We start from the raw sequence: 56077 nt of genomic DNA, 5'->3' as shown, positions 1-56077 counted from the left end.
TGCCCCTCCTTTACAGCTGCAGAACCACTTGATACTAAGTTAAGGTTATGGCCACTCCTCCTGCCAATGCATTTACATTAATTACCGTAGGTAATGAGATAAATATTTTTAATGCTCACTATGTATTATAGTCACACACCCAGGTAAGGTATTGTACAGTGTGGTCATACAAATCACATGATTCCCACCCAGCAATGACATCACGAAACCGAACACCTGACTGGCTCTCTCCACATCAGTAAATAGACTCACTTATCCTGTCGGACTGCTCGGAGCCTGGACTACTTCCTGACGCCTGCCTCTTCCCTCTGCTACCAGGAAAAAGCTCAGGTAAACGTACTATTTAGCTTACTTTTATTCATTCCTACAGTATGTTTTACGTGATACCATTAATCTACACTATCGTATTCTGACCAACATTCCCCTTAACAAGTATATTTGATCCTGGGACGAATATTAGAAGAAATAAAAACTATGGAAAGAAATGTAAAAAACAAATAACAAAAAAGTAGCAATTTTAGCTTAGAGCTATTTGATTTGTAGTAGTAGTAGTAGTAAAGGCAATGAAATGCTTTCATTTGTCTATTAGTGAAGGACGCTGGTTATTTCTGCCTTTCCTATATCATCAAGATTATAAATGACTTTATAGTATATAGCACAATCCGAAAATATAGCAAATTATACTTTTCCCTTAAATAAATAGTTATCAGGCTCTGTTCACATCAGGTTTAGAAAATAGTTTTATACATAAAGTATATACCGTACATCAACAAATGTGCCATTATGGTTCTAATATGGTTTTTTTTGGGCATATGTTTCGCCATTTTACATATTTTTTTAAATAAAACTATATTGAAAATTACATTGGACTACACACTATGAGTTTTTTTTGTTTTTTTTTTTCAAACTATGGCAGTCAACAGTGGAAGTATACAGCTGTATAGGAATTTAGGCCAGGTGGACAGAATAATATGGAAACTCTTACTATATAGAAACTCAAAGCATGCAAGGAAGAATACCATGTTCTTTGAGGGTTAACTTTCTTCAAGCTGTATAGGTATATGGATGCACATGTCTGGAACATACAGTTTGTATGTTCAAATGTGTAAGCTAAACGTCTGAGATGGAACCTCTACACATCATATCCATGCATAAACCAATAAGCAAAAGCCAACGGAGTCATTTATAAGAATATAAAAGCATAAATTTTATTGATATACATTAAAACCAAAAACACACATGTAGAGGAAAACAATGCATCAAAAATATACGGCAACACCGGATACCCTGCAGCCAGGATGGTAATCATGAGGTATAACATGTAAGATGGTAGTATAACAAATATATATACAGACACCAATCCACACAAAATAAAAAAGTCAAATATATCTAGATGGAAATAATCCACAACAGTACAGTGGTCCCTCAATATACGATGGTAATCCGTTCCAAACGGACCATCGTTTGTTGAAACCATCGCATGTTGAGGGATCCATGCAATGTAAAGTAGAGGACAGTGGTCTACAACCTGCGGACCTCCAAATGTTGCAAAACTACAACACCCAGCATGCCCGGACAGCCAACAGCTGGTAGAGGAAGTTGTACTCACCTGTCCCCGCTGCTCCGGACCGTCACCGCTCGTCACCGCCGCCCTGGATGTCGCCGTCCATCGCTGTCGCCGTGTCCCCGAGGTGTCCCCGACGCTCCGGCAAGGCCTCTGCTTCCCCGGCATACGCGCGCTCCGTCGCCGCCATCACATCGCTACACACGGCGCTCCTATTGGATGACGGGACGGCGTGATGACGACGATGGAGAGCGCCGACGATGCAGGGGATCCTGAAGAGGACGTGCCGGAGCCCCGAGGACAGGTAAAAGACATCACCGGAGCTCACGGGGCACCGTAAACGGCTATCCGGCGGCAGTTGAAGCAGTCAGCACTGCCGGATAGCCGTTTATGCGATGGAACCGACATAAAAAAGCATCGTATGTTGATGCTGCCTTCAACATGCGATGGCTTCTTAGAGGCCATCGCATGTTGAAATTATCGTATGTCGGGGCCATCGTAGGTCGAGGGGTCACTGTATATATAAGACAATAGTAATACATAATACCCACAAAAGACCAATGTGGTCACAAAGACAATGCAGGGATCGGGAAGCCGCCACTCCATCGCGCATTTAGGCACACTGACCGGATACTTTTTTATTTTGTGTGGATTGGTGTCTGTATCTATATATTTGTTATACTACCATCTTACATGTTACACCCCCTGATTACCATCCAGGCTGCAGGGTATCCGGTGTTTCCGCATATTTTTGATGCATTGTTTTCCTCTACATGTGTGTTTTTGATTTTAATGTGTATCCATAAAATGTATGCTTTTATATTCTTATAAATGACTCCGTTGGCTTTTCCTCAATGGTTTATGTTTGTAATTGGAGTCTTATAACCATTGGGGGTATTACTCTTTAAGGGGGCTATTACAGTGGTTTTTCTTCTTTTTTTGTACTACACACCTACTATCCCCTGTCTATTTGTCTGTTTTCCTATATCTATACATCATATCCATGCAGTATATTTGTGGTGTACATATATGTTTGTTCAGGAAATTGACCTAATGTAAACAATAGAGTACACACTTACCATAGATTAAAATGATAATTCCTTTATTAATTAAAGGGAAACTGACAGGCTGGAGGCAGGGAGCGGGCTTCGCCGAGCTTCTCTGCCTCCTCAATATGCCATGATGTGCCCACCCCTGATATGAATATGCAATTTTTTTCACTAGTGACGTGAGAGCCTGTGGTCACATGAGCACTCTGCTATTGTAGAAGAGCGTAGCTTCCGCTCTTCCGGGTGTAGCGAGGATGCGGCGCCTGCTCTCTCTGCTTCTATTGCGCATGGGGGCCATAACTCTTCACCTACTGGACCAATATCTGTGGCACCTCATTTTACTCCTGTACACTCGCACAGTTTATTGGGTTTAGTGCGGGTGAACAGCATGTCAGTTTCCCTACAATTTTTATTGACATTCAATATTTACCATTAAAATCTTTATTAGTTCATATTCAGGGCTTAGGAATCAAGTGGGTAGTCGTACTATGGTCCTCATAAGATCTCTGGCATCCAGCAGCATTTCCCTCTGGCACTGTAGAAAAAGTGATGGTGGAAAAGTGATGGTAGAACTGAGCAGTTCACAGTTATCTGATGCTCCAATTTGGACGCTGGATCGCTGGACACACTGCACACACTGGATGGGGAAATGCTTTTTGCTGTGTTCCTCCATCTGGCGTTCATAAATAATGGGCACCAGATATTAAACAACTAATGTACTTTAACAAAGTGTAAGGCACAGCTCACTCGAACACCCTTCCTGCGTCTCCGACGAGACCGGACCACGACTCATAGAATAATGTAGAAATGAAGAGATGTCCAGCGCAGGTTCCAAGCAATACAAAAAATATTTATTCAGCGATAACACAGCTTAAGATTAAGGCCGCAGATTGTGGCTGAAACGCGTCACCTGTCATCATGCTGTGTTACCGCTGAATAAATAAAAGTGTTTGATCGCGAGGGGTCCAAATGCTGGGACCCCCTCGCAATCTCCTGCACGGGATCACGGCTCTGCCGTGGCTCTCCTGTGCAGGAGGCGTTCCGGCTGCAAAGTTCTTGCCTTCTCGTCTAGAGCTGTATGGGGAGGGGGTATACCGTTGACCTCACATCGCGGCAATGCCAGGGCCCCGTTCGGGAGATCGCGCGCAGGGGGGTTTGGGATTTCCCAGCGGTCGGACCCCCACGATATAACACTTATCCCCTATCCTGTGGATTGGACTGCATTTTCAACATGACAGGTCCCCTTTAAAACTTCATGAAAAAAGAATCTATAGCAAAAAAAAGATAAGGAGTCATAAAAAAAACTCAGAGGATTTGATTTCATACACAACAAGTATTCAATAAATGTATACATGTATATGGCTTAATTAAACAATAATAAATACTTTATAAATAACATTCATAAATATTAGCCAGTATTGGAAACCCAAATGCCTATAGGTCCCAAAAAATAATGGGGGGTGATTTATCAAAACCTGTATAGAATGCGCAGGATTTGTAACTGCAGATTAGAAGCTGTGCTCAGTTATTTAGTTTACATTGAAATCTGCAGCAGAAAATCCTGTGCATCAAATCTGTGTACATGTGAACGTAAAATGAAAGAAGAGATCTGATCTTCGGCAGACACAGAGCGTCGGCAGATTGATCTCCCTGTAGCTCTGTGTGTCCACTCACGAGCTGACTCAGAGCTACCCATCCACAGCAGGGAGCACACTCTGTTACTGCTGGCAGCGCATCCGCACTGTCAAATACGCTATGGATGTGTTATGCGAGACCCTACCCTTTGGGTTTATTCACATGTACGGTATCCTGCACATATTTGATGTGCAGGATTGGAAACTGTGTTTAGTCATTTAGTTCACCTTGAAATCTGCAGCATAAAATCTTCAGCTTTAAAGCGTACCCGTCAAATCCAACAAAAAAATGTTTTTTAAAATATATCACTCAGTACCTAATCCTGACCATGAACGGAGTACCCGGCATTGTCCGGTTTTTCCTTCCTAATCCTTGTTGTGGAGGAAACTCAACAGAGGAAGCTTTTGACTTCATATCCCGTCCTCATATATTGTTATCATATCCCAACCCCATATCCCGTTCTCATATCCTGACCTCCTATCCTGATCTCCTATCCCATCCTCCTGTCTCAACCTCCTATCCCGACCTCCTATCCCATCCTGCTATCCCGTCCTCTTATCTCGACCTCCTATCTCAACCTCGTATCCCGACCTCCTATCCCGTCCTCCTATCTCAACCTCGTATCCCGACCTCCTATCTCAACCTCGTATCCCGACCTCCTATCCCGTCCTCCTATCTCGACCTACTATCCCGTCCTCATATCCCTTCCTCCTATCCCAACCTCCTTGTTACGCCGAGCGCTTCGGGTCGCTGCTCCTCCCCGGAGCGCTCGCGGCGTTTCTCTCACTGCAGCGCCCCGGTCAGACCCGCTGACCTAGAGCACTGCACTGACATTGCCGGCGGGGATGCGATTCGCATAGCGATCTTCGGCTGTCACGTCCTGGCGCGCGCGGCTCCGCTCCTTAGGGCGCGCGCGCGCCAGCTCTCTAAGATTCGCGATTCGCAAAGCGATCTTCGGCTGTCACGTCCTGGCGCGCGCGGCTCCGCTCCTTAGGGCGCGCGCGCGCCAGCTCTCTAAGATTTAAAGGGCCAGTGCACCAATGATTGGTGCCTGGCCCAATCAGTCTAATTAGCCTCCACCTGCTCCCTGTCCATATAACCTCACTTCCCCTTCCCTTCCTTGCCGGATCTTGTTGCCTTTGTGCCAGAGAAAGCGTTACAGTGTTTGCCTTACCAGTGTACCTGACCTCTTGCTGTTGCTATTGACTACGAACCTTGCCGCCTGCCCTGACCTTCTGCTACGTCTGACCTTGCCTCTGCCTAGTCCTTTTGTCCCACGCCTTCTCAGCAGTCAGCGAGGTTGAGCCGTTGCCGGTGGATACGACCTGGTTGCTACCGCCGCAGCAAGACCATCCCGCTTTGTGGCGGGCTCTGGTGAATACCAGTAGCAACCCTAGAACCGGTCCACCGACACGGTCCACGCCAATCCCTCGTTGACACAGAGGATCCACATCCAGCTAGCCGAATCATAACACTCCTATCCCGACCTCCTATCTCGTCCTCCTATCCTGACTTCCTATCTCTTCCTCCTATCTCTTCCTCCTATCCCGTCCTCCTATCTCGACCTCCTATCTCGACCTCCTATCCCTTCCTCCTATCTCGACCTCCTATCTCGACCTCCTATCCCATCCTCCTATCCCGTCCATCTATCCCAACCTCCTATCTTGACCTCCTATCCCGACCTCCTATCCCGACCTCCTATCCCGACCTCCTATCCCGACCTCCTATCCCGACCTCCTATGCCGTCCTCCTATGCCGTCCTCATACCCCGTCCCCATATGCCTTCCTCCTATCTCGACCTCCTATCCCGACCTCCTATCCCGACCTCCTATCCCGACCTCCTATCCCGACCTCCTATCGCGACCTCCTATCCCGTCCTCCTATCCCGTCCTCCTATCCCGTCCTCCTATCTCGACCTCCTTTCCCGTCCTCCTATCCTGTCCTCCTATCCAGTCCATCTATCCCGACCTCCTATCCCGGTCCTCCTATCCCGGTCCTCCTATCCTGTCCTCATATCCCGACCTCCTATCCCGACCTCCTATCCCGACCTCCTATCCCGACCCGTAATATGTTTACCAGGTATTGAAATATCTCCAGCCGTACGGAAATTATGTGGGAACATAAATTTCCCATTGATTTGCATGGGACTTTAAACAAAAACCTCGACACTCACACATGGGGGTAGTTAAAGGTTAAATTAACTATCCTATATTTTAAGTGGACATATCATTAACATGTGACCAAGTAATATCGAAATATCTCCAGCTGTTTGGAAGTTATGCAGTAACATATATTTCCCATTGACTTGTATGGGACCTTAAACATAAACCCCGCCCCTGGCAAATGGGGGTGAGTAAGGGTTAAATCACCTATACTATGTTTGTTGTTGACATGTAAGTAACATGTGTGCCAAGTTTCATGTTAATATCTTTAGAAGTTTGGACGTGATGCTGGAACATACATACACACAAGCATTTACACATTTGGGGGGTATTTTTCATTGGATATACACGTCTTTTCTTGTGTACTCTTGTCGCATTTCCCCTGAGACATTGCGATTTGCGACTTTGCATTGCGCCTTTGTCACTATGTCGTTTTCATGTTCCGACTGGATTTAAACTGTTGACAGCATTTTTTTTTGCAGTGGTTGGGAATTTACTAATTGCGCATTTTATACTTTGTTGCAAAAACGATTACTAATACCGCAATTTTGTCGCAAATCAAAGTAATTTTTAAACTGATTCCAAAGTTACGATATAGCGTGCGACAAATGATAAATTTGGCGCAAGTCCGTCGAAAACAACGCAAAAAAAAAATAGGGTAAAAAACCACATAGAACAACCAGTTTTGATAAATACCCCCATTGAGTTTATATATATATTTATATATATATATATATATATATATATATATATATATATAGATTACACTTTTAATTTAGCTCACTAGTCTAAATTCCTATAAAAAAGGGTGGGGTGTGGCCTCACTGTACAGGTCTCCGCCCCCTCCCTCAGTATGCTGTCTGCTAACATCTCCCCTAGCATTAGCAAAACTACAACTCCCAGCTTGTCCTCACTGACAGTAGTGGGACATAAGCTGACAGTGGGAGGATTATTCTTCCAGATGTGTGCCCTGCGCTCACAGCTGTCAATCAAGGAAGTGTGTCCATGACATAGGTGATGACGCATGGACACAGCAGGACTAGTATGTGTTCAAGCAGGCAGGGGGGGCAGTTCTTTGACTGGCTTTTTTCAGTAGGAAATACTGAAAAATTTCTAATGAAAGCATTTGCAAAACCTATTGGTATTACATGCTTTACAACATATCAAAAGTTTTTGTATCTGACAGTGCCCATTTAAGACTTGTGCATCAAATATGCGCTGGATACTATGGCCCTCATTTACTAAGAAAATTGGGTTGTAAGTCTATGTTGCTTTCTTACCCGACTGCTTTTTTCCCCTGATATTTATTATTATGTCGCATCCTGTTTGTCGCACGTGGGTTTTGTTGGTTTTGGTTTCCAACTCCTCTGAGCTGTCGGGAAAAAATCCACAACAATTCAACAAATTCGGGTTGGAAACCTTTATAAATACGTGGGAAAGCTCAGAAATGTCGGGTTACGCCCCTTTTTCGGGTTTGGGAGAATCCACATCGGGTCCGTCGGGAAAAAATGTCGCATCGTGTCGCAGACTGGCGCACGATGTCTGCGACATGGCGCAGACAAAGATGCGACAAAAAACCCCGACAAAAGAGGTCGGGTTTAGAATAGTAAATGAGGGCCAATAAGAGGTTTTAAATACCTTAGAGTCGTAGGAGGGCTTAGTTTTTTGCAGGGCAAGTTTTACTTTTTGGCAACCTTCATTTTGACATATTATGTACTGTGAAACTAGAAAAAGTCATTAGTGAGGTGACAGTGGAAAAAAAAGCAGGGTTTTTTTTGTACAGTAAATTGACATAAAATTTAAAAAAATGCTTTGCATCTCCATGTTATGACACCTATAACTTGTTTTTTTGTCTACATCATTTTTATTGATGCCACGTCTGGGGTAGATGGCACTTTTTGATCGCTTTTTATTCCTTTTTTTTCCTGAGTATTTTGTTATTGGGTATTTTTTTTTTTTTATCGTTTATAGCTTTACTGTACGGAATAAATAACATTATATCTTAGTTCAGACATCTTCACATGTAGCTAGCCAAATATGTTAATTTTATTAAGACTTTATATTTAAAATAAAATAGGAAAAGGGATTAAATCAATTTTTTATTGGGGGATAATTTTTATAGGGGACTTGTATAAGCAATCATTTGATATACTACTTATATAGTTCTGTGTAATACTATTGAGTTACACTGAACTGTTAAATCAGCTGTCTTCTAGTAGAGCCTAGCAGACCTTACATGACAACCAACTGGCACCCATCACAGCTGGAAAGGTGATTGGAGCACCGAAAAGAATGACAGTGGTCAAAAAAACTCACTTGATGTTGCAACTTGATATCTAATACTGGTCATTGACTGGGAGCATTGACTGCTGATAGCAGCCAGTACCTACTATCTATGGAGGGATCTCAGCTCATAAGTCAGCTCCATACTTCTCCACCCTACTCATGAACTATGTCATAGGTCGGAAGGGGTTAGAACTATAGGGAGAGTGTATGTTATTGTTTATATACTGTAGGAGTGTGCTTTAGTCAGAGCACCCATTATTTTGTAATTAAGGCTGATTCCAATGTAGTCACCAGTAAGCTACGTTCATTCTTTTTAACCAATTATATTGGTTGTCATCCAGCTTTCCCACAAAAAGAAATAACAAAAATTCAAATATTTGAAGGTGATATAGAAAAATGTAAAGGGGTACTCCAGTGGAAAATGTTTTTTTTTTTTTTTTTAAATCAATTGGTGCCAGAAAGTTAAACAGATTTGTAAATTACTTCTAGTAAAAAAAAATCTTAATCCTTCCAGTACTTATTAGCTGCTGAATACTACAGAGGAAATTATTTTCTTTTTGGAATACAGTGCTCTCTGCTGACATCTCTGTCCATTTTAGGAACTGTCCAGAGCAGCATATGTTTGCTATGGGGATTTTATCCTACTCTGGACAGTTCTTAAAATGGACAGAGATGTCAGCAGAGAGCACTGTGCTTGTGATGTTAGAAGAGAGCACTGTGTTCCAAAAAGAAAATAATTTCCTCTGTAGTATTCAGCAGCTAATTAGTACTGGAAGGATTAAGATTTTTTAATATAAGTAATTTACCAATCTGTTTAACTTTCTGGAACCAGTTGATTTAAAAAATAAAAAAAAAGTTTTATACCGGTGTACCCCTTTAATAAGGACCCATGACATAACGGTACTTCATGGGTCCGCTCCGGTTCTATAACGCGGGGCCACGGCCTCTAACAACAGCTGGGACCCGTGGCTAATAGCGTGCAGCACTGATCGCGGTGCCACACGCTTTTAACCCTTTAGACGCGGTGTTCAAAGTTGAACGCCGGGTCTAAAGTGAAAGTAAAACAATAGCGGTTAGCTCAGGGAGCTGTTCGGGATAGCCAAAATCGCGGCATACCAAACAGCTTACATGACAGCCGGAGGGTCCCTACCTGCCTCCTCGCTGTCCGATCACCCAATTGCTGCTCAGTGCCTGAGATCCAGGCATGAGCAGTCAAGCGGCAGAATCATCGATCACTGGTTTCCTATGAGAAACCAGTGATCAGTGTAAAAGATCAGTGTGTGCAGTGTTATAGGTCCCTTCCCTAATAAAAGTTTGAATCACCCCCCCTTTTCCCATAAAAAAAACTGTGTAAATAAAAATAAACATATGTGGTATCGCCGCGTGCAGAAATGTCGGAATTATAAAAATATATAATCAATTAAACCATACGGTCAATGGCGTGCGCGCAAAAAAATTCCAAAGTCCAAAATAGTGCATTTTTGGTCACTTTTTATATCATGAAAAAATGAATAAAAAGCGATCAATAAGTCCTATCAATGCAAAAATGGTACCGATAAAAACTTCAGATAATGTTGCAAAAAATGATTCCTCATACCGCCCCATACGCGGAAGAATAAAAAAGTTATAGGGGTCAGAAGATGACAAATTTTAAAGTATAAATTTTACTGCATGTAGTTATGATTTTTTCCAGAAGCACGACAACCGTATGGACCTACAGAATAAAGAGGTGTCATTTTTACCGAAAAATTTACTGTGTAGAAACGGAAGCCCCAAAAAATGATAAAATGGCATTTTTTTTCTATTTTGTCGCACAATATTTTTTTTTTTTTTCAGTTTCGCTGTAGATTTTTGGGTGAAATGACTGACGTCATTACAAAGTAGAATTGGTGGCGGAATAAAATAAGCCATCATATGGATTTTTAGGTGCAAAATTGAAAGAGTTTTGATTTTCTTAATGTAATGAGGAAAAATGAAAATGCAAAAACGGAAAAACGCTGGGTCCTTAAGGGTTAAAGGCACAAATAGTAAACATGGTAAGCATTAGTGTTTTTACGATTTGGAGCTCTTCCTTGACTATACAATCATTAGTGGTGTTGGATTCCACAGCGGTGTCTCTCATGTCAGTGCAGTCCCAGATTACCAGTCACACACCAGTCTTTCAGGTTCCAGGACTATTGGCCTATCAGTGATGACCTCAGAGTTTCACACAGTTTGCTGACAGAAACTGCCACGGAAACAAAGCCTGGCCTCGCTATTTTCCTATATACAAATGAAGATTGTAATTGTAATTGTTTTTTCCACTAGAGATTAAGCAACACACCATAAAGGAAGTACCAGGAATAATACAGAGAACTGTTCCTTTAAGATAAACTCATTGCATACTGCAGTAAAACAATATTTAACATGTGACTGTGCAGATCATTATTCTGACACTGGAATGAGATTTATAAAGGCTAAAACAGAGACAGCAAAAAGCATTACTACTTCCCCCCCCCCCAATGTTTTTTAGGAAAAAATATTAAAAGGATTGTCCCACCTCGGCAAATTGCTCATACGTCCGTAAAAAGCCATAAGCAGCCAAAGCAGGGAAGTTACGCAACTTGCGTAGCTCTCATTGACTTTAATAGGAGTTGTGAAACGTCATAGAAACGCCATCTACACTGTTTATGTAACTCCCAGAGCCAAAGGGAGCTACACAAATTGTGTGTCCCTACTTCGGCTGTTTGGGGCTTTTCCTATCACCTTCTGGGCAATGCAAATAGGCCATAGATGGCAAGTAAAAAAAAAGCAATTTGCATAGGTGTGAAAACCCCTTTAAAGCTGCCATTTTAATTGTAATAGTAAAAAAAGCCTTGCGTGGAATTATCGTTGTTGCAGATATGTTATAGCACACCCTGATGTTCCTTCTGAGTATTTCCACCAATGGATCCTGGACTCAGACCAAAAATAGGCCCAGGCATTTTAGACTTCCACTGATCATCTCGGTTCAAGTGATTCACCACCTGTTGCAAAGCTATAATGGCATTATGGGTGTTGTATTCTTGCAACAGCTGGAGAGCCACAGATGTCCAGCAGCAGCCAATCACCGACTGTAGAGGGACAGTGATTTGCTGAATGGGCCGTCACATGCTCTCGGAAGGAAAGGACCAAAGCGTGCCTAGGATGGATTAGTAGACAGGGCCCTGTATAGGAGATTGTGGAGGGTCCCAGTGGTCAGGTCTCATTTATTCTGTGTGTCAATAAAAAAAAAAATTTTTTTAACTATTCTTTTTTTTTTTTTTTTTTTAAAGGAAGAGGCAAAATGTTGAAGTCGGGGTTTAAGGGAGAGCGCCTTCGGGTCAATCTGAGACTTGCTATCAATCGTCTGAAGTTGCTGGAAAAGAAAAAAAGTGAGTCTAGGACTATCAATATAATTATGATAGATAAGGTAAATCTATATTTAAAGGTTTATTGTTATTATGAAAACATTTTGACTTGTCACCTTGGGTCCCACTGCTAAAACCCAATGCGATCTCCTGCACGGCATCCTGGCTCTCCTCAAGAATGAAGCGTGATACCTGAATGCTGTATCTCTGGTTCTCCAAAAGAGATACATGGAGGTGTCGTGTCGGACACTGCTTTGTGCGGGGTTTAACATGCTCCTTTCCTGGGGAGAGTCGGGTGCCATGCTCGAGATTCTGGGGGGTCCCATTGGTTGGACCCCCATGATCAAACACTTATCCTCTATCATTTGGATAGGTAGTGGTAAGTGTTCATGCATCGATGTACTCCATTAATTGCTATTTGGCAAGAAAGGAGTGGCAACATCTCTATGTATGTCTGTGTCATAGGACACAGTTGTCATGCACATCAGCCACAGAAAAGGGAAAGTACAAGACTGTAGAAAAAGGAAATGGGAATGTTAGATTATATTTTCCTTTTTAATTATTCAACATTTTTATCTCTGCAGCTGAAATGGCACTGAAAGCTCGGAAGGAGATTGCAGATTATTTATCAATGCGAAAGGATGAGAGAGCACGGATCCGGGTGGAACATATAATCCGAGAGGATTATATGGTAGAAGCTATGGAAATCCTGGAGCTGTATTGTGACCTACTACTGGCAAGATTTGGATTAATTCAATCTATGAGGTATGGCTTGATAGTTGAGAATCAGACAGCACAACATCAATCCAGAAAAAGGAATGGAACAGCACTCTACTTTTAGCTTCAGTAAGCAAGAAATACACAAGGCACACACCAAAATCAAAAAGAAGTTATAGTCACTTGCCTCTATTAAAGCAGTACTCTGGTGGAGTAGAAAGGTGCCAGAAAATTTAACAGATTTGTAAATTACTTCTATTTAAAAATCGTAATCCTTCCAGTACTTATCAGCTGGAAGTTGAGTAGTTCTTTTCAGTTTGACCACAGTGCTCTCTACTGACACCTCTGTCCATGACAGGAACTGTCCAGAGCAACATATGTTTGCTATGAGGATTTGCTCAGTTCCTGACATGGACAGAGATGTCAGCAGAGAGCACTGTGGTCTGACAGAAAATAACAGCTGATAAGTACTGGAAGGATTAATATGTTTTAATAGAAGTAATTTACAAATCTGTTTAACTTTCTGGAGCCAGTTAATATGAATTTTTTTTTTCCCACCAGAGTACAACTTTAATTCCCCATCGCTGCTATCCCTATGGTGCCGATCCCTCATGAGCAGCAATGCTTTTTAAATCTACAGCATGCCTATTATGTAAACTTTTGCATCAATGACAGTCAAAAGGCTTCCATAACAGTGACAGCCACAGTGCCCTCATAATAGAGACGGCCATAGTGTCTTAAATTACCGTATATACTCGAGTATAAGCCGAGAAAAATCGTGCTGAAAACACCCCCCTTGGCTTATACTCGAGTGAACTCTCCGCCTGTCAATCCCTTCATCAGTGGTCTTCAACCTGCGGACCTCCTGATGTTGCAAAACTACAACTCCCAGCATGCCGGACACCCATCGGCTGTCCGGGCATGCTAGAAGTTGTAGTTTTGAAACCTCTGGAGGTCCGCAGGTTGTAGACCACTGCGGCCTTCGTCATCATCCAGACCCCCCTTTTGTTTTGTACTCACCTCCCCTTGGCGGGTAGGAAGGGTGAGCTGGTCCGAGCCATCTATGCTGCAGGGACCATCCGGTGGGGAGGGTTAGTTGTTCCGGGCTATCCATTTTCACCGGGGAGCCCTCTTCTCCGCGCTTGGGGCCCGGCCCCGGACTAGTGATGTTGCCTTGACTACAACGCACAGGGACATTCATTTGCAGCCTCCCTGCGCATGAATGTCCCTGTGCGTCGTCATCAAGGCATCGAAGCACGGAGAAGAGGGCCACCCGGTGAAATTGGATAGCCCTGAACGACTAACCCTCCCCACCGGATGGTCCCTGCAGCATAGATGGCCGGAACAGCTCACCCTAACTTCCCGCCGAGTGTAGGTGAGTACAAAACAAAAGGGGGGTCTGGATGATGACGAAGGCCGCAGTGGTCTTCAACCTGCAGACCTCCAGAGGTTTCAAAACTACAACTCCCAGGATGCTGGTAGTTCTAGTTTTGCAACATCTGGAGGTCCACAGGTTGAAGACCACTGATGAAGGGATTGACAGGCGGCAATGATGAAGGGGGGGGTCTGGATGATTACATGGGGGGATGATGTATTTCCCCCCCTAGGCTTATAGTCAGGGGTCAAGTCCTGGGAAAAAAAGTGTGGGAACTCACGCTAGATTTCCACTTAAAGGGGTACTAGACATCTTATCCCCTATCCAAAGGATAGGGGATAAGATGTCTGATCCCAGGGGTCCCGTCGCTGGGGACCCCCACATTCTCCCTGCTGCTCCCGGTGTTCGTTTAGAGCGTTGGTTGCAGCAACAAAGGCTCCTGACGTCACAGTAATGTCCCCTCAATGCAAGTCTATGGGAGGGGGCGTGACTAGAATTGAGGGGCATTACTGTAACATCACGAGCCTTTGCCCTGCATCACCAGTCATCCAGCACTGAGCGAAGTTCGCTCCGTTCACCGGATGTCTGGGGTGCCGCAGCCGAGACCCCCGCGATCAGACATCTTATCCCCTATCCTATGGATAGGGTATAACATGTCTAGGGGCGGAGTAACCCTGTGCTGTGGAAAAAGTGCAGGAACTCCATTCCCATGAGTTCCTGCAGGACTTGAGCCCTGCTTATAGTCGAGTCAATAACTTTTCCTGGGTTTTTGGGGTGAAATTAGGGGCCTCGGCTTATATTCGGGTCGGCTTGTACTCGAGCATATACGGTACCTCAGCTAAATGAACTACTGGATTTTGATCACTCATAGAAGAAGACATTAAATGTACTTATATGGGCAAACAACAACAGCAAGAAAAGAAAGTGTTGCAGAACTAATAATGTATGATGTAATGTTATACATTTTTCTTTCTATGCAGGGAGTTGGACCCAGGCCTGGCTGAAGCTGTGTCTACAGTGATCTGGGCTGCCCCACGTCTGATAGAAATTGATGAATTACGCATAGTAAGTAGTCAGAATTGAAACACTCCCGGACTTTGTGAGAACATTTCTTAGGGTTCTTTCACACAGTCCAACCTGTATTGATCTGGCATATTGGCACTCCTTAGAGGAACCTTTACATGGCTCAAGTTCTGTGCAGCAGGGTCACACAAATGATTGCTGGATCGTCCATGCAGCCATTCACTCTCATTGTGTCAGCTGCACATCCCATGTTTCCATGTGGCAATGCACAGTTGACTAACAATGATTTTCATTCCTGCATAGACGATCTGATCAGCCAATGAATGAGCGTTTTGTTGTTGGTTTATCAGATGATTGGGGATTCTTTTTTACAGATTGATTACCAGGCACAAACATTCCTTCGAATGTTCATTTGGACAATTATTGGCCCACGTAAAGGGCCCTTTAGCAGGTAGAAGTGATGTTGATCATATGGACCATTAACTTAAAGGAGTTTTCTGGGACTTTTTATTGATTGAGGGCTATCATCAGGATAGGCCATAGATATCTGATCAGTAGGATGCCAATACAGTACCTGGCACGACTGTCAATCAACTGTTTGCCAGAGCCACAACTCAGAAGAAAGCAGATATGTACATTGCGAAGTGGCCGAGCTGAGTTTCTGCAGTTTAATTCATGTTAAAGTGAAAGTGTCGTGGACACCATCTTTTTATTTTACCAGCAACCTGGATAAGAAGGACCAGTGGTGTGTAGTCAGATTTTAATTCCGCAGCGTCCATGCTCACTTCTAGAATTCCTGCTGGTTAGCATCCTAAGAAAAGCTCCTTGATGGCTACGGGCACACATTGGCCACATAGGGCTCTCTGAGTTGCCAAATGGGCAGAATAATGACTCCTGCATTTTACTAGTAATCGTACTGGAGAAGACTTTGATTAACCGCTTGTTAACCTTTCTTCTAAGACAACATAAAACCTTCACATTGGAGTCATTTAATCATTATCATACCCTGATCACAGTGCTAATATGATTATTGTGAAGAGATACAGTATGTTAGAGGAGATTTCCCTCAACTATCAATTTACTCTGTTAGATGAGGCAATTTATAACAAGTTTGCAATTAATAAAAAAAATATACCTATATGTGGATACTGCCATTAAAGGGGTACTCCACCCCTAGACATCTTATCCCCTATCCAAAGGATTACCCAGGGCCCCCAACCCCCAGGAGGCCCCCTGCGGGCTGCTCAGTGGCGGATCTCAGACTTGCATTGAGGGGGCGGGACCCCCATGATCAGACGTCTTATCCCCTATCCTTTGGATAGGGGATAAGACGTCTGATCAGGGGGGTCCCGCCGCTGGGGACCCACGCAATATAAAATGCGACACCCACCTGTTTCTGCTCCGGAAGCGCTGGAGGGCCTGGGTCCCGACCACGGGAACGTAAGATCGTGACATCACGACTCCGCCCCGTGTGATGTCACACCCTGCCCCCTCAATGCAAATCTGAGATCCGCCACTGAGCAGCCCGCAGGGGGCCTCCTGGGGGTTGGGGGCCCTGGGTAATTGCCAGGATTGCCCCGCCCTAACGCGGGCCCTGATCATGGCACACACACTTTAAGATGTGCACAATCCCATGGAAATACAGTGGGGCAAAAAAGTATTTAGTCAGTCACCAGTTGTGCAAGTTCTCCCACTTAAAAAGATGAGAGGCCTGTTATTTTCATCATAGGTACACTTTAACTATGAGAGACATAATGAGAAAAAAAAAATCCATAAAATCACATTGTCTGATTTTTAAAGAATTTATTTGCAAATTATGGTGGAAGATAAGTATTTGGTCAATAACAAAAGTTTATCTAAATACTTTGTTATATACCCTTTGTTGGCAATGACAGAGATCAAACATTTTCTGTAAGTCTTCACAAGGTTTTCACAAACTGTTGCTGGTATTTTGGCCCATTCCTTCATGCAGATCTCCTCTAGAGCAGTAATGTTTTAGGGCTGTCGCTGGGCAACATGGACTTTCAACACCCTCCAAAGGTTTTCTATGGGGTTGAGATCTGGAGACTAGCTAGGCCACTCCAGGACCTTGAAATGCTTCATACGAAGCCACTCCTTTGTTTCCCGAACAGTGTGTTTGGGATCATTGTCATGCTGAAAGACCCAGCCACGTTTCATCTTCAATGCCCTTGCTGATGGAAGAAGGTTTTCACTCAAAATCTCATGATACATGGCCCCATTCATTCTTTCCTTTACACAGATCAGTCTTCTTGGTCCTTTGGCAGAGAAACAGCCCCAAAGCATGATGTTTCCACTCCATGCTTCACAGCATTCTTTCTCCTCCAAACACGACGAGTTGAGTTTTTACCAAAAAGTTCTACTTTGGTTTCATCTGACCATATGAAATTCTCCCAATCCTCTTCTGGATCATCCAAATGCCATATAAAACTTAACTTTTAATGGTGATACTAGATAAAATCCCAATAGTATACAAAAAATAGAAATAAATATAAAGGACAGTGTCTGTTACTCATGTAGCACACAATACACCATCAGTGCCAACTAACTGATTCCCATAGCAAAGCTGCAAACAGCAGCATGCAACTAATTACTCAGCTTCATATATCTACATAGAGGATAACACTGTCCCTGTCCCAACGCATTTCCATGTAAGGAACCTGTTAGTCTGAGTCACCCGCACTTCATCAGGGGACATATATAGAATAGATGCGCTCCAAATCAAAAAAGACTGCACCATAGACCTCATTAAATATATATTCACTGGTAGGAAGCGAGTACCAAATCAATCAAGGCTAGTTCCAAAGGCAGCCCATTAATAGCAATAACCCATATTGGTTTCATCAGGTTAGGTTAGCATGATTAGTAATAGCACAGGTGCATCTCCCTTAAATGCACCAGGGGATAAGAAGTCTCCAGCTATCCAAGATACTGAGACCTAAAAATAAAGAAATACAAAACCATTGTAAAACCTTACCCCTAATGTAGAGGCTTATACTCACAGTCCCAATATCGTGCATTAAGAGAGGAGATGGCAATCTGCATAATAGATTATAAAAAACAGACCAACTAAGTATCCAAAATTTCATATATAATATGCGGTGGAATAATAGTGTATATCCTATATACGCATACTTACAAAGATCCTATAAAGAAATCAAGTAAAAAACTCTGCAGTGGCAGAGTGTGCCGGTCCGGTGTCCAAGCCCACGCGCTGTGTATGCACGCCGGCATCACTGAGCGCTAAGCAGTGCTTCCTGTTCCCATCTTGAGGACCCGGCCCCTCTGACGCAGTAGAGGGGGCGGAGTCTGGTTCGCTCCCCATGTATCAGGGACTAAGAGTGTGCGACGGAGGAAGAGTCTGCAGCACATATTAATATAATTATAATATATATCAAATTAACTGGAAAAAGGACTTTGTAAACCGCCACTGATATACCTACAGAAAGTGTCCGTCTAATTGTGGGAAAACAATATGTTAATACTTATACTGGAGATGATATTACGGAGACTGGGGTGTCAGGAGGTGCTCACGCCGAAACAAAAGTATACCGATAACAGTAAGAAGAAAGGTAGCGGAGCACTCACACGATGACTGTATCTCAGGCTGGTAGATGGATATCTTCCATTAGCGGGGAGGCGGTGGATGGTCTAGGGGGAGCCTCAGACGCCGGCCACGAACCGTATCACGCCCTTTGGCGTTTCGTCAGGCCTGAGATACAGTCATCACGTGAGTTCTCCGCTACCTTTCTTCTTACTGCTATAATTATAATATAGTTACACTGATTATGCGCTGCGGAATCTGTAGGCGCTATGTAAATAAAATTATTATTATTATGGCTTAGAAGTCAATACATAAAAAGATAGGAATACTGAAAAAGAGCAACCCGGTCACCATCAAGTAACCTATATGGTAGAATGACACATAATAGCCATCAAACGCTTATAAGATCACATTGTTCTTAAATGGCCAGGCATCCATTTTACATGTGGTAGTTAATAGCAACCACATTGCTCTTAGAGAGCCAGGCATTAGTAATATGTATAGTAGTAAATAGCAAACAGCATCGGAAGCAAATAAGATTGCAATCACATTGTTCTTAAAGGGCAAGGCATCTATAATATATGTAGTCCATAGCAACCACATTGCTCTTAAATAGCCAGGCATTAGTAATATGTATAGTCAATAGTCTCTGAATAATAGCCCCAGCAGGCCTTAATGAACAACTTACATTTGTTTCTTTCATATAAGCCTAATCTTTTTTAGTCTAATGCGGACATCGAGGTTGAGATATTCTTTGGGTGGCATATTAGGTAGTTAGGGAAGATTCTAGTGGATCTATAGCTCTAGGGCCACCCCTATAGCATGGAGTTATAGGGAATTCTTGGGAGGTTCCTGGAATATGGTACTGTCCTTTTAAGGACATCCATGCTGTGGTGTCCCGGTACAGGACCTGGTCCTGTCCCTTTGTCTAAAGTCCCCTCAGCCAGAGCCCCTCCATGACAATAGGGCTCTCCTTTAGGGCTAACCCCTAGTCGCCTCATATAAATGGTATTTATTGTATAAATATCTATATTTAATATGTTATATAGGAATACCTCTGTATAGGACCTTAGAGGCCACATGCCTTAAATTAATTGTATTATGGTTTAAGGACCTTTGGGTCATGTGATACCCAGAGTTCACTGGGTCAGGACTGACAGGTTCTGCTGATCAATGAGCTTTGTCCCACCCCATTAGTATATAAGGGGCTGCTACCACTAAATCCTAGTCTCTTAGTTCTGGATTATAAAGCCAAGCACATCTAATCATCTTATCAGCATCATCCATTCAAGCTAGGCCCAAAGCCTAAGAATCCGCAGCCACTAAACGTGAGTTATTCAAAGCTCAAATCACTGAATCCTGTGTGACTACTAGAAACTTAAATCTCCTAAAAATAGTAGCACAGTGGCTAGCAAACAAAGCTCATTGATCCCGGAGTCCCAGCAAACCTGTGAGGAACCTGTACCACAGTTCTCTCTCTCAAAGACTGTTCTGTTACATGGCGTTGCATAAAATATACAGTAAAGTTACTTCAAGTTTACTTCATATAATCTGGTGTGGACATTCCGTTATTTCTCCCTGCCGTTTGTGGGACGATTGGCGGTCGGACAATTACATTAAGGAAACCGCACCCCAGCGTCACAACAATTAAGGGTTAACACCAATATATCCTACACTATCACCAGCACCACCCCGTCACCACAATGCCATCTAGGTTTATGGCCGAGCCTAGGTATCAGATAGGGAGATGTAGATATCCCTAGGCCCCTGCTAATCATTCCCTTCACTGTATAACCCCCCCCCCCCCCCCCCCCCCCCCCCGCTTTCTGTTCTGTTCTATCCACGACCTCGGAGACTGCATTGGTAAGGGGTGTTTTCTTTCAAATAATTTGGGGCTGCCTGTTGGGGCCTATTACCCTTGAGGTTTATATTTACGTCCAATATTGAGGCTGCAATGTATGTCATCCTCCATTTATTTATATATATAGTTTTGGGTGATCTAATCAAAATTTAATCCATCCGTCGGTCAAAGATCTGACAATTGGCAATTATTCAGATACTATTGACTCATGTAACAAGCTGCTTGCCTATTGCAGATTCAGTCTTCCCAGCCTGGTGCAGGTCTACAATTTTGTTTCTGATGTCCTTCGACTGCTCTTTAGTCTTGGCCATAGTGGAGTTTGGAGTGTGACTGTTTGAGGTTGTCGACAGGTGCCTTTTATATTGATAACAAGTTCAAAAAGGTGCCATTAATACAGGTAATGAGTGGAGGACAGAGGAGACTGTTAAAGAAGTTGTTACAGGTCTGTGAGAGCCAGAAATCTTTCTTGTTTGTAGGTGACCAAATACTTATTTTCCACCATAATTTGCAAATAAATTCTTAAAAAATCAGACAATGTGATTTTAAGGAACATTTTTCTCGTTATGTCTTTCATAGTTGAGTTATACATATGATGGAAATTACAGGTCTCTTTCATCTTTTTAAGTGGGAGAACATGCACAATTGGTGGCTGAACCACTGTACTCTGTAACTGCTCAATGATAACCCAAGACCTACTTGTTGGACTGTGAAGGGGTTTAATGGTCTATTTTTGTTACAGGTGGCCAATCAGCTCTGTCATAAATACAGCAAAGAATATGGAAACCTTTGCATGTCAAACCAGATTGGTACAGTCAGTCAAAGAGTAAGTCAAAAAATATCCTAACAAATAACCTGGTGTATATGTACTTCAAAACAATTCTTTTGGGTGATGATCAATTGCGTACATGGGTGGCAGAATGCCCCTGTAGTAAAAACAAGCTGACAACATACAAGTCGACAAATCTGTTAGGCCCAATAGCACAGCAGAGACTGTCTTTGTTTATCATCCAGTAACCATAAACTACTGCCTTTCTACAGCTGATGCATAAATTAAGCCCAGAAGCACCTCCAAAAATCTTGGTGGAGAGATATCTGATTGAGATTGCCAAAAACTACAATGTCCAGTATGAGCCAGATGCAAGAGTAATGGTAAGTAGATCTGAGAATCAGTGACAATATAAATCTTGCTATTTTATTTATTTATTATACATTAACCTATAATAACATAGGCGAGATATATGACCAAAGCATAAGCAACATCTCTCTCCCATCAGGCTCAAGCACCTTCTGGATTTGAAGCTGATGGAAGTCATTCTGATTTTACAAACAACAATAAGAAAGGAGGACCTGGCGGCTGGGGAGGTGGAGGTGACATCAGAAGCAATGTCAGGGGTCCCTATCCCCAGATAACAGTAAGTATTATAACATGTCCAGTATTTTTATCTTCATGGTACATTGCAGGTACATACTGTAGTTGACTGACAGACAACCACTACTCTGTTGTTGTTGTTGTTGCTGTACGAGTATTGTAGTCACCATATACAGGGGAGATAAATAAAAAAAATAGCATGTGCCAAAAATCTGGTGGTATTTGTGCCAAAATAAAATTGACTCACATGTACCACCTTTTTTATGTGCTTTAGACACTTTTGTGACTCACCTAACAATAAAGCATGGCTTATTGGGAAAGTGGGTGTGGCTTCACTGAAATAGGGGAGTTGGTTAAATGTCATACCAAGCATCATAAATGAGCCAACATTTTGGTGTGAAGTAGACCACAGATCAGGTAAAATTATACTAGACAACCTGAAGATTCACCATATTTCCAAACAGTGTTATAAAATAAGGTGCATTTTGAGGCTATGTTCAAGTTTTAGGGGTATTTTCGAGACATAAATAAACAGAACAAAGAAAAAAACCAGACCAAAGGCAAAAAAATTGCTAATAAAACTAACTGGAAATAAATTCTGATGTGAAAAACAGATGAAAGTAAGGCTGAAAGTATAGATTAAAAAACTGAGTGGGAACGCAGCCTAAGGCTAGGTTCACATTGCGGTCAGGCTCTGCTCTGCTCTGCATGCAATATTTCTTTTTCTACAGTAACTTACTAGATCCCAGACGGACCCTATTCAAGTTAATGAAAACCGTTGAGACCCAGTGGTGACCCGGTGGACTCAGTTGTGCTCTGACCCATTTTGAGGCCGATCGGCACAAAAAAAACAAAAAAGCCATGTGTACATTGCTTATGACTGTCTAGTCTAAGTTTACAATTAGAATTGAGCTAGTTTACCCACTAGCCTAATTTTAACCCCTTAAGGACAATGGACGTAAATGTACATTCTGATGTGCTGAGACCTAGTGCACCAGGACATACATTTATGTCCTGTACATGACGTGAGCATCGGAGCATGGTAGGTCCTTGCTGCTGTCAGCAGCCAGGGATCCGCCAATAATGGTAGAAATCAGCAATCGCACTGATGTCTGCAATATACCCCTCAAATGCTGTGATCAATACAGATTACGTCATCTGCGGCAGTACGGCACTTTTAGTGGCTGATCTGATCGACTGCGGCAAGGCCGTTGGGATCAGATCAGCCGGGATGGCGGACAGAGGTTCCCTCACCTGATTTGGCCGTCAACTGGGGTCTTCTTCTCTGGTCTGCATTCCAGCAAACCAGAGAAAAAGATCACTGATAATACTGATCAGTGCTATGCCTATGCATAGCACTGAACAGTATTAGCAATCTAATGATTGCTATAAATAGCCCCCTATGGGGACATAAAAAGTGTAAAAAAAATAAAAAATGTAACACATTTTTTTTTTAAAAGCCCCTCTTCCAATAAAATGTAAATCGCCCCTTTTGCCCATTTTATTAGAAACGATAATTCATATACATATTTGGTATCTGCGCATGTGTAAATGTCCGAACTATTAAAACATAATATTAATGATCCCATACGGTGAACAGCGTAAACAGAAAAAAACAAGGTCAGAAATCGCTGCTTTTTGGCCACATCACATCCCAGAAAAATTTAATAAAAAGTAATCAAACAGCTGCATAGACACAAAAGTGGTACCGATAAAAGCTACAGATCACAATGCAAAAAATAAGCCCTCATGCAACCCCGTACATGGAAAAATTACAGTTAGAGGGGTCAAAACAAAACCCTCCAAAAGTTGCAAAATTAAATTTTTCTTTTCCCTTTCCTCCCAAAATAATATTTGTGCAGTTGCACTGTACATTATATTGTAAAATAAGACGTCATTAGAAAGGAAAATTGTCCACGCAAAAAACAAAATATGGGTCTGTGGATGGAAAAATAAAACATGTATGGATTTTAGAGGGCATGGAGAAAAAAAAATGCAAAAATTGAACTGGCTTTGTCCTTAAGGCCAAAATGGTGTTCCTAAGGGGTTAAGCTCTAAATGACTAAAGAAAAAAAGGACCAAAAGTAGAAAAAAAAACTGCTGAAAAAATTGTGTGAGAACATAAAAAGCAGCTCCAAATAAGGCAGAGGCTATGTTCACAAAATGTTTTTTAAGTCTCATTTTGAGCACTAAATGGGTATAAAAAATGTACAGCTTTAAAACGAAGCTCAAAAAATGATGTGAGAACATAGCCTTTGACCGTTTTATTCATCTGCCACAGTCTTCTTATACTGTTTTCTATTATTTATAGGAGACGCTTCCTGATGTTGGGATCTATGAGGAGTGCACTTTTATACACCCACCTCCAAGGGGGAGACCACCTGCCCCAGGCTTCTCTTCATCCTATGATTTGGTAAGTTGTGAATAGCAGCACTGATATCTAACATGGATCAATGCATTATAGGATACTTTCTGCCTTTTCCACATAACACACCTTAGGCCCCCATATACACAGAAGAGCTGTGTGACTCTAGTCAAAGGCTAGGATTCCACTTGTTTTTTTTCTGGCAGTTTTTGGAATACAGCCAGTGCAGTTTTTGAGCAAAAGCCAGAAGTGTATTCAAAAGGAATAGGACATATAAAGGAAGGACTTACACTTCTCCTCCCTTATGGATCCACTTCTGACTTTGGCTCAAAAACTGCGGTGACAGTTTTCCAAAAACTGCAAGAAAAAAAAAAAAACAAGTGGAATCCTAGCCTAAAGGCCAAGCGCAGAGGCTATATGTTTCCTAGTACAGAACTACATGGACTTTGTGGTACAGGCTTCTTATGATGATATATGAGAAATTCTTTGCTAGAATCAAGAGTATTAGAAGAGAAGACTTCAGTAAATGTAACATCTATTGCAGTATGCAAAAATTCTCTGTATGAATCTGAAAGAAAAACCTTTATATGTATCTGTACATTTTTGGACATTAAAAAATGTTTGGACAGTAGGTTAAAAAAAAAAAAAATTAATGTGTCCATGAAAATGTTAGCAAATTATTTTGATTATACTTATCATGTTACAGCTCACTGTAGACGCACTTATCAGTATTCTTAGGGTATGTTCACATGTTTAGGTTGTTTATTGCAACTATTAAATATAAGAGATTTCAGATAGTCACTGTAAAGCACAGCAGTGTCGCAACATATCAGTTTATATTGCAGATATGCTGCATATTTGTTTTCAGTTTTCTTTATTGACTTCAGTTGTGAAGTCAAAATGCATTAAATTGCTTGAATCACATGATCAATCACATGATTTGTAAAGAGAAAAAAAAGCTGATTCTGCAGTCCCATTCAGAGAGCAATTCTGCTTTGCGCAGTGAAATGCCTGCTGTGGAAATTTTGCTGTCTGAATGGGACTGTGGAATCCCATTCAAATCTATTTGAATGCTTGGGTGTATAGGGAGAGGTATTAGCAGTAGAAAGAGAGAAGTGCTCATGCAGCTGTACAGAACACTGGTGAGACCTCACTTGTAGTATTGTGCGCAGTACTGGAGGCCATATCTCCAGAAGGATATAGATATTATGGAGTCCAGAGAAGAGCTATTAAACTAGCACATGGATTTCAGGATAAATCTTACCAGGAAAGGTTAAAGGAAAGAAGAGACAGAGGGGATATGATAAAAACTGTTAAATAAAGGGAATCAACACGGTAAAGGAGAAGAGGATATTTAAAAGAAGAAAAACTACCACAAGAGGACATAATTTTAAATAAGACAGGCAAAGGTTTATGCAGTAATATCAGGAAGTATTACTTTACTGAGAGAGTAGTGGATGCATGGAATAGCCTTCCTGCAGAAGTGGTCGCTGCAAATACAGTAAAAGAGTATCTGCTGCAAATACAGTAAAAGAATGCATGGGATAGGTATAAGGCTATCCTTCATATAAGATAGGTAGGTATAAGGATATCCTTCATATAAGATAGAGACAAGGATTATTCATAGTATTCAGAATATTTGGTAGACTAGGTCGGCCATATTGTTCTTATTTGCTGACACATTTTATTTTTCTAATCTAGAAGTTGATGCAAGGAGAAAGTCTTTCTCTATATTTTTCATTCCTTTTGAATCTTCTACAAAAAGCTGTGTGTGAACCTGTGCCCGTACCCTTAGACCAAGTAACTGTGTTTTCTTTGTCTTTTATTAGCTGAAACCACCTGGACCAGATCCTCTGGTTTTTCCTGCACGGGATATTGGTAAGTGCAATCATTTCAGGTTCAGTAAGCATGGCTGCTGTGTTTGGTGCATGCTCAGAGCGATCATTTGTTACTGGTATCAACCTTATCACTTCTGAACTTTAAGCTTAGCCACATGATCACACAGCAGCAGGATAACCTACCTGTTATGCTGCATTCACACCCCGACTTCAGCCTACAGTTGTCGGATAGTATACTACGGTTTAGGTCCGGTCACAAAAGCGGATACGGGGCAGAAATGAGCAAACCGGAGTCACTGTTTGAATAGATTTCAGTGCCGGTCTGGCTGGGGTACGGGAGTGCCCGGTTTTCCCCTCTCCCAGCCGGATCCGGCAACCGTAGGCTGAAATTGTCGTGTGAATGCTGCCTTAGTTTATAAATAGACAGATATATGGGGACATTTATGAAAACCTGTGCAGAGGAAAAGTTGACCAGTTGCCCTAAGCAGCCAATCAGATTGCTGCTTTTATTTTTCAGAGGCCTTTTTAAAAAAAATGAAAGAATCAATCTGATTGGTTGCTATGGACAAGTGGTCAACTTTTCCTCTGCACAGGTTTTGATAAATCTCCCTAATAATGTTTAGCCATGATGGGATAAAGTGTTCTAAAATTATGAGATTGCATCTTATTGCTCAGTGCATGTCGCATGAAGGTATTTTCTGACCAATAGCCGACACCCAGCACCAGCTGCCGTCTAGCCGTTATGCATGACTGTCCTATCTGTGCTGTGAACGGGGCTGAAAGCAGTTCCCTGTGTAGTGACCATGCCTGGTTACCGCAGCTCAGCTTATGTTAAAGGAAATATGTGGCAAAAACAACTTATCCCCTATCCACAGGATAGAAAATAAGTGTCTGATCGCAGGAGTTCCGAACGCTAGGACCCCCCGAGATCTTCTGCACCTGTGAAGGAGGTGTGTCAGCCGCAGCATGACATTGTGGCCGACACGCCCCCTCCATGTATCTCTAATGGAGAGGCGGGGAGGCAGTGTTCGTGCCTCCCCGCCTCTCCCATAGAGCTGTATGGGGGGGGGGGCAGGGAGGGGGTGTACCGTCGACGCACATTAGAAGGCGCACAGGAACATCGCGGGGAAGATCACGGGGGGTGCCAGCGGTTAGACTCCCCATGATCAAACATTTATCCCCTATCCTATGGATAGGGGATAAGTTGTTTTCGCTGCAGATGTCCTTTAAATTGAAAGGGAGACTTGCTGCAGTAACCAGGCATGGCCACCATGCAGTGAACATTTGGGCCAAACTTTCGGGCCCATATACAGGGTAGCCCTGCAGAACAGCTAATTGGCCTCTCTAAATAAATGACTCTGGTATAAATTCTTGTTACTTGCAGGTGCTGACACCAATCCAGGAACCCAGTGCAATATAAACAATGCCCCTGGAAAGTATGACAACCTACCATTACCAAAGCTTCCCTCTGTACCGGTCAGCCCTGCTCGTCTGTCACCAACAATTGACCCCTCTCCATATGAGGATATAGACTTTGAAGATCTGTCAAAAAGACTAGAGGACCTTAAAAAGAAGACATAAAATCTGTGATGATAGACTTTTTTTTTAAGCTTCATACTAATATGTGGCTTGGACTTTTTATTGACCCTGCTCATAGGCCTAAAGCATTCTATGTATCACCAGAGGACCATAAGTTGGAGTTAATGGACTTTACTTCTAATCAATAAAAAGAAAATAATTAATCTGCTATATGCTGCTTAAAGTACCCACCATCAGAGGACCAACAGAGCCACAATGAATGCCTTTCTGGCAGCTACCAGTCTCAATGCCCAGGCTAGAACCTATTTTTTTTTCTTTTTTTTAACTGTAGTTTTTATTAAATGAGTTTTGCAAATACAATAAGGATTAAAGAACAATGAAAGCAAAAAAGTATAGAAATGCACCAATCATTCAATCATGTGACAAGTCGTATGAAAAGTAAAGCACATAAAAAAACTGTAACTATAAACAATTCCAGTGTATGGCATAGATAAAGCTTCAGTACAGGTGGTGACACAAGAAGATAAAGAAAGCTATTGCATTGGGCAGAAAAGTAAAACAAAAAAAAAAGACATCATATTAAACTATGCGTAAAACACTAATACTTGAAAATATATAGGATAGCCAAACGAAGCATGGAAAAGAGACGTCAGACAACACGAAAGACAGATATCACAAGAAACAAGAAGGGGGGGGGGGTTAGATACAGGAAGGAAGGGGGGGGGGGCAATGCCATGGTTAGAACCTCTATTTACTAAGTAGCAAAAAAATCACAGAAGCATCAGTGGTATTTTTGTAGTAGTGCAGAGGCTAGTGCAAAATCTGCTACAAGACCCCACCTACCATGGGACATTGATAGTAATGGTGTCTTCAGGGGTCAAGTACTGGGAAAAAAAGTGGGTGAATTTACCCAAGATTTCCATTCAAGGGCTGGTCCTACAGGACTCCTGCTAATGGGAACAGTGTTCCTGCTGTGGAAAAAAAATGCAGGAACTCTATTCACATGCGTTTCTGCAGGACTTGAGCCCTGGTTGTCTTCTTATGTGGCAGAAGGACATAAGGCCCTTGGTGCAATGCCTACCTGTGCACCCCTAAAGTCTTATCTGCCATATCAGTGCATGGCTATTGGTTCTTAAGGTGCTCAATTCTGAACAGGTTGTAAATGCTATTTACAGTATGTTTCCTAGTTATGAACACAATTGAAAGAGAAATTGGAGCTGCAGTCCTATGTAACTAGATTAAAACTAACTATTTCTACATGCAGGTTATAGAGTTGAAGTATAAATCTTTATTCTTTAGGCCACATCTTCACACAAAAAGTATAATAAAGACAACTAGTACATTGTTATTTAATTGCGCTTTGCTGTAAATCACTATTGTTCATGCAGAGATTTACATTTTTTTTTTTATCACAAGCTTCCAATAAAGATAATGAAAATCTGAATGACTTCTTTCTGTGCAAATGTCTGATCACTTACCTTATCGGAAGACATACAGCTTGAAGCTACCAGAACATTATCCCACCCGAACCTATACGCAGTGACTTCCTTCTGAATATTAGGGATAGCTGGCACGGCCAAAACTTTAACCAGCCCGCAGGTTATCTTCATATTAAAAATGAAGGAGCCATGCAGGAGGACATGTTACATGTCAATGTTGCCCAGACCTGCCGAGATGCTGCCTGCACCTGAGCCTGCAGGAGACACATGCAAGGAAAGTAGGTACAGCATCAGCTGGGGGGTCAAAGAGGAGGGGGGTTATTGAAATGGCACAGGAGGGTCAAAGGGAGGAAGGTATTGGTACAGGAGGGATCGGGGGGTGGGGGGGGGGGTTTGAAATGGCATAGAGGGGATCAGAGGGGGGATTGAAATGGCACAGGGCCCCTGTGCAATATCAATCTCCAACTGATACCCTTCATTCCCCCCTCTGTTCCCCCTGTGCCATTTTAGTTCCCCCCTTGGATCCCCCCCCCCCCATGTGCCATTTCAATTCTTTTCTCTGTTCCCCTGTGCAATTTCAATCCCACATCTGATCCCCCTCTGCCATTTCAACCCCCTTCAGATCCCCCTCTGCCATTTAAAATCCCCCTCTAATCAACCCCCTGTTCCATTTCAATACCCCCTGGTCCCCCTGTGCCATTTCTTTGTGCCTTTTAATCCCCCGATACCCCCTGTGCCAGTTCAATCCCCCCTCTGATCCTCCCCTGTGCCATTTTAATCCCACTCCTCTGACCCTCCCTGTGCCATTTCAAACACCCCCCACTTTGATCCCCTCTGTGCCATTTCAATCCCCTTTCTGACCCCTCCTGTGCAATTTTAATTTGCCTCCGATCCCTCTTGTGCCATTTCAATACATCCCTTCCCTCTCTGATCCTTCCTGTGACACTTCAATCCCCTCTCTGATTTCCCAGTGCCATTTCAATCTCTTCCTTTTGATACCCTCTGTGCCATTTCAATTCCCCCCTCTAATCCCCCTGTGCCATTTTGGTCCCCCCCCCCTTGCATCCCCCTGTACCATTTCAATTCCCTTCTCTGTTACCCCCTGTGCCATTTCAATCTTCCCTCTGATCCCCCTGTGCCATTTCCAATCCTCCCTCTGATCACCCCTGTGCCATTTCAATTCCCCCTTCTGATCCCCTTTGTGCCATTTCAATACGCCCCCCGATCCCCCTGTACCATTTCAGTCCCCCCTCTGATTCTTTTTGTGCCATTTTAATCTCCCCCTGATAAGCCCCAGGCCATTTCAATCCCCCATTTGATCCTCCCCTGGCCATTTCAATTCCCCCTCTGATACCCCCTGTGCCATTTCAATTACCCCCCCCCCTCTGATCTCCCTGTGCAATTTAAACCCCCCAGTTCCATTGCAATCCCCCACTCTGATCCCCCTGTTCCATTTTAATTCCCCCCTCTGATCGCCCCTGTGCCATTTCAATCCCCCCCCCTCTGATCCTCCCCATGCCATTTCAATCCCCCCCCCCGATACCCCCTGTGTCATTTTAATTCCCCCCTTCTGATCCAACGTGCCATTTTTATCCCCAGTGCAATTTCAATCCCTGTGCCATTTCAATTCGCTTCTCTGTTCCCCCTTGTGCAATTTCAATCCACCCTCTGATCCCCCTCTGCCTAGGCACAGTGGTTGGTGTCTGCAGTTTAGGCCTCGCCTCCTTGGTAGGAGTAGGCCTGGGCACATTGGTGGGCATGAAGACATCTTGGCGGGACTCTGGTTGACACTGGAGGAAATCTTGTTCACAGAACTTGATATTGGAGGTAAGAGGAGAAGACCTTTTCAGCCTCAGTCCAAATGAATCCGCCTCCCAGTCATCAGAGGGGAAGTATTTGAATGGAAGCTGTGTGGGGTTTTTCGGCCTAGTAACCGCTGCAGCCCACTCACCCCGCAGACTTTGTACTCGGTTGTATTCTACAATTTCTCCCTCTTCCAGGGAGTGATACTTCTTGGGTAATTAGTCCCTCTGGACGGCCCTCCGATTCACCAGGATGGTACCCCCATGCCTGCAATCTAGGAGGGTACTATATCCCCCTGGCCTTATCAAATTTGGCCACTGTAGCACAGCGGCGCTCCAGCGGTATTTCACCCTCTCGGGGGTAGTCCCACATCCGGATGTAAAGGGCCTCCAGCTGTTTTGTGTCCTGCTGTTGTCTGACCCTTTCTTCATAAGAGAGATAGATACACTTAGGGCCATAGAACTCCCTATGTCTCGCTTTCAAGCTCTCCATGATCTTTGCCATTTCAGCCTCCCTGCGGGCCTTCTCTCTTTGTGCTGTGGATGTGGCTTCCCGGGCTGAGGCAGGACAGTGTCATGCAAAAACTGGATCAGCTCCGGTTCGTCCCCAAACACCCACCTAGGTAGAGGGGGTGAGTGCGGTCGTGCACTCCGTAGGGTTAGGTGGGACAGGGGAACTTCTGGCTCTGGGCTGGAGGAGGAGGAAAATGCAGCAGAAGACTCCTCCGTCGGGATCTCGGCCAAGGATCCCCATGTCCGGTGGTGAGGGGACAGTCTCACCGGTGATGCCGCCCTGGATGTCCCTGGAGATTCCCCTGTCGGGGTGGCTGGCCAGTTGTCGTCATCGGGTAATGGAGGTAGATCGCAGGTCCCCTCAGTGCTGAGCGACCACTGCTGCAGGCGGTCAGCCAAGACTTGGAACAGTTGCGCCGCGGCAACTTTCCAATGTTCCGGTGCCATCTTTGGACCCCCACCACGTGGAACGCTACTCTCCGCCATGTCTGTACTCTCCTCTTCCTCGTGCAGACTGAAGAGGTCACTCTGCAGTGCTCCTTTTATAATGGGCTTCTCCAAAATGGTTGCCGACCGGAAAGGACGTCATCGGTGCAGCCACGACTTCCGGTCCCCCGGCAAACAACAATGAATTCAAGTTCCCTTTCGGCTGCAACACGTATACTTGATGGCCACGCCCAGGGGCAGGTCGTGGAGCAGCATGGGCTTTCTTTGCGCGTTTTTCGAGTAAACAATTAACCCCTGCAGTACTGAATGGCCCAGAGGATCACAGCATGGCCTCACTACATACTTTACACATCTTCGCAGCAAATACATTTTCGCCTCCCCCCTTACTTTTCGTGCACACTTCTTAAACACAGTAAAATAAGCACAGTCCCGTACACTTGTGTGCGCACAGTTATTCGCGGCTTGCGAAATCTTTTCACAGTACATTAAGTTCTTAATGGGGGAGTACACTTTAATGGTGGCAACAGCTGTAGGCACACATCCTGTTCGTAAGACGCCAAAAAGCTATGTGGTAGCTTGGAGGGTGTAGGGTGAACAGGGGTGTAGCTGAGTAGTGTTGCAGGGTGTAGCATTAACCCTTGAATGTTGTGACGCTAGGGTGCGGGTTCCTCTGTATCTATATATCCTACCGCCACCCGTCCCAGGAACGATAGGGAGGAATAAAGGATTGTCCACAGCCGGAATTATAGTAAACTTGAAATAACTTTACTGCAGATTTTATGCAGGATTCAATTAACAACAGTCTTTACAAGAGAACCGGGATTTAGGCTCCTCACAGGTTGGCTAGGACTTTGTAGGAAATAAGCTTTGATTCCTTTCTATACGCTGTTCTACTGGATTTAGGGGTAGGTTTAGGTCCAGCAGTCACGTAGGATTAGCAGGATGGAGTTGGATTAAACTCATGGTTTAGGAAAGTGCTGAATTGATAGGCTTCAGGCCTAGATTGTCTTGCAGAATTGTACGGAGCTGTTACTGCTTTCTCCCTACAGGAACCAGAGAGCAAGAGCAAGAGAGCGATTATTGGCTAACAGCACCCTTATATCTGAAGGGGCAGGATCAAAGCTTATTGGTTCCCCAAACCTGTCAGTCCTAGTACAAAGGATTCTGGTTACATCACATGACCTCATCACATGACTCAAAAGGTCCTTAACCTTAGCATAACGGAATTGTTAAATATCACATGACCTAAGGTCCTGTACATTACTTATACCATTAGAAAATACATTAATTATATAAATTTTTACAGACATTATGAGGCGTCTAGGGGTTAACCCACCAAGAGAGCCCTATCAGCATGGAGGAACTCTGACTATGGGGACCCACGACTAAGGTACGGGACCAAGTTCAGTACCGGGACACCACAGCTGGCTTACTCCTCCTCCTGTAATAGCACAGGAAGTGGAGACTGGCTGGACTTATTAACCCCTCAAGCCACGGTACCATTTTGATAATCACATATAAAAAGGGACTGTCACGATTCGGCTTACGGGTTGTGGATCCGCTGTGTCAGCGAGGGATTGGCGTGGGCCGTGCTAGTGGACCGGTTCTAAGAGGCTACTGGTTTTCACCAGAGCCCGCCGCAAAGCGGGATGGTCTTGCTGCGGCAGTAGCAACCAGGTCGTATCCACTAGCAACGGCTCAACCTCGCTGACTGCTGAGAAGGCGTGGGACAGAAGGACTAGGCAGAGGCAAGGTCAGACGTAGCAGAAGGTCGGGGGCAGGCGGCAAGGTTCGTAGTCAGGATGGATAGCAGAAGTTCAGGTACACAGGCTTTGGACACACTAAACGCTTTCACTGGCACAAGGCAACAAGATCCGGCAAGGGAGTGCAAGGGAGGAGATCAGATATAGCCAGGGAGCAGATGGAAGCCAATTAAGCTAATTGGGCCAGGCACCAATCATTGGTGCACTGGCCCTTTAAGTCTCAGAGAGCTGGCGCGCGCGCGCCCTAGAGAGCGGAGCCGCGCGCACCAGCACATGACAGCAGGGGACCGGGACGGGTAAGTGACCTGGGATGCGATTCGCGAGCGGGCGCGTCCCGCTGTGCGAATCGCATCCCCGACGGCCATGACAGTGCAGCGCTCCCGGTCAGCGGGACTGACCGGGGCGCTGCAGGGAGAGAGACGCCGTGAGCGCTCCGGGGAGGAGCGGGGACCCGGAGCGCTAGGCGTAACAGTACCCCCCCCTTAGGTCTCCCCTTTTTTTTGTCCGGTAACTGCCTCCCCTGGGATGAGGACACCGGGAAAGAATGGAGGGTTTCCTCAACGGCAGGCAGTACAGCAGGAGTTGGAATGGGGAGGGAGGGCAGAGGGTGAAGTTTGGCACGGGGCAGGGTGACACAAGGACGGGAGCCATGAAGAGGCACAGAGGCTTGCCTGACAGGACTGGGAGGGGGGAAGAGGCACTTCCGATGGCAAGCAGAGTCCCAGTTCTTGATCTCCCCGGTGGTCCAATCAAGGGTGGGAGAATGAAGCCGGAGCCATGGCAGACCGAGGAGGACCTCAGAGGTACAGTTGGGGAGAACGAAGAGCTCAATCCTTTCGTGGTGGGGTCCAATACACATCAGGAGGGGTTCTGTGCGGTAACGCACGGTGCAATCCAGTCTGACTCCATTGACCGCGGAAATGTAGAGCGGCTTGACGAGACGGGTTACCGGGATGCGGAATTTATTCACAAACGACTCCAAAATAAAATTACCAGAGGCACCAGAGTCCAAGCAGGCCACGGCTGAGAGGGAGGAGTTGGCTGAAGGAGAAATCCGCACGGGCACCGTGAGACGTGGAGAAGCAGACTTGGAACCAAGAGACGCCACACCCACGTGAGCTGGGTGCGTGCGTGCGTTTCCCAGACGTGGAGGACGGATAGGGCAATCCACCAAGAAATGCTCGGTACTGGCACAGTAAAGACAGAGATTTTCTTCCCTACGGCGATTCCTCTCTTCCTGGGTCAGGCGAGACCGATCCACTTGCATGGCCTCCTCGGCGGGAGGCCCAGGCGTAGACTGCAAAGGATGCTGTGGGAGAGGTGCCCAGAGATCTAAGTCTTTTTCCAGGCGGAGCTCTTGGTGTCGCTCAGAAAAACGCATGTCAATGCGGGTAGCCAAATGGATGAGTTCTTGGAGGTTGGCAGGAATCTCTCGTGCGGCCAGCACATCCTTGATGCGACTGGATAGGCCTTTTTTAAAGGTCGCGCAGAGAGCCTCGTTATTCCATGATAACTCGGAAGCAAGAGTACGAAATTGGATGGCGTACTCGCCCACTGAAGAATTACCCTGGACCAGGTTCAACAGGGCAGTCTCGGCAGAAGAAGCTCGGGCTGGCTCCTCGAAGACACTCCGGACTTCAGCGAAGAAGGCCTGGACTGAGGCTGTGGCAGGATCATTGCGGTCCCAGAGCGGTGTGGCCCAAGACAAGGCCTTTCCTGAAAGAAGGCTTACTACAAACGCCACCTTAGACCGTTCTGTAGGAAACAAGTCCGACAACATCTCCATATGCAGGGAACACTGAGACAAAAATCCACGGCAGAGTTTAGAGTCCCCATCAAATTTGTCCGGCAGGGACAAGCGGAGGCTAGGAGCGGCCACTCGCTGCGGAGGAGGTGCAGGAGCTGGCGGAGGAGATGGTTGCTGCTGTAGCAGAGGCAGAAGTTGCTGTAACATGGCGGTCAACTGCGACAGCTGCTGTCCTTGTTGGGCAATCTGCTGCGATTGCTGAGCGACCACCGTGGGAAGATCAGCGAGACTTGGCAGCGGCACCTCAGCGGGATCCATGGCCGGATCTACTGTCACGATTCGGCTTACGGGTTGTGGATCCGCTGTGTCAGCGAGGGATTGGCGTGGGCCGTGCTAGTGGACCGGTTCTAAGAGGCTACTGGTTTTCACCAGAGCCCGCCGCAAAGCGGGATGGTCTTGCTGCGGCGGTAGCAACCAGGTCGTATCCACTAGCAACGGCTCAACCTCGCTGACTGCTGAGAAGGCGTGGGACAGAAGGACTAGGCAGAGGCAAGGTCAGACGTAGCAGAAGGTCGGGGGCAGGCGGCAAGGTTCGTAGTCAGGATGGATAGCAGAAGTTCAGGTACACAGGCTTTGGACACACTAAACGCTTTCACTGGCACAAGGCAACAAGATCCGGCAAGGGAGTGCAAGGGAGGAGATCAGATATAGCCAGGGAGCAGATGGAAGCCAATTAAGCTAATTGGGCCAGGCACCAATCATTGGTGCACTGGCCCTTTAAGTCTCAGAGAGCTGGCGCGCGCGCGCCCTAGAGAGCGGAGCCGCGCGCGCCAGCACATGACAGCAGGGGACCGGGACGGGTAAGTGACCTGGGATGCGATTCGCGAGCGGGCGCGTCCCGCTGTGCGAATCGCATCCCCGACGGCCATGACAGTGCAGCGCTCCCGGTCAGCGGGACTGACCGGGGCGCTGCAGGGAGAGAGACGCCGTGAGCGCTCCGGGGAGGAGCGGGGACCCGGAGCGCTAGGCGTAACAGGGACATTGCGGCAGTAATTCATGCACTATACTTCTTTGCATAGCATCAACAATGTGACCTTTCTGAACAATCACGGCTAGTACAGCACAAGTGATGTATTGATTGTGACATATTAAGAAAAGATATATATGTCACTCAATGAATAATACAAAATACGAATTATGAAACAAGAATGATTACCAAAAATATTCTTAGGATTAAGATTAATTTAAATTATTAAATGCAAATATGCAATAGTGTTACCAATATGGAACATAATTTAGGATAGAATGATAATTCTACCTGCATGATAATAAATACGGGCTGTATATAAAAATGTAATTCGAGGCACAACCAACAGATTTCACATATTGGGGCACACCACTCATAAATCCATGCATCCCCCACTGGTAAAGTTATTTGGTTTTTTGAACGGACAGAAATCAACTGGCGGATTATGGATAACAGATTAGTACATAAAAAATTGTATTTGTTTTACAAAAACTGCACCAGCCGGTGCTGATGAAGAGAATGCATACAAGAACACTATTCAAATTAATTTAAAGCATCATTATCAATTCATACAGAAACCCTACAATTGGGGCTTATAGGAATGGCGCAAAATCCCCCCTGTGCCATTTCAATCCCCCCTCTGATACCCCCTTTGTCATTTCAGCCCCCCCCTCTCTGATCCCCCTGTGCAATTTTAATCCACCTGTGCGATTTCAATTCCCCCCTGTGATCCTCACTGTTACATTTTAATTCCCCCTCTGATCTGCCCTGTGCCGTTTCAATTCCCCCCTCTGATCCCCCCTGTGCCATTTTAATCCGCCCCCCCTCTGATCCCCCTGTGCCATTTATATCCCCCCCCCTGATCCCCCATGTACCATTTCAATCCCCCCTCTGATCCCCTGTGCAATTTCAATCCCCCCCCCCCCCACACACACACTCTAATCCCCCTGTACTATATCAACTCCTCCAGTATTGGGGGAGAGGGAAGGAGGCATTGAAATGGCATTGGCACAATGGATCGGGGGTGGGTGGGGGGGTGGCATTGAAATGACATAGAGAGGATCAGAGGGGAGGGGACTGAAATGGCACAGGGGGATCAGAAGGGGGGGGGATTAAAATGGCTCAGAGCCCCTGTGCCATTTCAATCCCACCCCTCTGACCCTTCCTGTGCCATTTCAACCCCTCCCCCCCCCTTTGATCTCCTCTGTGCCATTTCAATCCCCTCTCTGACCCCTCCTGTGCTGTTTAAATATTCCCCAGATCCCCTTTGTGCCATTTCAATACCTCCCTTCCCCTCTGATCCCTCCTGTGCCACTTCAATCCCCCCCTCTGATCTCCCGGTGCTATTTCAATCTCTCCCTATTATACCCTCTGTGCCATTTCAATTCCCCCCTCTGATCCCCCTGTGCCATTGTAGTCCCACCCTTCTTGGATCCCCCTGTGTCATTTCAAGTCCCTTCTCTGTTCCCCCCTGTGCCATTTAAATACCCCCACTGATCCCCCTTTGCCATTTCAACCCCCCCTCTGATCCCTCTGTGCCATTTCAAATCCCCCCTCTGATCCCCCCTGTGCCATTTAAATCCCTCCCTCTGTTCCCCATGGGCCATTGCAACCCCCCCCCCTTTTGATCCCCCCTGTACTATTTCAATTCCCCCTGTATTTGGCCAAGGGGGAGTTGGGGCATAGTAGTTTGGGTTGTTATAAGGCAGGCATGAGGCACAGTAATGTGGCGGTTGGGGGGTTAACGATGCTTGTCAAGCTTTGCCGCAAATTTTTTTCTGGTAAATTGAGTGATGTCATTACAAAGTACAATTAGTCCTGCAAAGAACAAGCCCCCATATGGGTTTGTAGAAGGAAATTTTTTTTAAGTATTATTTATAATTTTGAATAAACAGAACTAAATACACCACCAAAATTCCAAATGGCCCACAAGAGCCCTTTAAAGGAAAACTGCCACATGTTTGCTCCCGCACTAACCACAGGTACTAATAGATCTGGAAATGTGACTGTAACTGGCACAGGCAGGGTTTCTGTAGCTTAACTGGCACTGACATCAGCGCCGCCCGCCTGCAGCGCCGCCCGCTTATGAATATTCATCCCCCCTCCCTCCAGATTTTCCTCTCTTCGCCACTCCTAACTGGACTTCACTGTGCATGTCAGGAAGCGGCGCATACGCAGTGAATACCGGTTAGGAGCAGCGAAGAGAGGGAGAGCTGGAAGGAGGGGGGATGAATATTCATAAGCGGGCGGCGCTGCAGATGGGCGGCGCTGATGTCAGTGCCAGTTAAGCTACAGAAACCCTGCCCGTGCCAGTTACAGCCACATTTCCAGATATAATAAAACTAAGATTGCGGGCGAACGGACGGATCCGGCCAAGGTAGGGATCATAGGAATCAGTGCCTCCCGCACTATCCATCAGTACCTGTGGTTAGTGCAGGAGCAAACATGTGACAGTTTTCCTTTAACCCCTTAAGGACACATGACGTACTGGAACGTCATGTGTCCACTCCCGATCTATAACGCGGGGCCACGGCGTGGCCCCGCGTCATAGCGGGTCGGGCCCGGCCTCTAACAACGGCCGGGACCCGTGGCTAATAGCGCGCGGCATTGATCGCTGTGCCGCGCGCTATTAACCCTTTAGACGCGGCGTTCAAAGTTGAACGCCGCGTCTAAAGTGAAACCGAAAGCATCCCGGCTAGCTCAGTGGGCTGTTCGGGATAGCCGCGGTGAAATCGCGGCATCCCGAACAGCTGACAGGACAGCGGGAGGGCCCCTTCCTGCCTCCTCGCTGTCCGATCGCCGAATGACTGCTCAGTGCCTGAGATCCAGGCATGAGCAGTCATCCGGCAGAATCGTTGATCACTGGTTTCTTATGAGAAACCAGTGATCAACATAGAAGATCAGTGTGTGCAGTGTTATAGGTCCCTATGGGACCTATAACACTGCAAAAAAAAAGTGAAAAAAAAAAGTGAATAAAGATCATTTAACTCCTCCCCTATTAAAAGTTTGAATCACCCCCCTTTTCCAATAAAAAAAAAACACAGTGTAAATAAAAATAAAAATAAACATATGTGGTATCACCGCGTGCGGAAATGTCCGAATTATAAAAATATATCATTAATTAAACCGCTCGGTCAATGGCGTGCGCGCAAAAAAATTCCAAAGTCCAAAATAGTGCATTTTTGGTCACTTTTTATATCATTTAAAAATGAATAAAAAGTGATCAATAAGTCCTATCAATGCAAAAATGGTACCGATAAAAACTTCAGATCACGGCGCAAAAAATGAGCCCTCATACCGCCCCATACACGGAAAAATAAAAAAGTTATAGGGGTCAGAAGATGACAATTTTAAACGTATTAATTTTCCTGCATGTAGTTATGATTTTTTCCAGAAGTCCGACAAAATCAAACCTATATAAGTAGGGTATCATTTTAATCGTATGGACCTACAGAATACATATCAGGTGTCATTTTTACCGAAAAATGTACTACGTAGAAACGGAAGCCCCCAAAAGTTACAAAACAGCGTTTTTTTTTTCAATTTTGTCGCACAATGATTTTTTTTCCCGCTTCACCATAGATTTTTGGGCAAAATGACTGACGTCATTACAAAGTAGAATTGGTGGCGCAAAAAATAAGCCATCATATGGATTTTTAGGTGTAAATTTGAAAGAGTTATGATTTTTTAAAGGCAAGGAGCAAAAAACGAAAATGCAAAAACGGAAAAACCTCCGGTCCTTAAGGGGTTAATAGAGACACACAGAGTAGAGGAAAAAATTGTAATCAATCAGGAGATTGTAGCAATCATGTAGCCACCTGAGTAGGCAGCCCAACAAAAAACAGCCTTTGGCTGTCCGGGCATGCTGAGAGTTGTAGTTTTGCAACAGGTAGAGGCACCATGATTTGGAAACATTGATTTAGCATTTTAATTTTGGCGGCGGCCCAGATGCACACATCATGGATACCTGAATACAATACACACATACATGCATGCACACATCTCCATCCACTCACTGACCATCGACCCCCTGTTTGCCCGCCTTGACTTTCAATTTGGTCTATTTATTATGCACATTAATTCTGTGCAGAGGTAACCAAAGATGACATTTTGTATTTCGTCTATTACTCTGGCTCCTTCTCCGGCTTCGCTCGGCGGCTGCGTCATGTAAACTGCCTTAGAAACTGCAGAGAGTTAGAGAATTTTTAATAAAATATCAAAAATTATTATTATTACTACTACTCTTTTTTCATCTGCACAGTAAATGAAATGAGATAAAAGAGCCCTATAGGTAGATACAGTATATATAAGTAATATGTGCATTAATATGGGGATCTTATTTGGCGCCGGTCACAACCTGGTACAGGATATGCCTTTTTAATTTGCCGCCCTATTTGCACAAATCATGCATACATACATACATGCACATATACATACATACATACATGCACACATCATGCATACAAACATGCACACTTCTCCTTCCATCAACCCCCCACCCACTGACCACTGGCCCCATGCTCTCCCGCCCGCCCATCACACATTGCCTGCCCGTCACACACTGCCAGCCCACTCGCCCGTTTGTCACACATTGCCCACCTGTCACACACTGCCAGCAAGGTCACTCACCCTCCACCCGTCCACTCACCATTCCACTCGGCTGAAGTCGGGTCTGAAGTATGCCGGCCTTCCCCCCACTCCGTGGCGGTGGAGCCAGGGCCTAGAAGCGCAAGGAAGCCCTACCACGCCATCTCCCATGACCCACCACTGTCTTAAAGCAGTGGTGGGGAGAATTAAAAAATAATAATAATAATTAAAAAAGTGGCGTTCTGAGACCCAGGGCTATCGGCCTAAGAGCCAGGGCTATAGCCCCATTAGCCCCCCCCTAGCAATGCCCCTGCCTGTACCTATTGACCAAGTTGAACCATCTGGAGATAGGAGGGGGAGAGGTATCCTTCCAGGCCATAACTACCACTTTACGGGCACAGCATAACAGAAAACGAATAAGTAGGCGCCTATGGGAGCCGGACTCTAAAAAGAGGAATTTTTAAAAGGCGAGGAGGAAAAAATGAAAATTTCCCCAGCATATGTATTGTATCTCTTATATCACTTTCTGTGATGTCATGAAAATATAATAAATTATGCAAATTAGTATGGCTGTTATTTTTTTGCAAGAAAGGTGGCAACCCTACTGAATATATATTACAAAAGTTAGAGGATATCTATATTATTTGCGTTTAACATTTAACCATTGCTAAAATGAAGAGGCATGTTTGTCTCTGCTCTAATTTCTTCAGAGAGACTTGAAAGCAATTTACGGATTCATAAAAAGTCAATGAGATCTTCAGTAAATCGGCTTTTTGAGCTGAGCTGAAATGAACATGCACAGCGCTCAACTGATCACTTCTGCCTCTTCATTTTACCCATCAGTGTCATTATCAAGTCACTTTGGCTCATATAATAAAGCCTGTGATATCTGACAAGTTTGCAATATACTGTACTTTGTTTAGCAAAACATTTGTTTGGTAAAAACATTTTTTTGGCCAAAAGGAATCTCTTGCTGACTTATTTGCTTTTTATGCCTTGCTGTCCAGACAAATCCTTCTTTAGCCACTGCATAATGATCCCTAACCTCTCACAGACTGCGAAGTGATCCCTACCCTCTCACAAACTGCAAAGTGATCCCTGACCTCTCACAGACTGCACAGCGATCCCTGACCTCTCACAGACTGCGAAGTGATCCCTACCCTCTCACAAACTGCAAAGTGATCCCTGACCTCTCACAGACTGCACAGCGATCCCTGACCTCTCACAGACTGCACAGCAATCCCTTACCTCTCAAAGACTGCACAGCGATCCCTGACCTCTCACAGACTGCACAGCGATCCCTGATTTCTCACAGACTGCACAGCGATCCCTGACCTTTCACAGACTGCACAGCGATCCCTGACCTTTAACAGACTGCACAGCGATCCCTGACCTCTCACAGACTGCACAGCGATCCCTGATCTTTCACAGACTGCACAGCGATTCCTGACCTATCACGGGAAGAGCAGCGAACCCTGACCTCTAACAGACTGCCCAGCGATTTTTCACCTCTCACAGACTGCACAGCAATTCCTGACCTCTCACAGACTGCACAGTGATCCCTGACCTCTCACAGACTGCACAGCAATCCCTGACCTCTCACAGACTGCACAGCGATCCCTGACCTTTCACAGACTGCACAGCAATCCCTGACCTCTCACAAACTGCACAGCGATCCCTGACCTTTCACAGACTGCACAGCGATCCCTGACCTTTCACAGACTGCACAGCGATTCCTGACCTATCACGGGAAGAGCAGCGAACCCTGACCTCTAACAGACTGGCCAGCGATTTTTCACCTCTCACAGACTGCACAGCAATCCCTGACCTCTCACAGACTGCACAGTGATCCCTGACCTCTCACAGACTGCACAGCAATCCCTGACCTCTCACAGACTGCACAGCGATCCCTGACCTTTCACAGACTGCACAGCGATCCCTGACCTCTCACAGACTGCACAGCAATCCCTGACCTCTCACAGACGACACAGCGATCCCTGACCTTTCACAGACTGCACAGCGATCCCTGACCTCTCACAGACTGCACAGCGATCCCTGACCTTTCACAGACTGCACAGCGATTCCTGACCTATCACGGGAAGAGCAGCGAACCCTGACCTCTAACAGGCTGCCCAGCGATTTTTCACCTCTCACAGACTGCACAGCAATCCCTGACCTCTCACAGACTGCACAGCGATCCCTGACCTCTCACAGACTGCACAGCAATCCCTGACCTCTCACAGACTGCACAGCGATCCCTGACCTTTCACAGACTGCACAGCGATCCCTGACCTCTCACAGACTGCACAGCAATCCCTGACCTCTCACAGACTGCACAGCGATCCCTGACCTTTCACAGACTGCACAGTGATTTCTGACCTCTCACAGACCACAGATATACCTGCTCTTTTGCCTCGCAGAAATAAGGGAATAAAAGTTCCCCTCAGAGCAGTATTGGCAAGTGTCTCACTTGTATCGAATGCCCCTGCAAAGGAGACAGTAACACAAAGTCTGGCATGTGAATAGGGTCAGTAGGAGCAAGAAAAAGTGGTTAAAAAAACACAGTAATGATGGGATCTTACTGTATAACAAGAATCCAGTCCTATGTGTTTAGTAAATAAATGGCACCCTTTAAAATATTACTTTGTATAGAACAATGGTTCTCTCTAGTGTTACTATATTGTTGATATTCTAGCAATAATTATGATATTATACTATGACTGATGACTCTTTCGTTTTCCTTAGGTATCAGGGTCTAGGGGCCATTACAAGTGCTATATCCCCTATATCTACACCCCTAGATTTATGTACATATGTTTTGCCACAACCGGAGTTCTGCATCACTCTTTTTGGCAAAAGAAACAACCTGTACATGGTGTCAAAAAGTATAATAAAGCAACTTACTAATATAATGTTTTTTATCCATTCTGCACAGATCTCTCCATATCAGCTGAGCTGTGTCCCTTGTAGCTGTGATGTTCTTTCACACTCTTTGAATGAGGAATCTGATTCCTCTTCCCTGCTGTCTTCTCAGGGAGACCCGCAATATGGAAAGGCAATGTTACAGCGAGCGCTCCGGTCCCCGCCTCCGGATCGGAGCGCCCGCTGCCTGCTTCTGTTGCCCCCGGTCCCCGGCGTCTCCCGGTCAGGAACACTGACCGGGAGCGCGGGTCCTATTGTCCCAGGGACGCGGCTCGCGTGGCGGCTGGCCACCGCTCACGCGCCCTCCTCCTTCTTACCTGCGCTCCGGCGCGCTGCTGCTCCATCCTCGGCATCCCAGCTTGCACGGCCCTGCTCCCCAGGGCGCGCGCGCACCGTCTATAATTTCAAGCCATCCTTCGCCTCCAACAAATCTGCCTTTTTTGTGGTATATGGTCGTCATCCTCTGCCACCTCTGCCTCTAACCACCGCTTCCTCTTCTGTACCTGCTGTTGAGGATCTTCTTCAAGACTTCTCTTCCATTTGGCAAGAGACCCACACAACTCTCCTCAAGGCTTCAACCCATATGAAGATCCAGGCCTATAAGAGTCGCAGACCTCCTCCAGAATTCCGTCCTGGGGACAAGGTGTGGCTTTCTTCAAAGTACGTCAGATTCAAGGTACCAAGTTACAAGCTGGGCCCTCGTTTCTTGGGTCCCTTCAAGGTCAAAAGCCGCATTAATCAGGTTTTCTACAATCTCCATCTTCCTCCCTCCCTTTCCATGTCTCCCTCCTTAAACCCGCTGTCTTTAACCGCTTCTCTCCCAAACTTCTTTCTCCCACCCCTGTCGCTGGTACCTCTGACATCTTCACAGTCAAAGAAATTCTAGCTTCTAAGATCTCCCATGGGAAAATATTTTTTTGGGTTGATTGGGAGGGCTGCAGTCCTGAGGAAAGGTCTTGGGAGCCTGAGAGTAACATCTTGGACCGCAGCCTCGTTTTCAACTTTCTTGGTACCAAGAAGAGGGGGAGACCTAAGGGGGGGTACTGTTACAGCGAGCGCTCCGGTCCCCGCCTCCGGATCGGAGTGCCCGCTGCCTGCTTCTGTTGCCCCCGGTCCCCGGCATCTCCCGGTAGCATCTGACCGGGAGCGCGGGTCCTATTGTCCCAGGGACGCGGCTCGCGTGGCGGCTGGCCACCGCTCACGCACCCTCCTCCTTCTTAATTGCGCTCCGGCGCGCTGCTGCTCCGTTCTCGGCATCCCAGGGCGCGCGCGCCATCTATGGTAAATTTAAAGGGCCAGCGCACCAATAATTGATGCGCTGGTTCCTGATTCCCCACTGTGTCCCTGCCTATTTAAGTGTTCATCCCTTTCCTGCCCTTGCCGGATCTTTGTGCCTAGTGCCATTTTGAAAGCGTTCCTTACTGTTGTATTTTGCCTTGCCCATTGCCGAACCCGTTGCTATTGTCCTCTCGCCTGTGAACCCTTGTCGCCTGCCCTGACCTCTGCTACGTCGGACCAAACTCCTGCCTTCTCCTTTTGTACTACGCCTGTCTCAGCAGTCAGTGAGGTTGAGCCGCTACCGGAGGACACGACCTGGTTGCTACCGCCGCAGCAAGACCATCACGCTTTGCGGCGGGCTCTGGTGAAAACCAGTAGCAACTTAGAACCGGTCCTCCGGTACGGTCCACGCCAATCCCTCACTGACACAGAGGTCCACCACCAGCCTGCCGAATCCTGACAGGGAAGCTCATATTACTGCTCATTTCTCAGTCACAGTAGTTTTCCTCTGACAAGACTTGCTGCTGTTTTATCTGAGAAAAGTTTCCTGCTGCCTTAAAATCTAATAAGCAGTAATATAAGTTCCCCCTCTCCATATTACTGGTCTCTCCCTGAGCAGACAGGAGAGGATGGGGGAAGTGGGATGGAGCTCTCTGCTTTCAGAGAGTGTGGCGGGATGTCTCCGCTACAAGCAAGATCTGTGCAGTATGGTTAAAAACATTATATTAGTAAGTTGCATTATTGTACTTTTTTGACACCATACCACTGGTTGTGTCTTTCACTGGACAACCCCTTTAAACAAACATTTTCTCATAAAGGGAAGTATACAATAGTTCATGAATAACAATGTTTTGCCTACCATATCCTTATTAGAAAAAAATTGTCACGTATGGGCAGGAAAGGAGAGCAACACTATTCTCACCCACTCCCCCTATCCCTGCCTACTTGCCTATCCGCCCTTGGCAGCAGATCGAAAACCATGTTGACGGACTCTATCCTAAATAAGTGAGTGGCGTAAGGGTCAACAAAACAAAATATAATACAGTCAAGGTCAGGATACTGTAAGGGAGCACACAGACTAACAGAAATAATAGCTAAACACAGACACACACAATAAGTCACAGTCCATAAGCCGAGTCAGTATCAAGAGATCACAGAAGTGCCAAGTCGCAGAAACAGGAGAAGGATCAGAGAGCGGAGCCAATGGGTTAGAAATGCCAGAAATACAGAATACAATATAAATGCTAGCTAGGAGATGAGCTCTTTTGAGGCGAGGTCTGAAAGCACATTGCAGGTTTAAATAGGCAACAAACAGGTGAACTAACAAGATCAGCTGACCAGCCCAGAGCATTGCCACAGCAACCAGATAAACAAACACTCTCAGGGATGTTTAACCCTTCGGGTTCTTACAGTATTCCCCCTTTTAAAAGGGGCCACTGGACCCTTATCAACATGAGAGTACAGAGGTACTGACTTGGATACAGATGGACCATCAATATCTTCATCTGTATCCTCATCCTCTATATCACACCACTCATTGGTGTCCACACAAACATCCTCCAAATCCTCACTACTTTTATCTGACACCAAATCCATCCCTTTCAACACATTTATTGCCCATGCCATCACAAAACACAGATTCAACCAGAGACTGCTGAAAAACTGGCTTATTGGCAGCCCTAGATGGTAAATCAGAACAGACTGTAGAAACATTAACACCCCCCAAAGTAATGCTGCCAGGCTTGGAAGCCTGTGAGGCGAGCCATACCTGTGCATCCACGAATACCACTTGGACGCGGACACTTGACAGAAGACCTAATGAAGTGTGTGTCTTCTCCACAATAAAAACACAATCTGTTGATTTGATGGAATCTCCTTCGCTGCTCCGGGGTACGGATGGACCCTATCTGCATGGGTTCAACCTCAGGCACAGGTTGATGAAGAGAGACAGGAGAGGAGTCAAGCAGGAAAGGAGAAGTAGAAGAAGAATACTCCTGTTTGGATTCTCGCAGACGTCTATCCAAACGCATTGGCTAACCTCATTGCTTGGTCAAGGGTGTCAGGTGAGGGATAAGTCACTAACATGTCCTTTAAAGTGTCAGATAACCCCAGTCTGTACTGACAAACCAAAGCTGGTGTGTTCCACTTGAAAGCCACACACCACTTTCTGAATTCAGCACAGTATTCCTCCACTGGTCTGCATCCCTGTTTAAGTGAGCACAGCTGAGACTCAGCATACGCTGCTCTGTCCGGTTCTGCATACAAAAGTCCCAAACCAGCAAATAGGGAGTCTATGGAGGACAACTCAGGGGCATCTGGATCAAGGGAAAATACCCCTTCTTGGGGACCCCCTTGCAGAAGGGACATAATTCCCACTCTCTGGGCCTCAGTGCCAGAAGAGTAAGGTCTCAGACGAAAGTATAACTTGCAACTTTCACAGAAAGTTATGAACATTTTCCGGTTACCTGAAAAAATATCCAGGAGACTAACTTGCGGTACCACAAGAGCTGAGAAAGGAACAGATGACACCTGGGTACAGACAGACTCTAGCTCCTGGATTCTGACTAGCAAACCCTAGATAATCTGCTCTTGGTCTTGCAGTCTCTGAGTCAAGGTCTGACTGTGACTAAGAAGACTCACAGTGCTGAAGTCTTTCAGTAAAATTCTGAACCAGCTGAGTCAAGCCCTGCATTTGCTCTACCAAAGCAGACATAGCTTCCATAATGCAGGAGCTAGGCAAATGCAGGTATGTGGGCCTGCGAAAATGTCACGTATGGGCAGGGAAGGAGTGCAACACTATTCTCGCCCTCTCCTCCTTTCCCTGCCTACTTGCCTGTCTGCTAGGCAGCAGATCGACAACCACGTTGACAGACCCTATCCTAAATAAGTGAATGGAGTAAGGTTCAACAAAACAAACTATAATACAGTCAAGGTCAGGATACTGTAAGGGAGCACACAGACTAACAGAAATAATATCTTAACACACACACACACACACACACAATAACTCACAGTCCACAAGCCAAGTCAGTACCAAGAGATCACAGAATTGCCAAGTCGTAGAAACAGAAGGGTCAGGGAGTGAAGCCAATGGGTCAGAAATGCCAGAAATACAGAATACAATATAAACTCTAGCTAGGAGATGAGCTCTTTCGCAGGCGAGGTCTGAAAGCACATTGCAGGTTTAAATAGGCAACACACAGGTGAACTAATAAAATCAGCTGACCAGCCCAGAGCTAGGTGTCGCCACAGCAACCAGATAAACAAACACTCTCAGGGATGTTTAACCCTTCAGGTTCTTACAAGAATGCTGTCCCGTACCCTAATAGGTTAAGAATACATTATTTTACCCTTTCATATTCAAATAAGATTATAGATTTTATATTGAACAGCATCCCACTACCAGGAAATAAAGTATCCTAAGTTATACAAACATAGACATAGTAAGAACTGCTACTATAGCAGGATGCCTCTTATAGTGGTTAGCTGCTTTAAATAATCCCTTTCTGTTATTAGGGTCCCTCCAAGGTTACTCCTAACAGCAAATGTTCACTTTCCCTGCAGCACCCCTACAGAGGTAATGAAGCATTACATGGCGGCCACTGAAATCAGTTGACTGTATAAGTATCTGTGCACTTAAGACATTCAGTGATTAGTTGTATTGGTTGGTGACTGGTTCTACCCTATTTATAAAACCTGGCTGGACCGTTGTACCAACAAACCACTTTCTGCCTTTTTCTGCCCCATTCCTCACAGTCTGTAAGCTTTTGCAAGCAGAACCCTCACTCCTCCTGTTTGAATATTTACTGTGTAATATTGAAATCTGTGATATTTGTCTTTATTTATACAACAAAAAATTGTAAAGTGCTGCGGAATCTGTTGGTGATATATAAATTAATATTATTATTAGTACTGCATGAATGTTTTAAATAGCTTCTCTTGACTATGACTTAGGTCTCTTTCACATGAGCGTATTTTGCATCCATATCACATCTATTTTTATGGTCCGTAATATGGAGCTAATGTCAATTTATGGGGTTATTCACATGGTAGTATAAATATTGCAGCATGTGCTACTTTCATCTGTTTTGTGAATATAAAATTCCAATGAAAGTCTATGGAGAGGGATTAAATTATAAATGTATCTGTATTTGATCTGGACTGCATCTGTTACATCATTACATTTAATAATTTGATAATCTGTTTTTTCAAGTTGTAATTACATTTCCTGTATAGAGGACGGTATATCAGTATTTACTGTATAAAATAAATACACAATATTGATGAAATATTGATGACATACCAATGGCATGTCATGTGAAATATGTTCATAGTACAGATGTATTTTCAAACGCTCATGTAAAACTGGTCTTAAGGTAGGACTGTATGGAAAGTTTGGGTTCACAACCTGAAGATTGCAATGTCACTTTCCAGTATCACATGTAATGATTGCCACTGTGATTGTGTTGTGGCAAAATGTGACTAACACAACAACTGTCCAAATTCCATAACTGATACATTTTTGGTTGTAGGTTGCGGGTGACTGTGCCAGCCCTGACCTTGATGAAAGTCCACCGAAAACATGCGGGAACGCCGAATGCCGGATGGAGCGCGGAGAACAGGAGTGAGACATCCGGTAAGAGGAACCTGAATATGTATTTAAACTGTGGATGTATTTTAAATTTTTATGTCTGATGAAGGAGGTGGTGGAAGCCCTGTATAGCCTCAGAAACACGTCGCAATAAAATTATATGAAGTCTTACCGCAGATCCATCGTTTCTACCCTGAATGCCTTATTGAAAACCGGTAAAAACTTGATATGCTAACCTGGAGGGGGGTATTGTATAACTATATTGCATCCCCCCAAAGTAGAGTAAGTCCATGTTATGCCTATAATGCACTTTGAAATTTATATGGTCACTCTCTGAGCGCTGGTTTTGTGATTTTTCTATTTTACTATTGCTTGATGAAAGTTGTGTCTCACTGAGACCTGTTTGTGACTTCTCATCAATTTACATTGCGTTTGGAAAGTCTTTAGACCCTTTTACCTTTTTCATATTCTGTTCTGTTGGGGTCTTTTCCCCATCATTTTGCACCCAATACCCATAATGAGAATGTAAAGACAACATTTTAGAAAGGTTTGCAAATTTGTAAAAAACAAACAAACCAAAAACTAAAGGTTTACATTCTCGTAAGTATTTATACTCTTTTCTGTGACACTTGAACTTTAGCTCTGGGGCCTTCTATTTCTCCTTATTGTCTTTGAGATGTTTCTGCACCTTTATGGAATCATCTGTGGTAAGTTGATTGGACATGATTTGGAAAGTCACATCCCTGTCTAACCGCTGACAATGCTATCAGAGCAAAAACCAAGCAATGAGGAGTAAATAACTGCCCGTAGAGCTCGGAGACAGGCTTGTGTGATGGCACAACCCTGAAGAAGGGTGCAATAACATTTCTACTGCACTGAAAGTTCCCAAGAGCACAGTAGCCTCCATAATTCTTAAACGGAAGACGTTTAAAACAACTAGGATTCTTCTTGGAAATGTTTGCCCCACCAAACTGGGTAAGAAAGGCTACAGTAAGAAAGGTGACCAAGAGCACCAAAGACCTGTGTGCAGATGGGAGAAACTTTCAGAATGTCATCCATCACTTCAGCACTCCCCCAATCTGAGCTTTATGGCATAGTGGCCAGAAGAAGCCTCTCTGTAAACGGACAATGAAAGCCTTTGGAGCACAGACAAGCACCTAAAGGACTCTCAAACTGTGAAAAAAAGATTCTCTGCTCTGATAACACCACAATTTAACTTTTTCGCCTTAATTCTAAATATCATGTCTGGAGGACATCAGGCACTGATCATCACCTGCCCAATACTGTCCCTACAATTAAACTTGGTGGTGGCAGCATCATGTTATGGGGGCAGGGGCGGACTGACAACACTCAGTGCCCCCGGAACAAATAAAACAAGGGCCCCCTGCGAGACGCTGCCCCTGGCCACACCTCTGTCATGCCCCTATCCAACCAAATCCCTCCTTGTGCCCCACCCCTAAACACAAAAAAAAAATAATATATATATATATATATATATATATATATATATATATATATATATATACACACACATTGGTATGGTCACGGCAGGTGGTGTATCCTCTGGGCGTGTCTGGATGATGACGCGAGCCGTGCCAGGGAGCGGAGTCTACGGTGCCGCTGGTTTTCAACCGGAGCCCAACGCAAAGTGGAATGGTCTTGCTGCGGCAGGTGGCACCCAGGTCACTACCCCTGGCACAACCATTCACACAGGTAGCTGGGAGGTGGCATTGCACGGAAGGAGACTGGCAGGATGTGGCAAGATGGCAGTAGGTCAGGGCAGGAACACAGTTGCAGGGTAGTAAGGTAGCAAGGAACAGGTACACAGTAACAGAGACACAGACATTTCACTGACAATAGACAACCAAAGATCCAGCAGGGAACTAAGGGAGGAGCTGATATTTAAGGACCAGGGTGCAGGTGTAGACACTTGGCTAAATGAGCACTGGCCCTTTAAGAGTGAGAGCTCCGGTGCACACGCCCTATGAGGCGGGGCACGCGCACCAGGGCTGTGAGGACAGGGAGGTGAGTGACAGGCTAGGATTCGCATGCGGGCGCTTCCCGTGATGCGAATCCCAGCCCAGCCGGCAGCGGGTACATGACAGAGCGCTCACGCCGAGCGTGTCTGGCCGGAGCGCGGATGTTACACACATTTTAACGTAGGAGGTAAGATAAGTTTCAATTATCAATAATATTGGTATACAAGGAGGAAATATATACCACCACACAGTAACTGGATTTTATCGCCATACTGTACTGAATAAAATCACTATACACAGACCAGTATTCCCCCATACAGTGCCCACATAGAGGTAGATACCAGTTGTATACAGGATCTGTATACCATATAGGTGATTATATACAGGACCATATGATGGTAGAGACCAGCTGTACACAGGATCTTCATACCATATAGGTGATTATATACAGGACTATATGGCGGTAGAGACCAGCTGTACACAGTTCTGTACACCATATGAGTGATAATATACAGGATCATTTAGAGGTAGATACTGGCTGTACACAGGACCTGTATAACATATAAGTGATTATATACAGGACCACATACAGGTAGATACCATCTGGACACAGGATATATACACCATATAACTGATTACAGTTACATCTATGGACTCACAGATGTCTTTTCTGATCAGATCATATGCACGGGGACAGTTTGCAGATATGAACGACTTGAGCTAGCATAGATCCTATACATATTGCACTTTATTCTAACAGGAGTATATGCACTATATTTTTTTTTATCTTTTTTGTGTGTTTTTTTCCAATTAAAGTTTATGTCATTTTGTTTATATGGGAAATTAGGGTTCCTTTTTTGGATCACCTTTTTGGTGGTCTATGAGTATTTGATTTTTTTTTTTTCTTTTCAAATCTATAACTGGCTTTGTATTGAATAATTTTAATAAAACCCTGAATGTGTGAACACACTCTCAGGATGCTGCATAGAGTATTAGACAATTAGTGAATAAGAGACTCTCCTCTCTTAAAGGGGTATTCCAGGAAAAAACTTTTTTTATATATATCAACTGGCTCCAGAAATTTAAACAGATTTGTAAATTACTTCTATTAAAAATCTTACTCCTTTCAATAATTATCAGCTGCTGAAGTTGAGTTTTCTGTCTGGCAACAGTGCTCTCTGCTGACACCTCTGTCTGTCTCGGGAACTGCACAGAGTAGAATAGGTTTGCTATAGGGATTTGCTTCTAAATTGGGCGGTTCCTGAGACATATGTCATCAGAGAGCACTTAGACAGAAAAGAACAACTCTCCTTCAGGAGCTCATAAGTACTGAAAGGATGAAGATTTGTTAATAGAAGTAATTTACAAATTTGTTTAACTTTCTGGAGCCAGTTGATATTTATAAAAAAAGTTTTTTCCTGGATAACCCCTTTAAGAGTATTGACTCTGGTTTTCTCCATCAGACAAGCCCTTTACTATCCAACTAAGTTCTGGCATACAAATTTGGAATTAAGGGGTATTACAATTTTTTTTAACTTCATATCATGGACTCAAAGGCTGAAGAAAAATTCCTGGAATACCCCTTTAATGTCATTTCACACATCTTTATTTTTAGCTTGCCAGATTCTGCAACCCACTGATGTCATGGGGGAACCAAAATTTGCAGCAAAAATAAGGACATGTGAGCTGACCTTTTACAGTATCCTGTGCATATTTGTACATGTGAATACACTCTCAAACTCAATTGTTTAGAAGTGACATTACTCTTTCCATGCTTTTGACATCCTTTTGCTAATGTTTATGCGTTCAAATTATTTGAATAATAATAGACATCAATATAGAAAATTATAACCATATTAGGCTAAGTTCACATTACCATTTGCATCTGACCCATTAAAGGTCCGATCGGCTCTTTAGTTCTTCTTTCTTGAGCCGATCGGACCATGGAATGGGTCAGATGCAAACAGTTACTAGTAGTCAGGTCACAAGCACAAGGTCAGGAGGCGGGCGGCAAAGGAGCAAGGTCAGGTCACAGGCTAAAGGTCAGGAACACTTAAAGGTACACACAAGGTAATGCTATCCATAAGGCACTAAGCATTAAGATAAGGAGGTGCCGGACTAATATAGGGTCCACCCTTCAGGGAACCAATTAAGGGCTACTGGCCCTTTAAAACCAGTAATGCCGGTACTCGTGCGCCCTAAGGAAAGAGTGATGCGTGCTCCATCGATGCAGAGCAGGAGACGGGCTGGGGACAGCTGGAGGTAAGGAGATGCCCGAGACTTGCATGCGGGCATGTCCTGCACCGCGTGTCCCGGAGCCACAGATGTTTGGGAAGAGGGGGCGGCCGGAATGAATGGCCGGAGTGCTGCCCTTAACAGGATACATGGGGCCATTGGTGATCCGGTAATTTTACAGGAATTTAGCGGAGAAAAAAATAGTCCTTGCACTATTTTTTTTCCTCTGTTAAATTTGACGGAACTGGGTTTACAAGACGAAAAACTTACAAAAATATGTAGGATGGGTTACATCATATACAGTAATTTACTCAATACAAATTAGGTACTCTTCTAAAATATTAAATATTAAAAAAACGTTTATTAAATACTAATTAAAAAATGCTCTATCAACAAGACTCAAATTAACAGCACAGCATGTAAAAAAGGTATGTGATACAGCTAAAGATAAAGATGGGTTTACACTGACATATCCACTCATTGGCCACTTTATTCGATACACCTTCCTAGTGCCAGGTTGAACCTTCTTTTACTTCATTCTTTGTGGAACACTTTATACAAGGTGCTGGAAACATTTCTCAGATTTTGATCCATATGATACGATGACATCTCGCAGTTGCTGCAGATTTGTCGGCTGCACATCCATGATGTGAATCTCCCGTTCACCTTATCTCAAAGGCGATCTAATGGATTGAGATCTGGTGATGATGAAGGCCATTGTAGTACAGTGAACTTATTGTCATGTTCAGGAAACCAGTTTTAGATGATGTGAGCTTTATGAAGTAGCCATCAAAGATGTGTACACTGTGGGCATAAAGGGATGGACATGGTCAGCAACAATAGACATGCCGTCAGGTAAGTATGCCAAGAAAATGTCCTCCACACCATTACACCAGCCTGCACAATTGATACAAGGCAGGATGGATCCATGCTTTCATGTTGTTTACACCAAATTCTGACCCTATCATTTGAAATTCACAGCTGGAACTGAGTCTCATCAAACCAGGCAACATTGTTTTAGTCTTCCATTGTCCAATTTTAGTGAGCCAATTGTAGCCTCTTTTTCCAGTTCTCAGCTGACAAGAGTTGCACCTGGTGTGGTCTTCTGCTGCTGTAGCCTATCTGCTTCAAGGCTTGACATGTTGACGGTATTCTGCATACCTTGTCTGTAAGGCTACATTCACACTGCAGACGTTATTTTCAGATTGTGAATAGTGGGAGAAAAAAAAAAGTGTTTGCACCACCTTTTTCTCCTGCTATTCTCTCTGAAAATAGCAGCGCCCAAAAGATGCCATTGACTATAATGGGGTCCATCGGGATCCGTTATGACCCATCAAAATGACGTCCGTCAAACTCCCCCCAAAAAAAGAGAATTTGACGTCCGTTATTGACGAGGCATAACAAGTGTTTTTTTTTTTTTTTTTACTCTGCCTGTCATCTCAAACCAGTCTGCCCATTCTCCTCTCACATTACAATGCATTTTATTTCACACAACTGCTGCTCATTTTATTTCACACAACTGCTGCCTTTATCTTGCTCGGACCATTCTCTGTAATCCCTGGAGATGGTTTTGCATAAAAAATTCCATAGCAGTTTCTAAAAAATACTCAGACCAACACATTTGCCACCGACAACCATCCTATGCTCAGAGGCACTTAAATCCCCTTTCTTTCAATTTCTGATGCTCGGTTTGAACATTAGCAAGTTGTCTTGACCACATTTACATGCCTAAATGCATTGAGTTGTGGCTACTTGATTGACAGATTAGCTATTTGTGTTAACAAGCAGGCGCAATAAAGTGACCAGTAGTGTACATCGGGTGGAGTCCCAGGCACATAGCAATTTAGAGGCATCCGACATACATAGGGCCCCATGGTAAAAAAAGATTATTTGTACTGTGCAGTATACTTTTTTCACTATTCCCTACAGCATCCAGCTGAATGGAATACTGCATAGGTCTAAGCAATTCTGGAGCCTACTGGATGAAGTGTGAACTCAGCTTAAAATCTGATAATAAAAGGAGGCACACAACAA

At 44.6% G+C, this 56077-nt stretch overlaps 1 protein-coding gene across 1 annotated transcript; it reads left to right on the top strand.

Annotated features, from left to right (window-relative positions):
* The first annotated feature begins 274 nt into the window (after positions 1-274).
* On the top strand, positions 275-28382 carry LOC130277660 (IST1 homolog). Its single transcript, XM_056528390.1, has 10 exons — positions 275-330; positions 11990-12088; positions 12649-12829; positions 15137-15221; positions 21342-21425; positions 21641-21751; positions 21877-22014; positions 24283-24384; positions 26166-26214; positions 27559-28382. The coding sequence occupies exons 2-10, from the start codon at positions 12001-12003 to the stop codon at positions 27753-27755; spliced, it is 1035 nt and encodes a 344-aa protein (XP_056384365.1). The 5' UTR covers positions 275-330; positions 11990-12000; the 3' UTR covers positions 27756-28382.
* The last annotated feature ends 27695 nt before the right edge of the window (positions 28383-56077 follow it).

This window comes from Hyla sarda, chromosome 6 (genome assembly GCF_029499605.1).
Source record: "Hyla sarda isolate aHylSar1 chromosome 6, aHylSar1.hap1, whole genome shotgun sequence".
In the NCBI taxonomy this organism is placed as follows: Eukaryota; Metazoa; Chordata; class Amphibia; order Anura; family Hylidae; genus Hyla; species Hyla sarda.
The sequence above is the reverse complement of the archived record's forward strand: the minus strand, read 5'-3'. Positions and strand labels throughout refer to the sequence as shown.

Excerpts from the sequence above, each read along its gene's own strand:
- LOC130277660 (XM_056528390.1), top strand. The coding sequence starts at position 12,001 with ATGTTGAAGTCGGGGTTTAAGGGAGAGCGCCTTCGGGTCAATCTGAGA. Across the intron at positions 12,089-12,648 it reads GTTGCTGGAAAAGAAAAAAA|CTGAAATGGCACTGAAAGCT; the intron begins GTGAGTCTAGGA and ends TTATCTCTGCAG. Across the intron at positions 21,752-21,876 it reads AGCCAGATGCAAGAGTAATG|GCTCAAGCACCTTCTGGATT; the intron begins GTAAGTAGATCT and ends CTCTCCCATCAG.